Here is a 72089-nt window from a genome sequence, read left to right as displayed (position 1 = left end):
AGTAGAAGTTACTGGGTTACTGGCAATAGGAGAACATTATCCCAACACTAATGATGTGAGATCAGCCAAAGCTCAGTTTTTCATACCAACTGACCCTCAAATGGATATTACCAAGCAAGTTTGTAAAAGAATATCTCTTCTGCCGCCATACAATGAATTGGCCATGCACATTATCAGGTACCTAACATGCGAAGGAAGATTTTCATATTTACATGTGCATCATTTTAAATTGCTCAGTTGTATAAGGCATAATCGTCCAGTTAATGTTCCCAATTTCTTGTACAATATGTTGTGTATTAGTGTGGAAGAAACTCAAAAGGGAAAAGACAATTTCATCACCCATCATGCCCTAATTAAATTACTTATAGAAAGGTCACGTAGGGATGTTTCTCCCCTATCATGGGCAGATTTTGTCCAAGCCAAAACCTTACAACCCTAGGCTACCCTTCATGAACAACCTAGTGAGGAGAATGTAGTTTCCACTAATGAACCTACTAAGAAAAGCACTCAAGAGGCTAAAGCCAAAAATGTGCAAGGCAATGTACAAGAAAATGTGTAAGAGATTGTGCCTTCACCTGTTCAAGAAACCTAGAAACCTACCTCTAGCCAAACAAAGAGAAAACAAAAATTGCAAGAAGAAATCTCTGTTCCAGTAAAAGAAGAGCCAAACCCTATAGTCATAAGGCAAAAGAGAACTAAGAAGGGTCCTACAATAGTTACTCCTATAGTAGAGACACCAAAAGGAAGAGGTAGGTAGAAGGCTGTGATACTAGAAGAAACCCCTGTAAGAAGAAGTCCTAGAATGAGAGGACAAATTTCCAAATAATCCCCCTCATCCAAGCTATCTACTAAAGAATCCCCTATACAAATTGTTCCTGATCACTCTCCTTCTCACCCTGAAACTAAAAACATTCTTGAAAACCCTAACAAGGAATGTAGGGTTGAGGTTAATGAAAATCCAAATGATACTCGAGCAGGCCAACCAAGTACTTCAAGAAGTAAAGATGAAATAATTCTTGAGAAAATTGATCCAAACATTGTCGTAGTTCCCTATTCAACATGGTTTATTGATATTGTAGAAGAATTATGGAGGGAACAGAGAAAAAGGAAAAGAAATCATGAAGAAGACATCGGTTCCATTACCCTGCAGAAACTCCTTTTCTAGTTGTTTGGACAACATATGTTTGCTAAGGCCCTATGGGGAGAGGAGAGGAAAAGAATGAAGAAAGATATAGTGTCTTTGAGTGCAGAAATTATAGATTTGAAAGAGCAATTAGCAAATAAAAAAAAAGGATGGATCATGCCCTCAAATTGGCTAATCAAGCACTTGGTTGTAGACCACCGCCATGAATTTATGCTCTCTATTTAAAAGAACAATTTCTCTTATTCCAACTCATGCTGACCCTTAAGAATGTAAATGTAGAATTTAAATTGGCCCAAGAATTCTATGGTTTATATCAGACTCTACCATCCTGGCAATAGAATTTACTCTGTGAATTATATGTGCATAATTTTGTTATCCCTTTAGAAACCCAATGGAACCCTTTACTATATATAGGGGATATACATTTAAGAGCTTTGATGTCCTAGATGTCTAATGAAGTGAACTATGATAGGCAATTGAATAATTACAAAGATGGGGAAACGACAAAGCCCCTACCGTTAAGAGCAGAGAGCGGCAAACCAGAAGAAGTTCTTAGGGACTGGTTTAGTTTAACTTATGGGGATAAGAACAAGGGAGTAAGGGATATAATCTTCACTACCCAAGCCAAGGCCTATGTTGATTATGAGAAATTGCCCTACTTTACTTTCCAGAGAGTTATGGCTGGTGCTAGAAGCAGATAGGCTAGATTACCTTAGTCACTTAAAAGGTCACAGCCACATAGTCCCATCAACCTAGAAGTTGCCCTTCATTGAGCTCCAAAGTATCTAGAACTAGTAAAATAGGCTAGACCCAAATTATGGTGCCCACTCACTATGCAACCTCCAATGCTCATGTGGCCTTTATATGACATTAATGCTGATAGATTTAACAAGCTGCAAGAGGACAATAGAAGGGAGATTTTGGAAAGAACACAAGGATTCTATTATACCTTCAAGAGTAGGAGGAAAGGAAGGGTAGAAGTAGGGGAATTCAGGTCACTGACTAGGAAATGCCATGCTTGAGAACAAGCATCAGCTTACCAGGGGGCAGACGATGAGGCTAAATATTGCCTCTATTTCATGATAGTTTTTAAACACTTTGTTAATACTCTGTTTCATTTTCATTAAGACATTATGTTTACCTAAACCAATGATTAACCTATGGGTAGATAGTATGTCATCTTTTTCCAATATCATATATATGATGCAGTATTTCATATAATTATCAAAATGTGTGTTCTTATATTTGAATTTAATTTGAAAATTCTTATTTGCAATTATCTCTGCATTATAACTAACCTATTAGCAATGAAGCTGAAGATGATTGGAAGAATTCAAAGATGAACGTTGAAGACAACCAATAGCATTCAAGGAGAAAAGAACGTTGAGATGTAGCCATGGTGGAGAAAAGTCATAACGGTTCCAAAGGACACGACATCAAGTATGGAGGAGCTATGAAGACTTATGACATTCTCTGCATTTATTATTATGGCAAGTGGTTGTTTAGACTTTATTATTCCTACCTTGAGTCGCTATCTCTTCTTCCCACCTTGAGTTGTTATTTTCCTTCTTTCTCTACTGCAGATTTATAGCTAGGTTGTTTACTTTTTTGTTTTGGAATAAGCGTTGATCTCCTATATATAGGGATTAGACCAAGTGTGTTAGTTTAGTTAGTTAGTTAGAAGGAGAAAGTTTATGAGAACAAACTATTAACTTTTACAGTGAGTTGTTTTTACAGTTCTATGTGTTGTTTCCATGTAATGAACTTCAAAAATGTAATGAAATAGTTTTTGAATTCTATTATGTGTTAGTAGATTAGAAGAAGCCAACCAAGGGGGGCCACTTGGGAGGTGAATTAGATTAGGATAACATAGATTTGTTTCCAAGCATTTTTAGTATTGCAAGTAGAAGTTGTAAGTTCCTTCCTGTAGTATCATACTACGTGAATGTTCCTTCAGTATCTGTGAGAACAGTTATAGTGGATGAACTGAGTTGGAATTTATGTTAGTCTTTCACTGTATTTCTAGTATCCATAGAGTTAAGTGGGTTAGTTTCCAACAACAACAATTTAAGTTATTTTCCTTGCATTTTACTTTCTTGCAGCATAAGCATAGTGAGTTATTAAGAGACCTAGTGCACATACTGTGCCAACCATTTCAAGTATATGTCCCCGGGTTGACAAGATTAAATGCACCTCATAGTGGGAAAGATAATCCTTAGATTGAATATATTATTCCTAAGCATGGCCTAGAGCATGATTATTATATACCTATTGTGAGGCGGGTCAAGTGCATTCATATGTATAATGTGTCCAAAAGGAATATATTAAAGAAGGATGGAAGTGTTTTGCTGAATGTCAATAGGGAGACTGTATCTAGATTATTCCACCTAGAAGAGCAAAAATTTTCTGACCTTACTCCTACCTTGTTTGTGGCTAGATATTCTAAAAAAATGAAATGTTTATAGGAACACCATAGCAAAGAGTTGGACTGAGTCTTTCTATAAAGGTGGTCCTAGGTTACCCAAAACCTTGAAGAAAAGTCAAATGACCACTCAGGTCTGAGATATAATGGTTCTATTGCATAGAATTTGTGGGTCTCCCGATGTTTCTATTTTTGAAGAATGGATGTACTTTTATATTCAAATTCTATTAAAGGGCTCACAATTTCTAGACTGGGCAAAATTAATAGCTAGCTCTCTCAGAGATCAGTTGAAGGGCACTCTAAATTTGAGAAAGGACTTTTTCTTGTCATCTTATCTGATGTACATGCTAGCTACCACTCAAGATTTATAGTGTTTTCCACATGAACCCTGGACTGAAAACATTACTACATATAATTATTGTCCCTCATTGCACAAAGTTAAAGTCTTGTAAGATTTTAGAAAGGTCCATGATATCTTTTCTAGAAAGTTGTGTTTTGATATAAAAAGCCCCTTGCACCACAGATTATCCCTTGAGTCTCAAAAGCTCATTCAATCTTTTGGTAGCTTGTACATCCAATTCCCAAGGTCTACTTATCTAAGAGTAGGAGGCTTTGATGAAGAACCTAAATGCCTTCTAGATTTTCCCTTGATTGCTTTGTCCTAGTAGAGGTAGCTCAACAATTAGTTGTTGTAATAAAAAAATTCTCAGTTGAAGAGGCTTGTGATATCATTTTCCTACTTAAGCTAGGAAAATTGACATGTGGAAGTATGGAAGATGCAATGTGTATAAGTTCTGATTTGGTTAAATTTGGTTTTGGCTTCTATCAGGCTAGACTAGATTTTGATAGAAAAAGAATTATTCATAGCCTATTTGACACTCATACAAGGACTATACATGTCCCTAATGTGGAGAATTTTTGGGAAGATTGTACAGATGAGTTGGAGGTGAAAAGAAGAGGGTTATCCAGGTTCACCATTACACAAATCCATATTTTTTAATTAAATTTGGGTGTAGATATTATAGACATAGAGGAAGATAGAATAGATATCCCAGCTCCCTAAGAAATTGAACCAGTAAATTATAACACAGTTGCTATAGATTGGAATTCTAAAGAAGAAGATAATATTCTTGAAAGAACAACAAAATGTGATTGAAAAGACAAAGTCTTGGTTGAGAATGAAAAAGGACACACGTATTAATGACCAGATTGACCATGTTTCTAATTTTGGTCTTACAATTGTAGGTAGTAGAAGGTCATCAAGGATCTTTGAGAAGAAGATCAATAATCCCCCTCTTGTTGAAAAAGCTTGTTCTAACAAGAAAACTAAAATGTCACTACCAATAAAGCTCCACCAAGTGATTCAGGTAGATGGTGAACTAGATAAAGACCTAGGTGGTGAGCTCATTGATAATAGGCAAAGAGTCTAAATGACTATGGGTTCATCCCCTCCAAGGATGCAAGTTGTAGAAACTCCTGAAAAAGGTACTAAATTGCAACAAGATGGTACCACTCCTAACTAGCTTATGGCTTCAGTAAATAGGAAGAGGAGTTTGGTTTCGATTTCTTTCCTTGTTCATAAAATTGTGAGCAAATATACCAATAAGGCCCCCACCTAAGAGGACTAAAAGCACAGCCAAGATAACCTTTGATAATGCAATGGGGAGAAGTATAGCTAAGGTAGCCACCTAAAATCAAAAAGAAGGAGCTGATAAGTTGGACCTGAAGAACTTTGAAATTACATCCACAAATTTGGGGGTGATGAACCATGAAATGAAAGAACACTGGGTAGAGACATCTACCAAGAAAATTGTGCTACAGTCGTAGAAAGATGGGATTAAAAAGAAGCTGAAAGCTGAGAACAATGCAATGGATGAGTATATAAATTCATTAAAAGGCCAGAGTTTAGTTCCTGGTAATCAATCACAACTTGTCTTTGATTCCAGTCCTCCTAAAAATCAACAATTGTTAGAGCATTTAAAGAAAGGAAAAATGATGGGATCTACAATGTTTAGTTGGATCAACCTAGTAACAAACCAAGTCACTAAACTCATGCAAAATTTGCATGAGATTGTTTCTCTGGCCCAAAACTCACTTGATGAATCCTATGTTTAGTTTGAGACTTGGAAAGGAGAAGTCGAAAAACTCTCAGCCATGGTGACCCAATTGGTAGAAGTAGAAGATTTTTGACTAGAAAAATTCCTCAAGGAGAAGCCGTTACAACATGTGGATGTATGATTGATTCCAGTGTTGAGGAAGAATATAGCTTGGAGAGTATCCAATTACACTTCTACAATCTCTAGGATGCAATCATGTGAAAAAGAATTTAAAACATTGCTTGAGCATGAAAGCAAAGATTTTCAATCCATCGAGTCAGCTTTTTCCAGCCCTCTTAAAGAGGGAGGTTTTGATGTGGAGATCATGATCAAACAACATGAAGAACAGATGAAGTTTGTAAAGGATAAAATTGATCTCACATCATTTGACTTCTCCAAGGTGGCAAAAGAAAAGTAATGTTAGGAATGTGCACTCTATGATTCCCTAGTTACCTAGATACGTGAACAAGATGAAACTAGACAAAGACATCTGGAAGAACTGTCTGTAGAGCATCAAGAGCCCAAATACAACTGCCATGACTGAATTCATGAACAGGTTTAGGACATGGAAGCTGGCATGTGGATAGGGTGATGTTGAAGATGAGGAGGAAGAAGAACTGCTTGACCAATTGACGGATGATTAGTGTTTTCTTTTAGAATGCTTTCAAGAATTTTAGTTTATGTTTTTAAAAGTTAAACTCTGGATTTGCTTACCCTTATGTTGGTTTTCATAACTAAATTTAGCTATCTGAGAATCAAATTTTTTGGGAGATTCTCATATAGCTCTCTATTTAAGTTTGAAACTTAGTAGTGTTAAGGTTTGGCAGTTTTTAATGGTTATCATACTATGACCATTTTTATATATGTTTATAGCTATGCAAATGTTTTAAGTTTCTAGCATTGTATCTTAATAGTATTATTCTTTTGAAAAGGAAAATATTTGAATGTTCGAAGATGTTAAGCTTTGGATTTTTTCCTTATTAATTTAGTATTGAATCGATATTGAATTGTTGAAATTCCTTTGATGATGGATATTTCTCTTTCTGTTAGATGAGTATCAATTTTTGAATGTTTTTCAAGAAGTAATTGATAGAGAAACTATGTGTTCTCTCCTTTGTATGTATTCTTGTTTATCAGATTATCCCCCTATCTAAGAATAGATGGGAAGCCTTAATACTTTTTGGTTAAAAGTAATTCTCATTTGAAAGGCAATTTTGATTAAAAATCTAATAAGGTAGCTAAACCTTACCAAAATTCAAAGAGGAATTGAAGAAGTTGAAATTCCTCAACTATTGGGAAATTGTATTTGTCTTGTGGATTTGGGCATAGAAGTTTTCATTCATTTCTTTTTATTTAAAGAAAAATCTATTCACCAACACAACTCGACATGTATTTTTTGAACGCTTATGCTCGACTTGCTCTATTTACTTGGCCTAAGTAGTATCTCGTTCATAGTGATGATCGACTAACTCTGGTAGATAATGACTACGTGTTTTGTCATTAACTTTGTGAGAACCTCAATGAGATTAACAATCTCCCCCTTTGACATGAGTGGTAAAAACACTTTTTCATGGCATATATTATTGTGTAGCACACATAATTCAAACAATCTATAATATCTGCTCGGTCTATATACAAAATTTCAAAATCTACAAAAATGTTGTCTCATTGTCTTGTTACCCTCCCCCCCGAGTAAATACTTCAAAAAATTTCACTCTAGTTCTATAACTCCGCTTGAGTAGATATTATCAACAATTATTCTTCTTCAAAAATATATTGCCCCTACCTTTATATACTATCTGCCTTGACATAAAATACCCCTTTTTTTACACTTATGCCATTAAAGGTGGTATACTTAAAGTATGTTTATCCAAAAATGTTTGGTGGACTTGCATAATGATTCCCAATGTGAAATCCCCATTATCTTTTGCTGCATCTAAAGATTGAATCTAAATTTCCAAGTTGGCTACTATGTGCACTAAGCCTTCTTCAGTTGAAAGATGAGAATCTTTCTTCAACAGTAATTCAGAAAATGTGATCTCTTGTTGCAAAACTTCCATGTAAGGGGTCAACATAGATTAAATATTGATCAAAGTTCATCTAATGTTGGAATACTTGGCTTGCAACTCAGAAATTCTTTCTTGTGTAAGAAGTAATCTCTGAAAATGTAATTGACTAGTGCAAGGAGATGTTTCAATTTAGTTCCACTAGATTTTAGTTCTCCTTGCAACCTATCAATAGTTTATTGAGTTTCTTGAGTAAAGAAGTTAACATTAAAAAGTTTAGTATGCAGAGAAAATATATTTTTCGAATTTTGCTTCACACTCTCCATCTTTTTTGACAAGTCATCTTGTCTAAGTTCTATGGCACTGGAGATTTTGTCCATGACCTTAGTGTGAAACTTCTTTTCGAACCATTCCAATAACTTGACATTAGTCTCTATGTCATCATCTTTTACCCTATCAACTATATGTAAAAGTTGTTCAATGATAGGCTTATTGGTTAATGAATCTAAAATATCAAAAGCATTTATAAAAATATCTTTAATTTCATGCAAAACTCGTTTCTATTTATGCTCTCTCCTGAGCTTTTCTTTCCTTGATTTTCTTTGTAGAGCCTCTTGAAGAACTTCCATCTCTTCAAGTGTGATTGTTGCAAGATTGAACTATGGCAACACAATCACTTCATCCAAACTAACATCCTTAAATGATGTAGTGTCAGAACTCTTGGGTGTGTTGGTACTCAGTATTGATATTTGTAAAGGAGTTTCTTGAGTACTTGGTCTTTGAAGAGTCTGGCTACTAGGAGATGATGTAGTAACTGGCAAGGTAGCCAGTGTCTGTATGACCACCTGCTCCTTGGTCTTAACAGTCATCTTATGCTCTTCTCCTTATTCATCCTCCTTATGATCTTCAAGATATTTTGGTGAGGTGGGTGAAGGACTATCTTCCTTACCCTTATTTTATGCACTCCCCTCTTTATCAATTACCACTAATGTCGGTATACTTGAGCTTTGTATAGTAGGTAGTACTGTGTCTAGTGTAGCTACCTCTATCTCTTTCATCTCAATGTCAAATGTTGGCATTGTAGATGGTTCCTTATTTTCCTTATCAAGCTCATCTTTCTTCTTTAAAAATTTATCCTGCATGTGTGATTGCTCATGTGACTCATTCTCCTTGACTTCTGCAACATGTGGTGGCATAGTGAGTGATTTATTGGCCTTAGGAGATTCATCAACCCTTATCAATATATGATTTTCACATGTAATAGGTGCATTAGTGGATTGTTTTGTCAATTGCTTGATGTCATCATCACTAAGTGGATTGGCATTCTGTGTAGTGGTGTCAATGATGTCTTTAATAGTTATATAGTCTTGTTGACTCTCTTTCTCTTCCTCTAGAAGATTGATGTTTGGCACATTAATATCTATGTCCTCTTCTATGCCTTCCCTTGTTGTTTCTTTGTTCTCTTTTACTACTTTTGTGGTCAACCCATAGATTGATTTCCAAAGTAATGTACTTTGGGTTACTACCTCTTCAACTTGATTCCTTAAAATGTGAAAATTCCTATATTTTGGAGAAAATCCCCCTTTATACTTTTCTATGGCTTTTGCAAGTTTTTGCTTATTTAGAGTAGGCATAACTTGTGCTAGAGTAGCCTCCATTATCTACCTTTCAGTTATCATGTTGAATTTCCATTTTTGTTCTACTCGCTCATACAAGCTTTTAGGTATTGAATTAGAAATTTCTAATGGAGTAATCTTGAATGTAGCCATCATATCATATATAGCCTCTTCAATATTGTTTTTGTCTCCATTATCTAACTTATCAAAATCAATATGTTGAAATCCTGATAGATCTACATTATTCTTTACACTGTCACAAAAATTATCTATATCACATGAGGGATTGTGACTTACCTCTTTCAATTGACTTATATCATCTGCTCCTGTCTTCTCCTCGTCTAATTCATCTTGGAGTTTGAAACTCCTCCTTGGTTTCTTTGCAGGATTTCTCAGCTCTGTAGTATCATTCTTTTTCTTGCCTTTTTATTTTGATTCCTTTTCTAGTGCAGTGGCTTCCTGACTGCTTGACCTTGTTAAAGGTGCAACAAAGTTATGTTCATCTTTCTTTGGGCTTCTGAATTTCCTTCTATCCTTTTATTTTCTTTCCTATTTCCTCTGTCTTTCATCAACTTCTTCCTCATCAGAACCTTGGTCTTCACCTAATCCTTGAGTTAATTGTAAAGGTCCTTGACCTTCTTCTCCTTCTTCACTAGATTCTCTTCCAATTTATTCATAATTTTAGTTTTCTTCTTGTCTATGGTAGCAATTTGCAAGTTGATAGTTATCCTTTCCTTTTCTTCTTCATATTTACCAAATGCCATAGCATTCTTTTCAATGTCCTCTGCTAGTAATGCAGTGATGGTTGTTGATGCAGAGAAATAACTTCTCGAACATAAATGTAGTTGGCATCTACTAGGAAACAAACATCATTGTTATGTTGCTCTACTAGAGAGATAGGTATTCTTGACCTTTGTTTCATTGACTTCTTGAAGTCTTCAAAATAAATGGTCATTACTAAGTTGAAGTTTTCTCCCAATTGATCAATGTAATCCCCTATTTTTTGGGTAATGGACTGACTGGTCTTCCATACAACTTTACCAAATGTGGGAAATGTGTTTTGCACATAGAAGAAAATACAAACAAGAAGTGAGCCAAACTTACATGAAGAATTCTTAGCTTTCTTGATTTCTCCAAGGTTTTTTTATAGCTTTTGTAGTTGTATCTTGGTGAAGTTTTAATTATGATCCCTTTTTGCAATCTTGTAACCAAATTTTATTGCAATACATGGCACACTGTTGAGTTGGCTTGACTAATAAAACTTGTGTGAAATCACACATATTGAAAATGCCATAACGAGGTCCATAATAGTATCTATGGACATTCCCCTCTTGCTCCAGGTAGTTCCCATAGCCTTTTCAATTTCTTCCTTTGTGTCACACCTCATGGTCTTGGGTTTGTTTAGGGTAGGATACACTACTGCCCTATGTATGATCCTCTTTGTGATTTTGACAAGACCATTATCCAACCACAGTTGGTTATCATGGATTCAGCTCAAAATTTTCTTAATCCATTTTATCTTGAATACTTGTGGAAAATCTAGGGCACAGATTAACCCTTTCAACTCAACAACTTTATCCTCCTCCTTCAGAATTCCATTATCATGTAGTTTTTGGTATGTTTCCCTAATTTCAAGGTCTCCAATCTCTCCAACCTTACATATATAACAGTATCTCACATCGTGTATCATTAAATATTTTGATGCAATCATAGACAATGCACCTGACGGGTCTCCCTTGTAGGCTATCTCAAGTATTGCACAAAACTTTGGTGGTTCACATGCACCATTACTAATCAATTGAACATTTGTAACTTCTTTTCCTTCCTTCCTTTATGTTTCCATTGTAACTTGCTAGAGTTTGAAGATCATGAAAACAAAGTAACTCAACATAAATAAAATACCTCAAGATTTGATGACAATGTTGTGTAACATAGTTTAATCACCTTTGTAGTCACTTGAATCTCTTTGCACAAATCACTTGGTTGCTCTTGATCATCTAGTAGGTGAAAATAATTTGAAAAATTGACTAAATAGCATTGACAAGTTGAAAAACCTTTGCATTTAATGTTTCATACTTACACAACTGTTAGCTTGGTTTCCATAGGTCTTACATTGTGCTCAATATAGCTTACTCAACTATCATGACAATTGCTTCCAATACTCGGCAATAACATAGAATATCTCATAGCCATAGAATATCTCATCCTTCTAATTATTTAATTGCATCTTGATTTATGATGATAAATCCTTTTCATAACTTATACGCTTAAAACTTATGCAAAATATATCATTTCAAATGTCAGTTCCATACATACCTTTGATTGCTTAGTTGGGGGTGATGTGATCACCTGATCCATTGGATAAAGTGACCTTATCTTCACTTGACGTGATGCAATCTTCTTTCTTTCTCCATGTTTTGTTCATCTAGATATTTACCTTTTCAACATCTACCTTACCTTTGGCTTTTTTGAATTCATTGCTCAGTGCAAGTGATCGAGTTGTGAAGTTTCTGCTTACATGACCGAATTTAAGACAACTAAAGAATATAATCTCTCCATTCATCCACTTTTTGTAATTACCTCTAAAGTGTGTCCTTATGCAATTTTTAGCAACATGACCATATTCTCTACAATAGTGACAACTATACCTTGTATTCTAATCCCAATAGTAAGAATTTCTATGATGATGTACCTTTGTTTGTTTGTTTGTTTGTTTGATGTCCACTTAGGTTTGGATTTGCATTGATGTGCCTGATGTCCTTGCTTCTTGCAATTATGGTAATGTCTCTTCTATTTTTTCTTAGGGTTTTGATTATCAGTATTACTTTTGCAGACATTTGTTGTGTGACCTATTTTTCCACAATGATGACAAGTGGGTTTTTTGTTCTTTCCCTTATTAGTCCTTTGTTCACCACTTAAAGATGATTCTCCTTTCTCAGTAGTAGAATATCCTAATCCAACAATATCACTATTTGTTCTTGGTATTCTCATTAGTGTTTCAAAGAACTTTATGGCTTCACTTGTAGTGCCTCTCCCATTTGACTTTTGTAAGTCATCCTGATGGATGCAACCTTGCTGATCTTTTGTTGTGATGGATCATGATTGTGACCCTGAGTGGTCTACATCGTTGAGGTGTTTGGATTTATGTTTCTGTATTAGTTGCTTTGTTTATGCTTTTGACTGATCTTTGAGATTATGATGTAATTTTTGGTTCACTGAGGTTTGTGATAGTGGTTACCAGGATCGATGTGGTATCATGAGGTTGTTCCATGATTACCCTGAGATGTGTGCAGAGATTGCACTATGTTCTTTTACCATGCTACACTGGACTAGGGTCCTGTAGCAGTGGTTAGTCATGTTTATGACTGTGTTTTCTTATGTGTTTTAAATGCCTTTTTAATGCAGAGTAATCAATCATTATTAAATGCTTAAGTAATTAGAATGGATTGTTCATGTGAGATTATTTGGTTATGTGCTGCGGACATTTACCTTGTTATATTTCTGATTAAAGAGATATCTGTTCTCATGTTATGTTTACATTTGAGATGACCTGAGGGTCAAATGTTACTCTTTGATTCCAGTATCATAGATATTAGACTACTATGCTGTTCAATTAATCATATTGCATGATGATGCCATTTTGAGATGACAGTGTGTTTTATGATGATATCTGGTTATTTGGTATTTGGAAATACCTCTAATTTTGTTATGTGATGGATTTAATGCTATGGTTATTTACTTCATTCCTGCATTGTTATGCTTTATGTGAACGTGAGTGATGTAAATAGATTATTTTAATATAATTAAATAAATGGTTAAATTAGGTGATTTAATGCATTTACTGCTTTGGCTATGTTATTATATGCAATTGCACTTGATCGTGTTGTTTAGTGTGCAGGATTATATCCCTGGCAGTGGCACATGGAGTTAGTGATTCAGCCGTTCATATTTTACCAATGTCGCCCTTGTATGGTCGACGTATCCTTAATTAAATGTTTAATTTAAACCTTTCGGTGATTATTAAATCCAAACTCATTTGCATTATGTGATTAGACTAGTAAGCGTGTCTGTGCATTTAGAGTTTCGCTTTGTCACGAAAGTTGTTTAGGAGATTTATGTGTTTTTGGGTTTTCGAGCTTTTTAATTGATTTATTTTAATTTATGGCAGCTTTGCCATAGATGAATTCCTATTTATAGGAATAGCCTGTTTTCGTTTGGGTCGATTCAAGGTTTAACTAGATTGGCTGGTTAAATGCCCTAATCGATTATTAACTCGAAAAGTGAATAAGTATCCAAAGAGGAATTTAATTCCTCACTTCTCACTTTCAAATTGGAAAGTTGGAGAGTAAAAACCCAAAATCCTCTTCATGAGGATTTACTATTTTGTTCGTTGTGGGAGCTACGGGTGTGGGATCGTCGCGAGGTTGGGCTCGTTGGATCCAGCTCGGGGAAACCTTGGATTGCCACAATTTTCAGCTACTTCTGCGAGATATTTATTTTATGGTTCAGATTCCCGTTTTGCCCTTTTGGTTGTGAGGTAGGGCTTTCCTGACTTATTGTTTCTGCTTCTGTTTTTGGTAGCCGTTTGTTTGAAGGCTGAGAACTAGTGTTCCCCTCCGTTTCTATATGCTAGTTCTACCTGGTTGGGCGGGTATGAACATTTCCCTATTTTTTGGGATGAGGGTTTGGGATTTTGCACCGTTATGCTGGCTATTTTTGCATATGGTGTCCGATTCCATTTATTTTTGGATTTTTGGGGTTTTTGAACCCAAAAGCCAAATGGGTTTTAATTTTGAAGTTTTTCAAAATTTTGGGGTTTTTACCTCATTTTGCGTGCCGCCCTATTTTCTCAGGTTTTCTTGGCACAATGTGGGTTGTGGACCTTGATGATTCGTTTGGAACTTTTGTACCTTTTTGTTGCATTGGGATGCATGTTGCATCCGTACTCCCGACGTTGTGTTCGGTTGAGTGATTTTATACCTGTTATGGTTTCTTTTGGACCTTTGCTTTTGTTCGTGAACGCTAGGATTCGTGTAGAATCCATACTCTCAGATTGAGGCCAGTTGAGTGAGTTCATGATGTTTGGTCTTGTTGCATCATTGGGATTTGTGTAGAATCCATACTCTCAGATTGAGGCCGATTGAGTGATTTAATGATGTATGGTTTTATTGGCTTTGGGATTCGTGTAGAATCTGTCCTTCCCATGTTGCTTTCAGTTGGGTGTTTTCTTTGCATTGTGTTCTCATTCCTGTCCTTGTGTTATGATCTTCGTGATGGTGGTGCGCCACACACGAGTACGTGCGCGTACATTTGTTGGGTGACTTGCGAGGCCCGATCTTCCGTGGATTTGCCGGAAGTTATGATCATTGGGGTTGGGATGGGAGTATGCATGCCCACGGGAACTTATTGTAGGATGAGCATGGGTAGGGTAGGGTAGCTTCTGGAGGGGGCTTCTATCTCGCAGCTCGGCGTTCATGGCGCCGGAGGTTGACAGAGGATAAGAAGTTTTAAGCAAGTGATAACTAAATAAAATGTGTGATTGTTAATAAAACTTAAGATAAGTAAAATGTGTGAGCACCCGATTAAGTTCGAGGACACAATGTGTGAGCACCCGATTAAGTTCGAGGACACAATGTGTGAGCACCCGTTTAAGTTTGAGGACACACGATCCGAGCTTGGGCTTTTTGATGCCAAGCGACTCTCAAGGATGTTAGCCCCTACATAGTAGCCTATTGAGTGTCTGACCAGGACTTGTACTCCTTGCATTGTCTTAGGTTCTTGGTTGCAGCCATCATACTGTCTGGCGTGAGTGTTAGCCATGGATATTCTTTTGTGTGTTTTTGGTTGGATCATTATCTCCATCAACATGACGGGTGTAGACCTACGGGTTCCACGTGGTTGGGAGGCATAGCTACCTTTACCACTGCTAGGGATTGGTGTACAGAGACGATCTTTTGTCCTAGTGCGACCGTTGCTGGATGTCTTCACTTGGTACTTCGGGTTCTAGAGTATGCTTTCATTGGGATGCTTGTATATCATGTTTAGATGATGTTATTTTATTTGGCGCATTCCCTTATTATGATGTTTAGCATATGATTAGATGATGTGATTTGCTTTAGTAGTATATCTGTTGCTTACTGCTGTTTAGCATGTGATAGGTGATGTTATCTACAGGAGGATTATCTTATGCGTTATCACTAGCATGTTAGATTTTCTTATACTGTTATTATGCATGTTTTAGTAGTGACGTCCCTATTACGATAGTACTGACGATTTGGTCGGTGGCTTGGGATGTTACGCGCGGGGATGGCTAGGACCCACGATGGTCTTATGATGTTATTGATGGTTGGGAGGAACTGCGTACTTAGTTTGGTTGTTTTGTTCCTAAGATGTATTTATGTACATTGCGATGTTGCTTTTGTTCTCTGCGATGTTTATATTCAGTGTGTTCTTTGCTGCTGTAGTTTAGATGCTCGAGTGTTCATTTCTCGATTCGCGTGGATCCGGTACTCCCCGGTGTGGAGGTTCTTTTGTTGGTTTTTCCCCATTTTTGAGTTCTGGAAGTGTTTTTACTTTTTATGGGCGACATTTGTTCAGCATTGTGCGACACTGATAAAGTATCGCACGCCCATAGAAAGAATGTCGTACGATACTATAAAGTGTCGCACGCATTACTGGAGAAGTGTCGTACGACACTGGAAGAGTGTCGCACGGCTTTATGAGAAATGTCGCGCGATACTTTTTCAGTATCGCATGCCTTCTTGAGAAGTGTCGCACTCAGTAAGGGAGAAGTGTCGCCCTCCCTTAGTAAAAAGTGTCGCACGATTTTTGTGAAAAACCTATGCGTGCCATCAGCGAGCACTTTTCTTCGTGGTCCGATCTTTTTGAGAGTGGTTTTGGATACCCTTTTGGGCGTTCTTCGAGCCTATGTTGTTGCATTTTGAATTCGGGAGGTTTCTTTTGAAATTCAGTTTTTGGGTTTCTGTTGTAGTCCTTCGGGGTTTAAAATATATCGTTTAAGTATAAGTTGACGTATATTTAATTTAATTCCTTGTACTTAAGATATATTTTAATATATGTGACAAATCATATAGGTTTTAGACCTCTCAGAGATAAGTTATGGATTCTAGGAAATTTCAGGGCTTCAGAAATCTAGACTTAGCCAATTTTCAGGGCTTCAGGATTTCAGGCTTAGCCAAATTTTGGGATTCTACATTTTACCCCAGCGTGGTGTTTTGTTGATGAGTGGTCATTTCTTGTGCCCTCATCTTGTTATGGTGGTTGTTGGCTTTTGTTTGGGTGTGTCAGTTGGGTAGTGGCGTTCGGAGATTCGTTGGTTACCGGGATTGTGTTGAAGTCTTCAGTTGCGATCTTTGTGATCCCTGTATGATGTTGTCTTGTGCATTCATACTTGTAAAAAAAAAAAATATTGGCTTGATTTGAATCCTTGTTTCCGAGGATCTTCGGGTGGGGCATTACATCACTAGGCTTATTAAACCTTCAATGAATTCTTTTTCTACTTCCAATTCATTATGTAGTAGGTCATTCTATGATTTCAAAGTTGCAATCTCAATGTCTTTTCTATTCAGTTCTTGATTTGCAATCATCAGTTGATTCATTAAATCTAGGTGAGTGTTTGTAAGTTTTTGCACATCTCATGACTTCTCCTCAATTCTGTTTGCCAATAATCTTTTATCTTCTTCAATCATGCCTTTATCTTCCTCAGCTTTCTTTTTCCATTCAAATATCTCACACAACATTATTGATTATGTTTGTTGTTACCTTTTTAGATTCTCGACTTCTTCATTTAGGGCATTATTCTTTTCCATTAGATTTGCAATTGTTGCATCGAATTCTCTAGAGTTCTTGTCCTCAAACAATCCTATAGTGTCTTCTTCTTGATGAGTGTCATTTTGTTGAATGGTCATATCCTTTCTTCTCTTTAATGATTGATGCAGTTCATCTCTTGCCTCCTTTAGCTAATGTAGGGATAGTTGTATTTCAATCTTTTGATTCTCAATAGTCTTTCCCAATTTTTAGACTTCCATCTTTTAGATCTTACTTCTCAAGCTATCAAAACTTACTGTCTAGAGAACAAAGCTCTGATACCAATTTTTGGAAATATAAATGGGAAAGTAATTTTTGAGAGGGAGTGAATAAGTACTTTAAAATTTTACCATAAAAACATTTCACCATTAATCCATCTCATAACTTATCAAATAAATAGAAATATCTAACTATGTATCACAACCATAACATAATGCGCATCAACACATGACACAAAATATTTTGGCTACCTAGAAACCCTCCAAGGTGAAGGTAAACCTGGGGTGCAGATGACACCCACGAATCTTCATTACTAGAGCAATAAAGTGTGTCCAATTATTGGTACAAAGTTTTGATCATAATCTACGATGATACCTTCTGAAAGGTCTACCCTGTTAAAGGCTTACAAGACTGTTAGGTCTTACCTTGATGAAAGGATTTAAACTTAGAATTAAGTAAGCACTTTATTAGGAGATTTACACAACTCTATTAGGACTAATATGTTAAGAGATTTACCCTATATCACCTATCAAAATGATTTAGTACCTGATCCTTCTGTTAGCACCTTTCTGCAAGATATCAAATATCCTCTTTGTCGATTATGTCTTGACCCTTATGATCAAATTTCTCTTCTCCGACCCTTCACTGCTTGTCTTCTCAAATGACTTTGTTCTTATTAACTAGTTCTGCATCTATGATCCTTCACTTAAGCATCTTCTCCATCATGAATGTCTTCTTTCCTCTTTGGATTCACTCTTCTTCGCATATGATACTCCTCTTCACATCTCATACTCCCCCTTAGGGTTTGCCTCTTTAAATAGGCATTTGGAGACAATCTTAGGTCATAATCAATGACTTTGGTTGATTATTATTACCACTTAAAGCTTCCCTTTTTCCTATCGGTTACTTAGGTTACCTTGGGATGCATGATATGACTTTGTTCTTATCTCACAATATCACAAATTGAAGATTATGTCAGCCGAAAATGGTTTACATATGAGTTTGTGCCATTACAAACTTGTATGTCCATGACTAGTTACTCGGCATCAGTAGACTTTTGATGTTTGGCTTTAACTGTGCTCTCTATTGTCACTCGGCCTTTGATTGTCTCAACACATACTATTTCTTGGCTCCTGAATGACTCGACACATACTATTTTCTTGGCATATACTAACTTGCCATATCAGCTAGGCATGTATTGTTTAAATGCTTTTGCTCAACTTTCTCTATTTACTCAGCCTAAGTAGTAGCTCGGTCATAGTGATGTCTAACTAAATTTGCTAGATAATGACTAAGTATTTTATCACTAACTTTGTCAAAACCTCAATAAGATTAATAGTTTTTGCACTTGGTGTCCTTGTTTTCTCATCCAACCCTTGTCTATCGTTGATTTGGTGTGGATGGTTGTGCTCACACATGAGCACATGTGTGTGCGGATGATGAGATCTTATGAGACTCAAACTCCTAAATTTAGGCCAATTGAGGGATTGTTCATTTGGGAGTTAGGTTAGGAACTTGCATTTCCTACGGACACTCATCATGTGATGACCATGGGTATGTAGGGTAGATGGTGAAGTGGCTTCTCTCATGTACCCCCACCTAGAAGTGGCTGACAAGGTAACGTGAAGAGGTTCTAATAAGTGATAACCATAATTAATTAATGGGAATAAAAATTAATGATATGATAAGAGAATACTTATATTGTATGTGGCCCCTTGAGGGAGTTCATTAACCATACTATACAAGGGCATGATGGTGTGTGGCCTCCTATTGGAGTTGATGTTACTACACAAGGGTGTGTGGTCTCCTATTGGAGTTGATGTTACCACACTAGGTTTGTGGTCTCCTAAGGGAGTTGATTCACCATACTAGTTTAGCTTGGGATTTTCAATGCCAAACACCTTACACTCTACTTAAGTCTCTACATAGTTATCCTTAGTGGGTTTGACCAATGACCTATTGTACTGCATTATCTTCTTGATCATATAGATGTTGGTGTCATATTCTTGATTGGCACACGTGTTAGCCATGGGTGATTGTCTTATGTGATTGTGGTAAGGTCATTATCTCCAAGAGCACGATGGCTGTGGGCCTACGAGTACCACGTGGTTGGGAGGCATAGCTACCTATACCACTATTGGGGACCGGTGTATAGAGATGGTCTACTTCCAATTTGAGACCGGTGTTGGGTATTCACTTGGTACTTTGATGTATCTGGAGTATGTTCTCTTGTGATTTATGTTTTACTTTGGATGCATTTGATATCATGTTTAGATGATGTCACTTGGTGCATTCTTTTATCATGATCTTGTATCACATTGCTTAGTTGAGACTTCTTACCATTGTTTTGGATTAGTGATTCTATTGGTAGATTAGCATGCTAGATGTTTCTTATTTCATGTGATGTTAATGGATGGTTTATTGGTAAGAAAGGTCTCATGAGACAACTCTAAGGATCTTGTTGGAAAATCAAGAGTCATACTTGGGGGTATGGTTAGGATCTCTGAGATCTCATGATGCCATTATGGTAGGGAGGAAATGAGCATAGTTGAATTGAGTTGGATATATCACATGTGTGTTCTTCCCTTTTTGTTGCGATGTTGTTTATGCTCATTTCATATATTGACATGATGCTGATTAGATGGATGTATGCTATTGTAATGTGTATTTTAGCTTCATTCAAGTTCTTAGATCTACTTTTGTGCTCTCGAGCGATCATTCCTCAAATTACATGGATCCAGTAGTCCTCAATGTGGAGGTTTCATGTTTTTACGCATTTCTTCTTGCTTTGTTGTTGTGTTAGTTTTTATTGTATGGAAAGAGCAGTCTCTCACACGAGTATGTATTCTCTCGCGAGTATGTACTCCCTCGCACGACAAGACAAAGTCTTGCGCATGTATGATGGGGAAACTCACATGACTCGTAGGGAATACTGGGGTAAGAGTAAATCCTACCTCATGCTAGCATCCAGGTTGTTTTATCGCATGGCAAATAGCGAGTGTTTGCACACACTTCAAGAAGATGTAAATTATAGTTTGAATATCCTTTATGATCTTGCATCTTCCTATAAATATAAGTTGGCATACTCTTCTTTCTTATACTTAAGATATATTTTAATATATGTGATGATTCATTTGAGATAGGTTCTAGCCCTCTAGGAGTTAAGATAAAGATTCTAGAAAATTTCATGACTTCAAGTTTTCAAACTTAGTCAAATTTCAAGGCTTTAGAATTTTAGACTTAGCCAAATTTTAGGGTTCAACATTTGTCTTTCAGCATGGTGTCTAGTACATGAGCGGTTGTAACCTCAGGCCTTTGTCTTGTGTATGACCGTTTGATGACATCTGCTTGCTATACTTGATTATGTTATGGTTAGTTGGAAATGGACATGTATGTTTAATCATGCTAGGAACTTTTACTTGGGTTTAAAAGGAACATCTCTTTTGGGTATTCTCATGATTCATGTGATCTTTGATTCTTAGTTGGTAAGTAGTGATGCTTGGGGATGTTTGGTGTTTGATTTATGTTAGCCTTTCGTTTCTTTTTGGTGTAAGTTGTTGTTATTACACCTTACCTTTAAAAATAAATATTAGCCTTTGTTTGTCCTTGTTCCAAGGATCTTCGATTGGGGCATTACAAGAAAGTTTGATATCACATAGTGTCTTGCCTAATTAATTTGATGGTTTCCTTTATGGTTAGGGTTTTAATTAGAGTTTGGGTGAAATTTAGGTTTAGAGTTGAGATTATGGTTATAGTTAGGGCTAAGGTTTGCAGTTTGGGTAGGGTGAGGATTATGATTAGGGTTAGGGTTTAGGGTAAAGTTTGGATTACATTTTGGGGTAGTGATGTAGTCAAGTCCAATGTCATTCTTATGGTAAAGAAATAGTTAAGGTTAGTAATTTGGTTATGGTTAAGGTTAGAGGCAAGATTATGGTTTAGGGTTATGATTAGAATTATGGTTGGGATTAGGGTTCACATAATATTTAGGGATAGAGTTATAGGATATGGATTAGAGTTTGGTTTATTATTGTTAGAATTATGATTAAGATTAGTATTGAGATTGTGGTTACCTAATGATTAGGGTTAGAGTTTGGATTATGGATAGCTATAAGTATTAGAGATATGATAATAGCTAGATTATTACTTAGGGTTATAATTATAATTATTGTGAATGTTAGCATTGGCCTAGATTAATTATTGTTATTTATTGTAATTAATTATTTTTATGTGTTAAGCGAGTTCAAACCTAGAACCTCCCACATGAGAAGCTCACAAATTACCGTTATGTTGTAAGCTCTTAGCTATGTACTGTAAGCTCTTAGCTATTTAAATAAGAAACTTAATAAAATACATTTATATAAATTAAATTATCCATTTAAATATTATTTTATATAATAAATAAATTTAGAAATTTCTATTGTACCTAACTCATTTACTTAATACACACATTTTAGACTTCTAAAACAAAAACACAACCAAATTAAATGTGGAAAAGGCGTCCTTTATATAATTTAATACCTCTAAAACAATAAATTCATGTCTATTTATAATAGGATTTTACTTTATATTAAAAAAAAATCAGAATTATTTGAAACGAAGATTTGCTTCAAATCTTATGGCAAATTAAATATACTTCTACGTTTAGAGCTTTGTGGCAAATTAATTATACTTCTAAATTTAGAGCTTTGAATCCATTTTGCATGTTTCCAAACGATCGTAGGAGCGTAGCCAAAAAGCAGATCAACGGCAGAGACCAAAAAACCAGTGAACGTTGAAGAAAGAAAGCACGACCGTTGATAAAAGCAGGAATCCGCTTCTGTTATGTGGCCTGTTCACTTGAGAAGCAGAGCAAATTGTAATTGTCCCTCCTATCTTTTTCTGTTGGTCTGATTTGCTTCCAGTATTATATGATTTTGACCTGGCCATGCCTCGTGTCTGAGATTTGGTTTTGATTTTTCCCCTTTTTGGATTTCGTATTTGTCTTGTTTTCTGTGTTTGAATTGCACTTTTTTTGGTATCCTCTGTATCTTTTTTTTTTATGTTGTTGGTCATTTTTTAATTGGAAATGGAGGTAGACAGCGGCAAGGACTCTGCGCTGATTGGAGATTAGGTCAGAAAATAGTGAGTACATGTTATACTCTGCCCTCTTTGTTTTCCGTCATGTCTGAACATTTATATGTTTTAAATAGTTCATTTGCAGAGGATTTTGGATATGATTTACCGTGCTTATGTTGATGCCCTCATAGTGAAAGCTTGGTTTGGGAGATAGAGTCAGATCCGCTTTAGTGATTTCAATGAATGTTTGGAATGTTAGATGTTGGATTTGGCTCGTCATCCATCTCTTTTTTTTTCTCACATGTCTCTTTTTAGTGTCTCAGTATTTTCTCTGAACTATAAGGCTAGAATTATCATGTTCATCCTGGTCTTTTGCAGACATTCAGTGAGAAAGGTGGCATGAAAGAAGGGCCACCCACTTCAGATGATTTAATGCTGGCAGTTGATAAGTTTCTCACTGGAGAATTCCGTGGATAACTAACAGGTATGTGGATTTTACATTGACCAATTCCTTAATTTTTGATTCTTTTAATTCTTGAGAGTTATGTTTTGAGGAGTAGAGATACCCATGAATATTTAGTATTCTTTTTTTGGGTAGAAGACCAGAAACATTTAGTAAGTTTTAGAAATTGAATCTTTTTAGGATACTCTACAGTTGATGACAATGAGGCTCTTTTAAACCAGAGATGTAAACCTTTTAAAAGTAATTTGAATAATGGATGAATTACAGAACTCTACAAAAAGTGCATCGTATAAGTTAGAGGGCAGAATTTATTAAGCTGGCTGCTGACTGTTTTCATTTCAATATTTATTTTAACATGTACTTAGAGAGATTCATCATCCTTTATATAAATTCTTTAATGGGCAAAGGACACACATGCCTAGAAACACATGCCTCAATCTAGATGCTTCTCCTCAATGTGCCTGCTTAGGTAGCATATATCTGTTTCTAAAAAAGTTATCTGGTAGCATATATCTGTTTCTAAAAAACTTATCTGGTTTTTCTATTCGTTATCTCATTTTTCAATTCTCTTCTTAATGTGCCCACATGGTTGTTATGATATTCCTCACCTCACTGAATTGATCCAAACCTTAATCCTCTCTGCACTGCCAACTTCAATCTGAACCTTTTCATCTAATATTGTGAAGTAGAAGTCCTGAAAATGTAAGACAAAACCGCATATTTTGCATTTTGAAATTTGAACAAGCACAACATTATCAAGAAAAGGAAAAATGTTGCTGAATCCTTTGGAATTTCTGATTGATTTTTTTTTTGGTTTGCTCAGCTGTAATTTTCTTCCCTTTTTTGCCATGGGCATGCCTCTCTTTTGTTTTCATTTTGTTTATGAATTCTAATTTTTGTATTTGTTATATGCTTTTTCTTTGTATTCTTAGATTTTGTTTTTTTAAATTTTATTAGTAGTTTTACTTCTGAGACAAAACAAGTATGTGAAAGCACAATTCCTGTGATGAGAGAATTTCCAGACTGATTTATGATAGAAACCATCATTCCCAAATTCCTTTTCCACTTTATACTTTTTGTCGACCTCAGTGACTTTCAGTCAGTTGACAATTAACAAAATCTGATGTGTGTGTCAGGAGAATGGCTTTTTTCAGGTAAAAGTCAAAGTCTTGTGATTATTGAAACTGAATTGTCTGAATTGAGTCAGTAAGTCTAGTTAGATATTGTGGAATCCTCTGCATTGCTTTCAGTTTGAAGCATGGAACTTGGCATCCCTACACAGTATCTATCAATCAGTAGTTTAACACTCGAAGGCATTATATATCAACTGCAGAATATTTTAAAAAGTCTTGTAGCTCTGACACCAGTCAATCAGCTGAAATTGATCACCTTTTTTGGTGCCATCTTGGTGCTGATTTGTCCAAAGTCTGGTACTATTTTACCAAAATTTGCTGAATTTGTAAAGACTGATTGATATTGATCATTGATCAGCTGACAGGTTTAAAGTATGACTGTTTCTAGTGTTGTACTCTGTTTCTTAGCAAGAGTTAAATGTTTTTTTTTGTCTCTTGTACCTCGTCCTTATTGAGAGTTAAATGTTGTTTGTCTGCTGTATCTGACTTGGTAAAGGAATAGACTAACAAGAAGCTCCACAATGCTATCCTGCACCTTAGTTTCGTACAGCTACCACTAGCCTTGTCTTGAAATCCTCCAGAATTGAAACAGGTGGCTGCAACATACCAGAAGAGCCTTAAACACTTTCAGCTTGACCATGCTTGAGCAATTGAAAATCTTCTTTAAACAGCAATTTGAAGCATGCCCTTGCCAAGGTTGTTTCCTAGAGCCTCTCCATCCCACCGTGAAAGCAACTCCATACACAAACTACATAGGGTCAATAAAGGAGGGGGCACTGAGGAAGAATGTGATCTTGAATCCAAAATCACAAATGCATCTCTAGAGAAGTCCCTAAAATTAATAGTGGATACATATCATTCATTCCATGTCATATTAATATATTAAACTTATTGCCACCCACATCCTCAACATGTACAAAGGACCAAGATACCTCACTGTCGGCATCAATTCCAAATTAGCTTTAAGTAACACCATAATGGCATGCCTATGGCCAAATGTTGTGTCTTCTTTTTATCAGAGTTGCTGATCATCATATATAAGTTTGGAAAGACCTTGCTATTCATTAATGTCCTTACTTTCCAGGGCTGAGAAATTAGATAATTTTATTCCTTTTGTTCCCCAAAAAATTAGCTACCCTTTTTGCTTCTGTTAACAATGGGCTGCTATAAATTTTCTCATAAGAAAGTGTAGATTAAAATTTCCTTTAGGATGCTTTGATGTTTCCAATTAGGGCAGGATTCTTTGTTCAATTCATTTGCTAGAACCCGAAATTTCCCTCTACAACTATATTCTGACATTTTTCAGCATATGCAATAGCCAATCCTGCAAGAATTGACTTCAGTTTGCTTCATTATTAGTATTATGGCCTAAGTGTCGAGTTTCTCCCAACACAGTCACCCCTGAAATCATGAAGCACATCAACATGCACTCGAGTGGGATCACCTTGTGTGGAATCATCAAAATTCTATCAACCCCCTTCTAGTGTTGCTTTCCATTTTGCATCTTTATACCATATTTAACAGGAGGACTATATACAAAATCCCATTGCTTGATTTTTTCATATCTCAGATTTGGACATTTTGCTAACATTCTTAATTATTTTTTCTTTCATATACTATTAAAGTTTACGGTCAATTTGTTTGAACATCCTTCAAAAAAGTCCATGTTCTCAATACTTCACCGCTCTACACAAGCCAAATTTGACATAAAATAGACAATAAAGGTGTTTTCCATAGAACTTGTAGCCATGAAGTGCCCTTAGGTGAGCAACAATAATGTTACCTTAACATTTCCCAAAATGTCTACTTCATATGTTGTATTTCTGTTGAGATAGTGCAATGCAACAACAAATGATCTACTGTCGCACGTGCATTTAGTATAATGGACTCGAAGGGCTTTTAATCAATCTTTTATTATGTTTATTAAAGGTTAGAACCTTATTGCTTCCAGTAATCCAAGTGTGTTACATTCGGAGAAGGTGTTGGGGATGTGGATGCAGAGGCATGCCATATGTGATCTATATGCCATTCCAACACCTAGGGAACCTGACTGTGTTTGATGAAATGATAGCCAGATTTGATTTTATAATTGCTCTCTTTATTCCTTGTCCAGCAAAGGTTGCTTCCCCCTAAATAGCACTGGCGTATAAATGATGTGAAATGCTCTTTTAAAAAGGATTTTTCGTTTGAATGTCCCATTCAAAAGATAGTTTTCTTTTTGATTCATATAAATCTTGTATATTAGTGAGCAAGGCATTACCAGGCCAATAATCCAACCAGAATTCAGCTTTTTTGCATCTATAATGTTACATGATAATCTGGCAGCAATCATATAAATCTTGTATATTAGTGAGCAAGGCATACCGGGCCAATAATCCAACCAGAATTCAGCTTTTTTGCATCTATAATGTTACAGGATAATCTAGCAGCAATTCCCGGATGCCACCGTGAAATTCTGAACAGAAACGGCAGACAAGATCTGATCTTTATGAAAAAATAAATTGGAGATGCATCTCCCATATAGTCTAATGTGAGAATATCATTGGAGAACAATTTAGGTGTCCTTCGGGCCCTCTCCTCTATATTCAAGATTCCATGTGCTCTACCATTTGATTAAAGGGAATTTACAATCCTTTCCCAATTGATTAATAGGAATTTACAATCATTTCTCAACCGCTTAATAGTAATTTATGATCATTTCCGATGTCTTTCTATATAGTCTAATGCGAGAATATCATTCTAGGACAAGTTAGGTGTCCTTCGGGCCCTCTCCTCTTTATTCAAGATTTCATATGCTCTCCCATTTGATTAAAGGGAATTTACAATCCTTTCCCAATAGATTAATAGGAATTTGCAATCAATTCCCAACTGCTTAATATTAATTTATGATCCTTTCTGATGTCTTTCCATAAATACTAAATATCTATGACAGATAGCAATATTAGAATGGTTCTCAAGATGATAAGTAGGAATTGCATTAGTTTTTTCTTAATATTATGGGATAAAATAAGTCATAGAAAAACAAAAGTCCTGTGATGAGAGAGCTTCCAGACTATAGGGACCATTATCTCCCAATTCTTCTCTCACTCTATACTTGCAGTCAAGCTCAGTAACCTCCAGACAACTGACAGTTAACAAAATTTGATGTGCATGTCACGAAGGTGACTTTTTTCAGATAGACACTCTTACCCAAGAGCTAATACAGAGCAACTTATCTTTCCCTATCACTTGGAAGATCTTTCCCTTCCCTTCTTGTCAATCACAATTGTGAGATTTCTACAAAATTGAAATGAGAATGCAGAGGTAGAGGCAATTATCCTACATTGTAGTACTGTGCTTCCAAATCATCATTCCAAAATCTTCTGCAAGCAAGCCTTTGGAAATTTCAACGATTTTTTGGGATTTTCAGTAGGTAGATCCCCTGAACAAATGCAGCATCGCCAAACATGGAACAAATTTTTGACATTATTAATATTATTACTTTTTCTTCACTCATTGATTTTTTTTATAAAAGAAAATAGATATCAGTTAAATCCAGATGGCAACTAAAAGATCAACTCATTCAGTTTAAGGACAATGGGTTGTGACAAAAGATTGGAGAGCATGGTAAAGTGCAGAGCTGACAAGTTGTTAAGGTAGGATTTACCTTCAAAATGATTCTTTGATGAAGGAATGGTGGTGAAGGAGTGCTTTCAGTGGTAGGTTCATGTGGGCTAGAGATTTCTGCTAGCGGTACACCAACTCTAGATCTATTTTGTCTAAGTTGGATATGTTGATAGTATCCAGTGGCTGTAGTGTCAACCATTAGACATATGACTGCTTTGGTCATCGCAAGAAACTCTGAAAATGGGAAGCTGCTCCAAACCTCCCCCTCCAAACAGGGGCTTACTAGACACGTTTTAGGTTCATGTGGGCTACAAATTTCTGCTAGCGGTACACCAACTCCAGGTCCATTTTGTCTAAGCTGGATACGTTGATTGTATCCAGTGGCTGTAGTGTCGACCATTAGGCATGTGACTGCTCCGGTCATCTCAAGAAACTCTGAAAATGGGAAGTTGCTCCAGATCTCCCCCTCCAAACAAGGGTTCACTAGACAATCTATTGCATCAGTTAAAACGTGTACAAATCTCGTAAATAAAATGACTATGCATGCGAAAGATTTCAGAATAAAAAATATATCTTTTTTCGGCCTTAGTGTAGGAAATCTCAACCCCACTATTGGGAGACACATATTGGGATACACATGCCTATTGTGCCACCTATAAGAATTATTGCTATTGCTGCAATTTTTAGGTTGCGAGTGTTATGCTTGTCCGGACAAGAGGACTTGTCCGGACATTGAGGGGTCATACTTGTTGATGTCAGTTTTTGTACCACTACATAACATATTAGCAATTGAATATCTAATACGGAGTATCAAACACACAAATCCTCTCTTGAAAAGTTAATACTTATGAAGACATAAGCAAGAACTCCAATGTTCCTTACACCTGTGGATACTAACTCAGTATATCAATGTGATTTGCTGGTAATCACGTCGGTGGCCTTACACTATTTTTTTGAGGACAACTTGGACTTTTGGTGGGATGGTGGTAGTGATGATGGTTTGGTATGAATGCCAGATGATGTTGATGGAGAAGGTGATGGTGATGGAAGGTGAATGTTATTATGACTTATGCCTTTCTAACTTTCCTCTTCAAAACTCCAACTCCTAAACTACTTGCTATTCTACTCCTACTTCTATGAATGTAAAGATTAGCGAATGGATGGGGATCGAATCTAATGAAAGTTTACTAGCGGCTCTACCTCCATCGATGCAATGATTCAAAGGAAAATGAACTAGTTCACCACACAAGGCTTCCCAACAAGCCACTAGGATGCTAGTGGCCTAGTCATAGATCCCTATTAAACATCTACTAATGCTACCATACAACTATCCATCTACTTTTAATCTTACTTAGCAACTTTTTGAAATGAAATTTACTTTAACAACTTCAAAGAAAATCTTATTCTAACTAGTGGAAGTAGAAACCATGTAACAACACCAAAAGCTCTTAATCACCATGCAAGTCACAACAATGAGAAAGAAAAGTGATTTTTTTGGCATTATCTTTGCAATAATTTTCTTTAACCGTTACAAGTGAGAGCAAATGGCATTATATAGAGGCCAAAATTTACAACCGACTGTAGAGATAAAGAGGCAAAATCAACGATCCAGATCGGATTCTAGAAACCTTAATTAAGGTTACCACCCCATCAGTCAATGAGAAGATGCCACCTCGTCAATGGACCAATGAAAAAAAAGGAAAAGTGGTAACCAATGAGAAGGCACCAAAATGGTTGCTAATCAGAATTAGACACTTGTCCTATCCAAGAAGGAAGAAAAATTGCCACTTGGGCTTACATCAAATGATCTTCTAATATAAATCTCCCTTTTTCTTTCATTCTTTTAGCCAAGGCAATGAACTTACTTAGTCTTTCGTTAACTTCTTCCATGGGAGGGCAAGGTGTATGCTTTATCTTGAGCTCAGCCAATTTCATCATGTTGCTTGCTGCTTGTAGTGTCTTCTCATGGTCTTTCTCGTACTCTTTTGCGTATCCGATAAATGCATTGAGGGAGGAAAGGGTACCCAAATGTTTCTTCTTGATAGCGACATTTCCTAACTCATCCAATCTTGATCCAAGCCTTGTCTCATTGATGTCCTCTTCTCTTATATCCTCAAAATCAAGTGCCACCCCAACGTCGCTCATTATGGTTGAAATGGAAGTGTCGACAGCTAGGCTGTGCTGTGCAACTGCATTCTTTATCTCTTTAAGTGTTCTCAATCTGGTAGTCAAGGCAACAAACCAAGACTCTACCGTACTCAATCCTCCTTCATCAACCAATTTGGCCCTTTCCAAATATTTCTCTGGAAGCCCAATGAACGCCTGTAGCCTTGGAATAGCTAAATCCTTGACTGGAAGGAAATCCTTCCACTCCTCTTCAAATATTCTGAATTTGTTTCTAACTATCACTAATGACCGAAATGTCGAGATAAAGAAAGGCAAGAAATTTCGCCCGTCTTCGATTGTATCATGGATCCAATCCTTGACTTCATGTAGTTGAGCTGATATCTCTTTTATATTGCTCCCGCTGTCTTAAGGAAGGGCTATCTGGTGTAACTGTTGGATAGGCTGGCAAATTCTCCCATATTTGTTTTCGGCCTCCAACTTTATGATCCTTTCATTTGCCTTCCTCAACCTTTCTCTTATCGAAACTATGCCCTCCTGGATCTCCTCACACTCCATGTCATCCGTATTTCTTCCCAAGTTATGCTCCACTATCTCGTATTCTTGGGCTGCAATCTCATCCAAAGCCTTGTCAACTGTCGGTATAGCAATCTAAACCTTTCGGTGACCATCACTATTGCTCCTAATCACCCTTGCCACTGTTTTTGCCATTTGTTTCTAGTTCTCGCTATCACCCCTTTCCATTAATCCTTGGATGTCCTCGACCGTTCGGGTAGTTACTACCTCGCCTCTTGGCATAAGCATTTGCCTTAACTATAGTGGTGCAGTGCATCTCCCCAAATCTGGATTTGGTTTGACTAACAAAGCATCACCAACGGCCTTAGGCGCCTGACTTATTTCTTCAATATCAATTGGCCCATCTTCTTCTTCACTAATAATTGCCATGTCATCTCTACGTTGGTTTTCTGAGAGAGGAGAGTACTTGGTGCTATCACTGTAACCACTTGACTCTGAATTAGAGCTTACCTCGATCCTCTTGACCTCTAGCCTCAATTATACTTTCCCTTGACGTTGTTGCATGTTGTCTCTTTGCTGGAGGTTCCAAATGTTCTTTGCTTTTCTCAACCTCCAAAGCTCTCTTCTTGCTTCTCACTGTTTCTTGTTGCTGGCTACTTCCTTCACCTTTCTGTCTGACTGATTTCGCTGGACCCTCTTTTGGCTTCATCTTCTCATAAGTAAGGTGTATCCTTTGACTTTGTAGTTTCTTTAATCTTTTATTGTACCACGACTCGGTGTGCAAATCAATTGTCCTTGTAATTGCCTCTAAGGAAGGATCCTGATGATCATCCCAATCTACTGGATTCAACTCTGTTCCCTCTACTGTATCATAATCTTCTCATAGCACATTTCCATCATCCTCTAGTTGATCAGGAATATCAAGGCCTCTCCATCTGATATCTCTCATTATGTTCACCGACAATCTTGAGAAAGCTAGCTTTCTCACATGAAAGTCATCCTTGGCATTGGCCCAAAAGTCTTCTATAGTGGGAACATGTTTAAATGCGTTTCCGTGAGATACCTTGATAAGACCATTAGGATCAAATCCTTGCCTTGCTTTGTACCATCTTAGATGATACAATTCCAATTCCTTCTCCGCAGCTGCAAAGGTGACACGATTGGGGCAACTATCATTGCCAATTCCAAATGAGAAGGTAATCCCTATCTCACCCTTGAGTTTCATTATTCTGTCATAATGCTCAAGTTGCCTAGCCAATTCCATCAAAACTACCTTGTCGGGTAGGTATCTTGGAAGCATCTTGGGACAAACTGTGCTTCCTGCTACTCTAATGTATGTGAATTGCGGAAATTGGATGAACCAACTCCCATATTTCTTAATCTTTGCTTTTGCTTCCGATGAGAGCCTCTTAGCAGGTGTCCCTTGTAATGCCCTTACTGTCTTCATGGCAAAGGCGTCACAAAATATTTTTTAGTCTTTGTTGTTGTGCAAATGAAGGTGTGGATACCATTCATGCACCAAACATTGTCTTGGCCCATTGCCAATTTCTCCCAAGGCCTTAAGCCCAAGATTTTTATACAATCCAGCAATCAAAAAGAATAGATAAGACCCCATGTAGAATTGCTTTTGATTTTGTATAGTTCTAAGTTGCAACTCTAGATTCTCGCTTATGATCCTAGCCCAATCAAATCTTCTTTTTCTTTTTTCAATTTCATCAATAAAGAAGTACATCTAGTTGTCGAATTGCATACCTTGAGCTAGGCCCATGATACGTCTGAGAAGCACAATGAGATCTCCATATTCTGATTTGAAGTCTGCCACTATGAGCCTTGATGATCTGGTGACTCCCTTCTTTCCTTCGTGCAGCCAATCCTGTTTTAGGTGCATGAAGTAAGCCTCTTGGTTATCTTGAAATGACTTGGCCGCTTGGTCCATCATTAGTATTGTCATGCTTTTGTACTGAAGGATGTTAAATGCTTCTTCGATCACCTGTCCGTTGATGTTGGCCAACACTCTTTTCCCATCGTCAAAAATGATGGATTTACTAACCAAATCAAACCTTGATGCAAATTCCATAACTAATTCTGGACAAGGCAAGGTAGGAGGGAAGATCGCTGCGTGTACAATTCCACTTTTGTAAATCTTTTTTGCCATGGGGGATTGTCCTTCTTTTAGTCTGTCTTTTAGCTGTATCATGTTCACTGTACCGATATTGGTATTGGCAATTCGCCTCATTTTTGAGAAGGTGGTTTTGGGCGTCATGTCCTCTTTGTCTTTCTCAGTATTTGTTCCCTTAGGGTTCTTGCTTGCACTAACATCTACCATCCTAAACATTTATTTCTGTCTCTTCGTTCTAAGTGATATGGACTACTCTTATCAATCTCCAACTTTTCTATCGATGGATTCTAACTTATTTCTGCCTCTCCAAGTCCTATCACTACACTTATCAATCTCCAATCTTCAACCTAGGGGTGGGACTACCACTTATTTCTGCCTTTTCGTTACCTTAGGATGGACTACACTTATATCTTACAATTTCATTCCTAGGGTGGTCTAGCTTATTTCTGCCTCGCCAAGTGTCTTATTTTGGAATCTACACTTATTTCTCCAAACTTCAACCTATAGATGGGATGATGAATGCAAGAAAAACCAAGAGAAACAAAACTAGATAAGAACAAGGAGTGAAATCCACTTAAGGACCACCTTTTAGCTCTAGAATGAATTGAATTCACCTTTACCAATAGTTGGGTCTTCTTTGAAGTTCGGATCAGACCTAAGAATTTCAAGCCTTTTTGCAAATAATGATGCCCTAGCTGAAGAAATCAGAATTTTGTCCTCTTGAAATTGCCCATGCATGTGCCAAAAAAAAATCAGACTTCAATCACATGTTTCCTTTACCAAACAATACTGTCTAGATCTGATGCAAAATCGCAGCTCCTTAAGAAAATCGGACCTAGGAAGAAATCGCCATGAAAGAAGTGCAGATCTGCCCTCAAAAATTGCCAAACATGGAAATGTTTTCCCTTTGCAAATAAAAATTGCCAAGAATGGAAGAAGGCTGCCTCTTGCTAAATCTTAAACACATGCGAATCTGCTCCTTGTTAGAGAAATCGTCCAAGGTAAAAGCTGTTTAGAAAATCGTCAAGGCAAGAAAGAGCCGCTCCAAGAGATAATCCGCCAAAGACAAGAGAAAACCGCCCTTTGACAAAATCGCCAAGAATGGGAGAAGCTGTTTGATGGAATGAGAGAAGAAAGAAAGGGGAAACCCCTTTATACTCAACTCTACACTCTCCTCCAAGCCAGCCGACTTGCACTTATAGGAGAGAAAAAATTAATTAGTGCACAACTCTGGCTCAGATTTAAATGCCAAGGTAAAAATTAATTTTGCCATAGTGAATTTTGCATTTTTAATTGCCGGTCAAGACCAAAATTGCAAAAATAAAATTAAGAAAGCCTTGGAGATGCTAAACATTTTCATTTAATGACGTTTTAGTAATTAAAATATCATTTAAAATCGGATTTGGCAAGCCAAAATCGATTTTTTCAATTTTAATTTACCAATTTCTTAAAAGATTTGAAAAATTTCAAGGCGAATTTAACCTTTTTAATGCCACTTTTGCAATTTAATCCAAAATCAATTTTGCAATACAATTTTAATTTTTTAACAAAAATAAATCATTTCTGTAGAATCTAAAATCAATTTTCCAATTTGATTTCACCATCACAAAATTACTTTCTCACCAAAAATTAAAATCTTTTGAAACAATTAAATCTAAAAAAAATTACTTTGAAAATGCTAAAGATTATATAATTACATCTAATTTTCAAAATAAAAACCGTCTAAATCCAAAATTTTGTAACTTTATCCTGCCAAGTATAGTCCAAATTATCGAGAAAATGTTGTCTTTGAAATTTGTATTGCCTAAGGATAAAATTACAAGTTTCATAAAATCAAGCTAAAAACGGGTGAAAAATAAATCTAACCCATCTCTCCTGGCCCGAAGGTGTCCAAGACGTAAATTTTTCTAAAATTGGAAATTTTTGGACAACTTCAAAAAAATTATTGCCAAGGTGATCGAGAAAAAAGGGGGTTCCCAAATTTGGGGCAATGATGTGAAAGCTTCACAACAACATTGTGTGTTGAAAGAGTGAGCAATGCCATTAAACAAATCATCCAAAGATTTCTCATGGTAAAGGAACTATCACGAAGCTATGAAAGAGAGATTCTAATGGTGAATAGATTAAGGAACTGTAATAAGAACATCTATTTCATCAATTAAAACGTGTACAAATCTCGTAGATAAAATGACTCTACATGCGAAAGATTTTAGAATAACAAATATATCTCTTTCCGGCCTTAGTGCAAGAAAGCTCAACCCTATCATTGGGAGGCACATGCCTATTGTGCCACCTATAACTATTGCTGCAATTTTAAGGTTGAGAGCGTTATGCTTATCCAGACAAGAGGACTTGTCCGAACATTGAGGGGCCACACTGTGTTTTGAAAGAGTGAGCAATGCCATTAAACAATTCGTCCAAAAACTTCTCATAGTGAACAGACTGCCACTGAGCTATGAAAGAGAGATTCTAATGGTGAAGAGAGCGTTATGCTTATCCAGACAAGAGGACTTGTCCGAACATTGAGGGGCCACACTGTGTTTTGAAAGAGTGAGCAATGCCATTAAACAATTCGTCCAAAAACTTCTCATAGTGAACAGACTGCCACTGAGCTATGAAAGAGAGATTCTAATGGTGAATAGATTAAGGAATTGTAATAACTATTCACCATTAGAATCTCTCTTTCATAGCTCTGTAACAGTTCCTTCACCATGAGAATTTTTTGGACGATTTGTTTAATGGCATTGCTCACTCTTTCAACATCATTGTTATAGAGAAGCAAATTTCGTTACAGACTGACTTTCAAATTTGGGTATTGTTGGTTCCCAAAACCGTAGATTGGAATCCTACGAGCCTCGCCTACTTGATGTTGGGATATCCAACCAGTTAAGGCCAACTTGACGGGATTGATCGATGTGATCCAAATCCCCTGCGCTTCTGGCTCTGCAAGACCAAAGCAGGTGTACCTAATCTTGGACAAAACACTTAGATCCAAGACGCTTAAAGCAGATCGATTAGAATGCGAATGTAATGAAAGCTTCCAAAATGGCAAGAATTATCGAAAGCTTAAAACTTGAAATTTATGAACTAAGAATAATAAGTGAATGTATGAATGTTTTCAAATAAGAATAAGTATAGATTAATGCAACAAATGAATATATTAATTCGTCAAAGGAAAGAAATGAAACAGTTGCCAAGCATATGGATTGCGAATCAAGAGTAATATAAAGACCAGTGCTTAATTAAATGGGCAATCAAAGTCAATATTATAAGTTGACTTTATAAAGTTCAATGCATTTAAACTATAAACAAATTAATAATCCAAACATGACGGATCAATTATATGAACGCAATTTTAAACTAGTCTAGAATGGACTTTAACTCTTGCGATATGGAGACAAACTAGACATAAATACAAAAACAATTAAATATTTCACAATATCTATGTTTATCATATTTAAAATGCAATAATGATCCAATCCACTTGTCCAAACATTAAAATATTAATAGAAAATAAATAAAAATATTTATAAAGGACACAACTTAATAATAATTTAAAACTCCGAAATTTAAAATAAATAATTATCCCAGAAATAAAATCACAATAAAGACACTCCTTACAGATGATCAATCTATTGCAAATTTATCCGGATCCCACACAATTCACCCAATGATTCAATCCACGGGCTTTGATCAGGAATTCATTTCTTTGCCAATGAAAAAATATAATATACCAATGTGCATAGGATATGTAAAATTTTAAAATATGAATATGAATTAATTGTCTCTTGTGTCTTTTACATCCTTATTTATAAATTTTAGAAGGGTGTCTATTGCTTTTTCCAAACATCACCTCCTTTCACAATAAATAACTGATTGGCTTTGCTAATTCAACAAGGAGTGCATGCGCTAAAGTTCCTGCCTTCATGATTTTATGGTTGACTGAAGTAGTATTGCATTAAGGGGAAATTAAATTGCTTACAATTTTTAGCATAATGGAATGAAAGGCACAAGAGTGGAAGAATCACATAGAAGAAATATGCAATTGAGATTAAATATAGATTTAATAGTAGAATGCTTACATAATACACTGTGGGTTAAAGGTAGTCAATCTTAAAACATAGAGTTAAAAGACTAGAGCACCCAAAAAATCATTGAAGGCAGCAGCTAAGTATCAATCTCTTCATTAAACTTGGTGATGATAAGCTTTTTCAGCTACTTTGAGCCTAAAAGCACAGAGCTGTCAAAGAAACGCTTCAATCATATTTACATTAACATGTTTGCAGATGTGTGTAAAGAACTGGGAGCACATAGAAGGGGCTTGGTGACATAGAAACTAGGAACAAATACAAAACAAGTGACACAAAACCAATCTATGTGGTTACTATCCAAAGAAGTCATTCTTATTCCTATTGCCTTTAAGCATGCTCTCAAACTCTGACTTTGTGAGTTTGTCTGGATGAGTGACCGCATATTTGCTGAAGATAGCATCAACCTTTGCAGGATCAAACCTTCCTTCAGTGTCATAAACCTCTGAATCACTTCCATGCTTTGCCTTGTGAATGTTTGCAGTATATATTGGCAACAATGGTGATGATATCCACCCCTGCTTCATGTTTGGGATTGGTCAGAATGAATATATTGTAGCTTAACATGTGAAGAAAAAGTAAGGTAATGATTTATACTCACAGAAGAAGTAACATAGCTCAGGTTTACATTAATAAGGAATGCTGCTATAATGGAGATGAAAACTCCAAATCCTATAGCCCGGAAACCTGAGTATAGTCAAATCCAACAAAATACTCATTAGTAAAAAACAATTTAAGAAGGGCTGAAGGAAAAATTATATAATGTTCTATATATTTTACAGTTTTATAGTAATAGCTAGTATTAATTTGTAAGCTGATTAGATTGTATAAAATGTTGTATAATATTCAAAACTAAGGAACTGATCCACTAGTACAGAATCAACAGACAACTCAAAAAACTACCAGCAAATTTAGTGCTGCCCTTTGCAAATAGTAGGGGTGCTGCTGATCAGCACATATTTTTATATAAGTCTTGAAAGTTGAAAGCAAATATTGCAAGTAAAATATGTAAAAAGCATGAATAAGCAAATGGTACCTAAATGTGGTTTTGGGCGGTTTTGTTTGATGAATGGAGCCTCCATCTGCTGCTGAAAAGTTGATTTTTCTGTACACGATATAGATAGTGGAAGCAAGTTAGTGAAGAAGGAGTTATGAAGTCATTATTATATATACAAGTTAAATTTGACAATGGAGGCGTGAAATAGAATACCTGATTTTGGTTTTCATTGTTGCAGTTGCATCAGTTGGAGTTGACGCATTTGAGAAGTTAAAGACATGAAGCAAACAGTAAAACTTATAGATAATTTATATGGTGAAAGAGCATTATAGACATAGTTTGTTGAAGGAAAGATATATAAGATTGAATACCATTAAAACTATCAGAGGCATAATGGACGTTAAGAAGACATTAAATAAAGTGGTACAAGTAGCATATAACTCTTAAATTTAAACATGGCATGAAAAACATTCAGTATATGCTCAAATGTTTTTGCTTGAATGTTACTAGTGAATGTTCAAAATTAGCATAGATAGCATGTATGTTTTATGGTAGACTTGATTATATATGTGTCTGAATTATGAGAGTAATTGTTGAATACAAGTAGTAAATAAACAACTGTCAAGTGCATATACAATATATTGTTGCATTTGATGTTTAATTGTCGAGTGGTATTTGAGATCAAAACTTCGTAAGAGCTATAGTATGAAAAAAAGCATTTGATGTAGTTGGGGTCCTATACAATGACATCATTGTATGAGCCAAGTTAGTATAACATGGAAACAATTATTGAAAATGAAATGAGATGAAAAGAAGAGTATTGTGAATGTGTATACCTTAATGAAACCAGTGTACGGGCTAATCTTCAAGTGCAAGAACACGAGCAATCTGACTTCTTTGATTAAGAGTGAACTTTCCTCTCAGTTGGAAGTCTTGAAACATAAATGTAATTGCTGGTTTGTCATTGACATATCGTCATATGTCATGTTTTTTAAGGAAGGCCAGTTTTGCTTAGCAATTTTCTTTTCTGCAAAGTAGTGGATAGTTTGATTATTGTTGTTAGTAATGACTGCTTTAACATGAAGGGAATATATGTAGCTGACTTCTTCGTTACATTTGGTACAATGTGCTTTTTTGTCATTTAGTGTGGCATAGTTGTCAAATCTGTAGTTGCATTTAGGACAAAATGCATAGAATGGATTTGAATATACATTTGTAGGCCTGAAGAGCCCAACAACTTGTAAGAAGATTAAAGAATATTAGTAGAATGTTGAATCTGATTGTATGAAATGAAAAGTGTGAGATATTTGAAATAATTACCTCAAATGTGGTGTGTTGTAGTACATCAAGTCTGTCCAATGTTCTTTTGTCATTAAGACTGCAAATATATGTTGATGGAGTTGTATGGAGAGCATGTTTTTGGTCTTTCTTTTTTGCAATGTTTCTAAAAAGGAAGATTGAAATTTCACCTTTTTGTAATTGTTTTTCGATTTGATAGTATATTGGAGAGAAATTTGGATGCATGTAGAGCTGTTTTGGAAGAGTAACATTGATTATTTTGGGAGATGAATCAAAATTGTGAAGAAAAGAATAAAAGAAAATAAGGGTAGAGTCAAGAAGCTTACTGGTGCTTTATCAACATTTGTATGTCCATCTTTGATATCAAGTATGTACTGTGTTCCTTTTGTGTTTGCTCCGACAGCTAGTGGACCTATTGTCCCATAAGCATATTCTTTTGTACTGGAAAGAAGTTGTTTTATAGTTGTCCCTAGAATGAATTTATATTCATTTGGAAGTGGTGGAATTGTTTCAATTTCGCTAGAATCTTTTAAAAGTAAGATGTAGTCAGAATCTCCACGGTCGAAATCTGTTTTTGGTGCAACTTGGAAATCTTTTATCGCTATTGCAGTTCTTGGTATTATCTTATCCTCGAACTTGCATAGGAGATTGCTGCCAACAGTTAGTGTTATTGTCATTTCACCCTTGAGTCTGTTAGATCAGCTTGTAAGACTTCGCACATTCCTATGCCTTTGTCAAGGACAATTTCTTAGATGACCAACACATTGCCTTCAAAAGTTGTGCCAACTTTCCTAGCATTTAGATCTTTAATTGTTACTGGTCTTTCACAAGTTAATTTTGGCCTATTACAAAATGAGGAGCATGATGTCAAGTTGCATGATTTGGAAAACTGTAAAAGATTAAAAAAAAGTTCATGTTATTACCTTTTTGGTTCTTTTTGCTTCTTTGTATCTGCTTCAGATGTTGGTTTTCTTGTCTCCATTGCTATTGGCCTATTATGAAGAAAAGAACACAATGTTAAGTTTCTTAATTTAGTAGATAATGTAATAAATTGAAGCAATTGATGTGATTACCTTTTTGATTTGTTTTCTTCATTTGTATCTGCTTCATCTATTGCTTTTGTTGTATCCATGTTGCTGGTAAAAACACAATTAAATTGAATGTATCTAAAATGACAACATTAAGCCATGTTGGAAGATTATAATTGTTGGTTTTTTATGTTATTGTTTTATAGAATGAATGTTTATGAAAGTTGAGAGGTGGTCTGTCCAATATGTTTTTGTTTTATAGGTGGAACATATATTTCTGATTGAGTTAGTCCATATATGGTCAATTAGTGGTCTATTTGGAGTATGTGTTTTGTTGAGAACAAATTGTGTGTTGTGTTGCTTCATATGTTGTATGAGTCTTCTTGTTGTTTTGTTGTCCTTAAACATGTCTAAGTTGAAATCTCCTATAATGAAAAGAGTTGTTTGTTGGATTGGATAGGTAAAGATGTCAGTCATGGTGGCCAGGATCTCATCTATAGGAGTATTGGGTCGTATGTAAACATTAGAAACATTGAATTCAGTGGCATGGTGACGCAGTGTCAATGTTATGGCTTCACTATTTTTTTATACTCTCTTGTATTCAACACTAGTAGATTGTTTGTTATGCCGTGTATATGATATAGTGTATGACTGTTGTATTTGTGGAGTATATTTGTATGGGATGGAGGCAAGTGGACCTCTTGGAGGCACAAAATATTGGAGGCCATGATATTATAGTCATTTATAATATCATTTGTGTGTGCTCTCAAGCTACGGGTATTTAGTGTGCATAGAAGTATATGTGAATCTTGCATTGAGCAAGTTAGCTGATTTTCATGTTTCCATTGTGCATTTGTTTGGAGGCGAGACATTTCGCAATGAATAATTTGTTTGACTTTTAAATGTTTTGATTGTAAAGGTTTAAGTAAAAATAGTGAATGATTTTTTTTTTGTTCTTGAAAGTGCTGTGTATGTTAAGCCATGTTGTGTAATGCCATTTGGGTCAAAAGCGAGGCCTTCCAATGTTAGCCCTTGAGATCGGTGTATTGTTCGAGCACATGCATGTTGTATTGGGAACTGTTTTCTAATTTTTACTTGTCCACTAGTGAGCATTTTTGGAATTGGCCTTGTTATTCGATGTATTGGAACCCAATCTCTTTGAATTTTTGTTGTGTAGTACTGAGCTAATTTATTTCTTTAGTGGTGGCCTATTTTGGGATCATTAAATTGGATCCAAATTATGTCAATGTCTTGTTGTTTTGTGTATGTTTTGAAGATTCCATTTGATCCATTGACAAGGCTATCTTTTGTGTTATAGTTTCCTTCAATAATTTCAACAAGGATGTTTGGTTTTAAGATTATTTGACTTGGTAGGGTTGTTGCATGGTTGTAGGTTTGTGTTGCAGTATAGTTTTGGTCTAGAAGGTCAATTGCATCTAATATAATGTTGTTATCAGGAACTATGGATAGCATACTCTTGTTATGTGTGTCAACATCTTGTCTTCTGAAGAAGAGGTATGAAAATGTTGGGTTAAGTAGCGCTGGGTGTAAGCAAGCATGATTGAGGTATTGTATATTGTCATTTGTATGTTTTCCCAAACATATCCTATTAAGAGTAGCAATGAATTGAGTACCATTTTGCCGTACTGTTGTGGTTAGAGAATAGCACCTTACTTTGTCTCTCCAAAAATTGTAGGGCATTAATTCTGTTGGAGATGGGTTATTGTTAAATACATCTGAGTCTAACACTGGGAGAGCTTGGTAGAGATCACCACAAAAAATTGTGTCAATGTTGCCAAAGTATTTAGTAGGCAGTTGCATAATATTGCGTAATCGTTTATCAAGGTACCGTAAAAATGTGGACCCTAACAAAGAGATCTCATCTATGAGAAGCACATGCAATTGATTATAAGTCTTTGACATTGTATCTAATGTCTTTGTGCTGAGTGGGCAAATTCTGATTTGTTGAAAGGTATGTGGAAGGCCGAATGCAATGTTGATCCACCAATGTTGTATGCTGCTTTTGCAATACATGCAGTCATTAGGCCTTTTGGTTTATTAGGATCACTATCAATTGTATTGTTGTACAATTGGATGAGGGCTTGGTAAATAGTTGTTGTAGTAATGTCTTTCCAGTTCCTGCTCCTCTTATTAGGAACAAATTTATTGGAGTGCTAGGATCCTTTGACTTTTTCATGACAATGCCTTTAATGATCGTTTGTTGCTCTCTATTTAGGGATCTTTTTAATCTGTAGTATTTGTTGTTGTCCATGATTTGTGGATGTCGTGCAATTTCAAATGGTCTTGGGGACAGATAATTGGTGTTCTTATTGAATGTAGTTTGAATATCTTGTTGTATGTCATATTTTTCTTCTTTTGCAAGAGTTTTTTTTGTAAATCCTGTGTTTTCAATATTGACATCATTGTCATTGACTTCAGAGATAGCTTTGTCAATGTCACCCCATAAAGAGTTTGTGGTGTAGCAGAATTTTGTATGATTTATTTGGAAAATTGTTTGATTTTGCAAGTATGCATTTTCCCAAGTGTCAATTTTCTTTGAGGGTATGTTCACTTATTATGAATGACTTATATATTCTTAATTGCTCTCTACAATGACTCTCTATGTCAATATGTTTGTTGAAGTTTATGAAACAAATTACTTTTGGCTTGGTTTTATGATCAAGCTTAGTGCCTTTTTTTTATGTTCGAAGACAAATTTTGCAAGGCAAATGTTTGAAATAATCTAAGGACGTTGTAAATAGTAGTCCATCATTGATTTGCACATTACATTTTCTGATTCATCGTTCTCTTTGTTTAATTCTTTCACTAATTTTAATATAAATGTTCGATCATTTTCAGCTCTCATATCAATGAAGATGCATTTTCTATAATTGCGATTTAGTGGTAGTGAAAGAGCAACATGTGCTGCTTGTTGAGATGAGATTTGGTGGAGGTTCAGTAAAGCATTTCCTAATTTCAATATCATTTTTTGGGCGTTTATATTTTGTTGTTGGTGGTCTTTACGGATTCTCTTGAATGCATTTGTCATCGATCTATCCACTTTTTCCATATAGGAGCTGCAATACATTGCTGCAACATATGCATTCAGGACATATTGCGCATCTGTATTTGCTCTCCAAAGCTCTGGTTTTTTTTGGAGAAGCTATTGTTCTATATCTGTGAAGGTTTTCTTTGGAGATAAAGGGTAGGCCTATTGATTGTAGATCTTAAGGCCATTATGTAGTCATTTTCATTGACACCTATTTCTTCTAAAAAATTTATGAATGTAAATGTATTGTTGTAAGTTGTTTTTTCAAGTTTGGTACGAATTTGTGTAGCAATTGAATGTAATTTTCCGTTTGTATCTTCTAATGGTTCAAGTATTGTTGTATTCCTAATTGATGGAAATGGAAAATTATATCTACAATGTGCATTTTTGGATTTTCTGCATCGTTTTGTATGGTGGTGTACATGTAGTATTGTTATATTTGGTTCTAAATCTTTTGTGTCTCATGTAATATATTTGTCTATAAATTCTGTAATTCTTGTATTGCTATGTCTTCCATACATGGGAGCATTGCGAACCCATATGAGGAAATGGTCATGTTCATTTCCACGATTTTGAAATTCAGTTACTGAGAAATAGTCTGATACACTTCCAAAGAAAGACCAAAGAAAGATTGGTCTGTCAAGATCATTGTTTTAAGTGAATTCATCTTGTGCCTATAGTATCGTGCACAAGTTATTGGGTCTCTTTTGATTAGTTCATATACATTAATTTCATTTTCTACAGCAAAGTCTTGTCTATTTGTTGAATTGTGGGAGGTATGTAGTTCTTTCAATGTCATTTGCAATGATGACTAGTTCTATTCAGCACTAGTAAATGTGAGGAAGAAAGTAGGCGGTCCTAGTTGTTGTATCATTGTGAAGACATTTTTTTTTAGGTGTTGTGTGTAGTCAGGAGATATTTGTATTTTTTTAAAGTCAACATAACCTATATCTGACTTTAGTATTTTCTCTAGATTTGGTTTATGCTTGACTTCTTTTGCCAATAGCTTTCTTTCTTTTAGTTGGCCCTTTTGAATTCTTATCCACATTGTGGACATTACTTGATGTATGAGTATCTTAATTATTTTAAAGAAAAGGTTGGTTGTATGGTATGCAAATTGCCTTTGTGAATGTGACAATTCCCATAGCACTATTTTTTGGTAGGTTAAATTTTTAGTGATATTATTATCACGTGGGTTACTGAAGAACAAAGTTGGAAAATTTATTTCTTCTGTATGTTTGTCTTGGAATATTCCAATAGGGTCTTGGTCTTGGGCAGGTGCAACTTCAATCAACTTGTCTTGCATTTTGTGTATGTTAATGGCTTCAGTGAACCCATGCACTAGAGTTTCGCATGGTCCTTGTTCATTGTCACTGTCTGACTCAAAGTCAATTGTGGATACTTCATTTTGGTTGGTAATGTCACTATTTATTTGGATAGCTTGTTTCCAATTGCCATTGAGTTTTACATTGTTCATTTTGTATAATGTTGTTTGGGTCAATTCTTGAAGAGCTTGCATGATAACTGTTGGACATACCATGTCTTTTTGGAAAGCATTTCTATATTCTAAACGTCTTTTTAGGGAAACTGCAATTGTTGTTGTATTGGTAGTTGATACAGGTAAAGCTCTTTGAACAGTGTTTGTGTCAACAAGGACATTAATGATTGAATCAGTTAGGCCCAATTGAGATCTTTTGTATCCTAGCTCCCATATTTGTGCAAAAGCAATTCGCAATGAAACAAGACAGTCTTCCAGTTGTGTCAACATTTCGATGAGTTCAATCGCATTGTTTATTCTAATATTATGTGGTGTAGCATACCTAGGAAGAGTTGAATGTTTCAACGCGTTATTGGATTTTCGACAGATGTAATTTGTTAATGGATTGATAGCTGGTTTGACTGGTTTGTGATAGGCTTGTTTTTGTTGATTTTGAAATGCTCTAATGTCTTTTTTGAAACACAACATTTGGCAAATAGTGCATGAGTATTTTGGTGTCTTGGATTTTTGTTTCAAACATTTGTATTGGTGATAGTGTTTTTTTTCTTTGTTGGGGTGGATTTTTCCTTTTTTTGCATTTTTTGGCAGTTTTTGTTGGATTTTTGAAGGAATTGAAGAATTTGTTTTTGTCAGTTTGATTATTGTCTCTAATTAAATTTTTGATAGCACGAAGCAATATTCTTTCATTGCTATTTTTCTTTTTGATCGGTGATAATTGTATTTGGCAAAGATTTCTGTGTTGTTTATGTCTTGATGTTTTGTTGAATTGTTGTTTTGGTTGGTCATTGGTAAAATTGGATTTGGAGCACACGAGAGGCTCAAAGTGTCCACAGAGCGGATTACCGTCATGGAAAAGCAGTGAGTATGATTTTGCATGTGACGTGCTATTGAAGTGCAAGTACTTCTTGCCTCTTGTTAGTGACCAAACACACTTGTATGTTCAACTACTTTGATAACCAGTGAATGCAGAATACATCTCCCCATTGTCCAATTTCGCTATTGCCTATGGTTGGGTTCGCAGACAATTGCATTCTATGCAAGTATGATGCAACATTTGTAACTTTGTGGAGCTCATATAATGTTTGGGAGTTCAATTCAAGGTTGTATGAGTCAATAGCGTCTCTCTCACCTCTTTGGAGACAACTCATGAAGTATTCAATGGTTCCTTTGCGTAATTGAATTGATGTATACTTGTTGTGAAGCAATTATTGGAAGGAGTCAAATAAACAATCTCCAATTGTGTATGTAGATTGATTTAATCTATGCAATCCTTCTTTCTCTACTACAGTGTCGATGTTGAATTGTGGAAGTTGTATTTGAGTTTCATAGTTTTCTACATCAACAATTCTTGAAATGTTTTGTTTTGGATGGCTTCTTTGGTCATAGTTTCTAAGATGTTTGCAATTTGCCATTTTATCCAGAGACAAAACAAATTGGTGGATATTGTGACTATGTTTACAAAAGTTGTTGTCAAAATGAGCAATTTAGACCTCTTCTATAAAATGTAGTATATTACAGTACTGCAAGGAAATAGGAGATAGTTTTGCGTACCTGTTGTGCAGTATTAATCTTAGTATTTCATCAAAACAATGTTGCTTAAGCTGCGCAAGTATAAGTAAAATAATTATTACTGATAAAGTAGTTAAATGTATTATGCATCATAAGAAAACTTGAAAATAGTGCGAGGCGAAATCACAAATTCAATGTATTTTTTTATGAAACATACAATGCATTGGTACCTGCAAATGTGTGCTTTGTTTTCAATTGCTGTGTGTACGACATGTACCAATAGTGATACCTTCTTTTAAGCTCTACAATTGATTATGCAGAATAAGTTTATTAGTATATTTTGGTAAACATAAGCATATTTTGAGTCAATAAAAATCTGAAATGTCATGTGAAGTATCAAAAAAGAATCATGGTAATACCAAGAAGCTACTTCAATGAATTTTTAGAGCTATTTATTTCTATTTATCTGAGATTGTATGAAAGTTTTGAGTGTCAGAAATGTCGAAAGTTTTTACTTCAGCTGTATATACTAATATTACCTTCTATCTATTATGCATATGCATCTTTGAAGCTGCTCTTTGGCTTTGGCTTATATCTTTCACTACAACCCTTGACTGTAGATAGCAAATGACAGCTGGTATACTTGGAATTTCTTATGTGATCTGCTTTGCATAGAATTAAAATCCTCCACTATTTACCTAAAACTCAAGTCCATACAATTTAATTAACATTTGAAGGCTCAATTTAATTAACTATTGCAGCGTACTGCTGTTTCTTAGTAAAAAACTACCATCATCTTCAGTGCTGCACTAACTGGTCTTTCTCTACACTTTGTTATAGCTCACTAAATGCTAGTATGGGAGTCCTTGATTGCCCCAATATAACCCTTTTCCTTGGTGAAGTTACTGCATTGCATGATGTTAACACTGTAGCTGCAGGGTACTCTAATTCCCCTATAAGAGTTATTTGTTTGATTCCCAGGCAGTTAAAGGCTGAACTTTTTGTTGGCCACTTTGCCATGACATCCAATGTCAGCAACCGCCAGACATCTCTATTTCAACAATAACCACATCTCAGAACAATTCAAACTTTCACTATAATGTGTTCATTAGTAAATTACTGTAACTGGGGAAAACTGGTGGGCTCCATAGGGGAGATATTTGTCATATCAATACTGCAGACTACGTTTGTGTAGTAGATATGCTGAAAGAGCTTAAAATATAAAGGTTATGAGGACCAATACAAAGACCAAAGAAAAACATTTTGGGCTGCTCAAGTGAAGTATATCAATTGACTTATCTGGTCAAAATATTTTCAATCTAGATAATACTCTGCTATAGGAAAAGTTGTATCTGAATACAGTTAATGGAAAATTTGTTCATACTACAGTTTTAGATCATTATAATTTCGTCTATCAGATTCATCAATGGGTTTATCACAATTTTATGAATCATGAGAGTAGGAGTTTAATATTTAGTAAATGACGACAGAAAATACATGTGTATCGCTATTGCAAACTAAAATTACAAACATACAGGGAAAAAGAGAAACATTTTGGGCTGCTCAAGTGAAGTATATCAATTGACTTATCTAGTCAAAATATTTTCAATCTAGATAATACTCTGCTCTAGGAAATGTTGTATCTGAATACGGTTAATGGAAAATTTGTTCATACTACAGTTTTAGATCATTATAATTTCGTCTATCAGATTCATCAGTGGGTTTATCTCAATTTTATGAATCATGATAGTAGGAGTTTAATATTTAGTAAATGACGACAGAAAATACAAACATACAGGGAAAATTAAGTCTTATTAGCTGGGTTGGTACATAAAAGGACACTAGAGATTCTAGGGCATTGACAGCCTGACAAAATTATAGTGTCATGCGATTCAAAATTTTATAGTTAATTTGGGTGAGATTATTAATCTCGTTGGCATAAGCTTGGTCACTTTCTTGAGATTTCAAAACAATGAACACATTTGAATGAATACAAAGATTCTCAAGGCTACCTTATTATGGATAGAATATTTTGAACCTCAGTCATGCTCTTACAATTGCTCTCTAGGCAACAACTCCTCCAGGCGAATTTGATGACTATTGCAGCATTATACAACTGGCTGGCAGATTGGTACAGTTGGCATGCAAAGATGAAATCTCAATTTTTGTTTAGCAGGTCTGTATGTATGAAACATAAATAGTGTTTTACCAGCAAACATCATTAACAACAAAGCTTGTCAATGAAATCTTCTGTCAAAAAATGAACAGAGCACTATAAAAATTTTATGCTACAATACACACGGATTTAGTCAAAATTATGGAGAAACAAAAAAAGAAAAAAGAAAATTTCTTGGTACCTACAGTGCAATACTAGGCTTTAAGCAGCAAACAGAATTTTGGGGCAATCAGTGTAATGCTAGGTTTTGAGGAGCCTGCGGCTTCAGGGTATATTTTAGGGCTCTCTACTCCCATACCTTATGATTCAAACTTTGCGGCCATTAAATGACTATACGACAAAGCAAACAAACAACATCCCTAGGCAGCTCCAGTCCTGATCTTTCCACCTTCCCGTCTGAGAATGGTATGACGTTCATAAGATTTTGTGGCCAGAGCACAGGGATGGCTAAATAAACAATATGGACCAAAAGTGGGGCTTCTCAACTTGTCATATTAAATAGTATTAAATGGCATTGTCTGCAACTGAGAGGAGAACAATATTGCAAGGAAAAACCCTTCCACAACATATGTAATCGAGTGCATACATTTAAAAAAAATAATGTGTCAATACCTGCTGTCAATGCTATAATTGTTCTGCAAACAGCCAAGGGCCAGTGTCCACTCGATCGGAGGTGGGACAGCTGAAGCCGGAGCTTTTCTTAACGGGCTCTGCTGGTCGGAAGGTATCGATTGCTTGGTAGCTGGGAGACTCTGTGAAGGGTAGCGAGAACACTCGAGAATAGAAAAGCTGGATGTTCTTAACACTAAGAGGTAAAAAAATATAGGAAACCAACCGAGTTTAATGAGAATTAAATAATAATAAAGAGTCTGTCAGATGTGTACTGTCTAATATTACTAATTTTTTTAACACTGAAATTAATTTTTTCATTGCCTTTTTGGTTGAGGTCCAATCAAATTCCAAATAAATAGTAATATTCTGATTTCTTAAATGCAATGAAATTAGTAGACTTTGTAAATATAACAAAGGTTTAAACCAATTTAAAATCTGATTGGTGCAGCTAATAATAGAATGGATCAAAGGAAAACAATAGTTACCTGCCAAAGGCAGGAACTAATAATACTTCATATCAACATTTGATAATCTATTTGTTGCATTTAATAATTTGCTACGGGTATAACATCGGCAAGTTTGGTTATTATTGTGTGAGCCTTGGGATGCTCCTGAAATGTTACCCGTGCAACGCATGAGTATCTTTGCCGCTCCAAACAAGACAGCTGCTCACTTTCCTTCCACAATGATGATCGTTGCCGGCTCGTTTACTTGAGTAAATCTTCATACCTGCGCAAAATATAAAATATTATCAGATACAAAATGAAACATAAATTCTTGGTTCCCATCTCCTTTATCTTTTATGCAAAATGGTGGAAGTAGATATTAAATGTCTTCAGCTGGCCACTGGTCTTGAATAACCATTCTAGATTTGGCATGCCTATGACTCATGCGTAAGTCATGGTTATGAGGATTAATATTCCTGTGCCTGTTTCTACTTTTACTTTTCTTTCTCATTGACGGATGATGAAAAGATTAAGTCTCCTATTGGGTAGTTACATTATAGTATTCGTGTGATATGACCTGGAGAACATTCATAACAATATGTCTTCTATTTTATTGTGAAATTTTGATTTCTTTTGTAAATTTCTGCCCAGACTGTCTGGTATCTATCACCTCTTACGAAGACTGATGTATAAGCAAGTGATATTTGTGTTTTGTCACTGCAAGACCAGACTTGAACATCACCGACTGTTGCACATGTTATTACTATCTGATGTAAACCCTCACAGGATTCATTACTGATATGTCTAACTGTCTGCCTCTTGTTTCATGAATCCTCTGCAAGTCTTCGGGTGACTTTATGAACTACTGTGCACATCATATGGAATTTAGATACTGTACAGTTCCTGAATACTCAGTAATTTATTATGGCTGTTGTATGTCACTGGCATTTTCTCTATATCACTTTTATCATCTTGTATTATCAGTGGTTAAATAATCATCTTCAGCAATATATTCAGAACTTGAAATGTCGATTTTCTCCGACGAGGTTCATGATATAGACTTCTGACATTTTCAATGATCCTTGTAAGTTACTGTTGTATTGCCTTATTTTGCAGTCACTTCTTTGACTAAATCATATTAAACTTTGGCTTTGAAACTAAACAGCATACTCGATTGCAGATACCTCCTTAGTCTGATGGTTTGTAAAGACTTTCTACAATATGGATATTGATAAAAAATGCAGATCACTGACTTGGTAAATGGTGATTTGCTACTCTATAAATCTTTGACATCAATTATTATTTTCTTTCCAGTCTCCAACATCAATAATGGAGGCAAAAATTTAGAGCTTCATCAGGTACATTGATAGATAAGGATATGCATATTCTAGATATTAATAGCTTTAAAGATACTGATCATCAACAGCCTATCCCAAGACAAGTAGCAGAGGAAATAGGTTTGTATTGTTCTCAGTAGTGGGGTGTATTTATTACAACAGGAACTTGAAGATTTACACTCAAAAGATAGGGAAGAAAGAGGTGTTTGGCATTGGTTGTAACTGACTATGAGAGATGGAAATTGTTAATGGGCACCTTCAGCATTGTTGGGATTGCTAAAATGATTCCAAATGAAAGAAATCAGAAAAGTTTAATCAAGTAGGAATCTTCTATTAATGGTCATCCTTCTGTTCTCAACTCAATACAGGGCAGAGTACATTCAGCCTTGAGATGGTGCCACCGACTAGTTTTAGACAAAAAGCTTTGAAATTGTACGCTGGCCTCTAATCTTGTGGGTGGGATTTGGCTGTCACGAATGATGGTTACCACAACTCTGCAAATCAATGTTGTTTGTACCAGAATATATATAGAATTTATAGATATGCATAGGGTGTTTAGCTATACAGACTGTTCAAGGCTTGGAAGTGCAAACTGCAGATAGTTTTTCTCAGTTGAAATGCCTATGTATTATAGTTGCCACTTGAGCTTACAACTCATGTGAGATGGTCTAGATGGAGGTCTTGTAGTCCCCTCACTGATATTTATGTAGTCCCCTCACTGATATTTACTGATTTGGGCTTAGTCAGTTATTGCACTTGCAAATTTCATGCTTAGCTCTTGTTAGACTGTAACACTTTATCTTTTAAAATAAAAGTATGGATCTCTGACTGTTTGCCCAAAACACACACACACACACACACACAGACACACACACACAGTGTGGCCCCTCAATGTTCAAACGAGCATAACGCACTCAACCTTAAAATTGCAGCAATAGCAATAATTCTTATAGGTGGCACAATAGGCATGTGCCTCCCAATAATGGGGTTGAGTTTTCCTGCACTAAGGCTGGAAAGAGATATTTTTTATTAGTTGACACAATAGATTGTCTAGAGAGCCCCTTTTTGGAGGGGGGGTTTGGAACAACTTCCCATTTTAAGATTTTTTGCGATGACTAGAGCAGTCATATGTCTAATGGTTGACGCTATCCAACTTAGAAAAAATGGATCTAGAGTTGGTGTCCTGCTAGCAGAAATCTCTAGCCCCAAATGAACCTACCACTGAAAGCATTGCTTCACCACCATTCCTTTGTCAAAGAATCATTTCGAAGGTAAATCCTACTTTAACAACTTGTCTGGTTTAGATCTTAATTTTGAGGCGACTTTTCTTTGCATGTAATGTAAAACTTCTACAATGTCATCATCTCAGCACTTTACCGTCCTCTCCAATTTTTTGTCGCAACCCATTGTCCTTAAACTGAATGAGTCAATCCTTTAGTTGCCATCTGGATTTAACTAATATTTATTTTCTTTTATTAAAAAATTGACCAGTGAAGAAAAAATAATAATAATAATAATATTGATGATTTGGAAGGATGACACTTACACATGAAAGCGAATTTCAGATGGTCCAAAGGTATTTGTACTTTAAACACTGGAATTTCCAAACAGTATCTTTAGATTTATAGACAACCCCACATTACAGACTTTTCAAGTTTTAATTAGCTAAAGCTCTTCCACACATTTTAATAGGATCCTAATGACTTTAATTTTACCTAAGATCATTTTCAACTGTTGGCAAAGGCACTAAGTATAGAAGAGTAGATGGTATTGTTAATTCATAGCTCACTATATAGCTAGACAAATTACAAATAAACACCCAAAATGCAGGAGGATAGAACTAATGTGTAGTTAATGATTGTTTTACTAATTGTTTCTACAAATTACATGACTTGAGGTGGAGAAACACTAGCTTTAGTGTTGACTAAGCTATTATTATTTTAATAGAAATCCCGAAAATCTAGAAGATTTATTGCCTTCCTTACAACTCAAGGAAAACTTGTTTATTCTAGAGCTGACGTAAATTTTGTTTTTAAGAATAACTCAACACTAGTTAAGGCATATTTGGACATTTGTATTTGTCACAATTGGAGAGTGACTGAAAATGTTTTTATGTATAAAAAACTCCTATATTTTTATTGTTTCAAGGAAAATTAAATCATTCATCTTACATGAACAGTTAGCAAAATTATGGTGTCCAATAGATGATTCTTACTCTCAAATCTGATGTGCTCGCCTCGCTCTATATTTGAAGTTGATCTCAGTGACCTCCAAAAAATTGACAATTAACAAGATCTGATGTGCTCAGGAGGATGGCATTCTTTCGGTTGATCTAAAATTTTAGTGATGACATTCACTAATTGTGAAGTGTATGTTGATTTATTTGGTGTGTATTAAAAGCATGTGCCGGGACATTGAACAGAATTTGTGTGAAGTGTCTTTTAACTTTTCATATTTACATTGCATGTGCTTATGTTGTTTATTTAATTTGTGGTGAACTAGTTGTTTGTAGTGTTTTTTTTTAAAATTTTGACATATTGACTGTGTATGTTGAACTTTAAAGTTTATTTCATGTTTACTTGAGTTTTGCATTGTAAGTGTTTATTATTGAACTTTAATGTTTAAATGTGTCAAAATTATTTTTGCATTCATTTTGTTTAAATATGTAAGATTTTTATTAATTTTTGCATTCACTTATGTGTGAATTTTGTGTTTGAATGAACTATTTGTAAAGAGAACTAACTTTGCATTAAATTGACAATTAACAAGATCTGATGCGCTCAGGAGGATGGCATTTTTTTCGGTTGATCTAAAATTTTAGTGATGACATTCACTAATTGCAAAGTGTATGTTGATTTATTTGTTGTGTATTAAAAGCATGTGCTGGGACATTGAACAAAATTTGTGTAAAGTGTCTTTGAACTTTTCATATTTACATTGCATTTGCTTATGGTGTTTATTTTATTTGTAGTGAACTAGTTGTTTGTAGTGTTTTTTTGTAAATTTTGACATATTGACTGTGTATGTTGAACTTTAAAGTTTATTTGATGTTTACTTGAACTTTGCATTGTAAGTGTTTATTATTGAACCTTAATGTTCATTTTGTTTAAATATGTCAAAATTATTTTTACATTCATTTTGTTTAAATGTGTAAGATTTTTTTATTAATTTTAGCATTCACTTATGTGTGAATTGTGTGTTTGAATGAACTATTTGTAAAGAGAACTAACTTTGCATTAAATATCTCTGAACTTCTCCATTTGCAATGTGTAGAGTAAAATTTTACATCCACTTATGTGAATGTTTAAATTTTAGAATTTACTTCATATCCACTTTGTTAGATTTGTATTTTGGCATGTGCTATTGTATTTTCATTTTCACTTTCACTTTCACTTTCACTTTGTATGGAGAGTGTAACAAGTTTGACATTGACTTGTGTGGCATGGTTGAAAGGTAGTGTTGTGTGTATGTGTGTGTTTTTAAGCTTGTGTGTGTGTGTGGCAATACCTTTTTGTGAAGTGTGTTTTCAACCAGTGTCTATACTTATAGTTTGGAATATGCATTTGTGTTTGAACCACTTTGTTTATATTTATAGTTTGGAATGTGCATTTGTGTTTTAACCTTTCACTTTTCATAAAGAGTGTATTAACTTTGGCATTGGCACCCACTTATGTTGCATGTTTGAAGTTTAGTGTAGTGTGTCAAACTTTTGCATTCACCATGTGTGTGTGTACTTTTAACACGTCTAAACTTAGGTTTTTATTTTGTATGTGGTTGAAGTGATTTTTTGTGAAATATGTTTACAACCACCTTGTTTATATATATAATTTTACATGTACATGTGTGTTTTAACTTTCACTCACTTTATGCAGAGTATCAATTTTGGCACTCACTAATGTTGCATTTTAAAACTTTGTTATTCATATTTTGTGTGTTTGTACCTTTATTTTTGTGACACATGTTTACAACCACCTCATTTATATATATAATTTAGCATGTGCATGCGTGTTTTAAATTTCACTCACTTTATGTGGAGTGTATCAATTTTGACTTTCACTAATGTTGTGTTTTAAAACCTTATTAGTCATGTTTTGTGTGTTTTTAACTTGACATATTTGATTCAAAGTGTTTAATCAATGTGGTTAAAATAACTTAATGTGAAACATGTTAAAATTAGGCCACTCGATAACTTTTGTGTAGTTATATTTTAGTATGTTTGGACAAACACCATCAATGAAGTGAAACTAGCTTTATATATATTTTAATAATTTTATTGGTTATTTAGCATATGTGTGAAATGTGCATTTGAACAAGCTTACAAGCAAAATGAATATTGTGAAAAATGTGTTTTAACTTTGGAAACTACTTTTTAATGTTTGTACTTTGGCATTGTGAGTATGTTCACTTTGTGTGAAGAGTGTATCAACTTTGACGTGTATTTATACTACACATTTGACCTTTATTTTGAAGTGTCTTTGAACTTTTAGAATTCAGTTTTTGTGTGTTTTAAACTTCATACATTTAAACTTAATTTTAGTTTGCATGTAGTTCATGTAATTTTTTGTGAGATATATTGAATGTTTGAACTCTAGTGAAGTCTCTTTGAACTTTGGCTTTCACTTTTGGTGTGTGTATATGGTGTGTATGTGGTTCAAGTGTTTTTTTGTGAATTATGTAAAAATATAATTTGTTTGAGAAAACTCTATGGGTCAATCAAATTCACATGTTTATTTCATGTGTGGTCAAACTCTAGTATGTGATCATTTATGACTTGTGTGAATGTGTTGTAACCTCAAATTTCATTTTATGTGAGTTGTGTGTATGTGTTTGAAATTTAATTTTGATATTCATTTTTTGTGCATTTTACTCATGTTATATTTGTTTTTGATTAAGTAAAATAGGTTTTGAAGGGTGCCTGAAACCCTGTACGAGTCTAAAGATTTTCAATGAGTGCATAAACAAAAAGGTACAACAAACCAACGTGGAACTGGTCATCCCCCAAACTAAGGGTAACCAAGGTGACAAAAAGCCAATCACCAGCCAAAAGAAAAGATCTAGAAAGGAGGCAGGGCCAGAAACATCACGATTTGCCCTTTGATTGAGAGCCTCCCTTGCATGATCGTAGATTCATTTCTAAAGGAGGCGCTGATGGCCTAGTATTCTTTCTTTTTATCGCAGTCCAACCATCCCCCACCTTAGCTGCCTCAACAATCCAATCCCATAAAGAAACAAAACAATGGAGCCCAGGGGAATTCGAGAAAACAACAATCTCCCTAGAGGAGCCCAAAGCTAACTAGCGTCCCACTAAAATAGGAGGAAAGTCCAGTACAGGGGCAAGGGCAAGAGAGGGAACAGGGTCCTGGCCCCCAACAGGACCAGGAGGAGCATCCAGAATAGGGGCAAACTCCTTCTTCACCAAAGGATCATCGACAGAGGAAACATCTGTAGACAAGGGTAGAACAGAGGAGGTCTCCAACGAAGGAGCAACAGGAGAGCCATCCAAGACAATAGACGTGGCAGCCACTAGAGTGTCCTGAGAAGAGTCACCATCCCCAGCAGATGGTGCTTTGAGAACAGTGTAATGATCATCTGAAACATTCTTCCACCAAGAAGGAGACTTCTTCGGTCTAGGTTTTTCAGAGGAGCAACGAGCAACAAGGTGACAGGTCTTGTGGCACTTCCTGCATCGGAAAGGGATTCCTTCATAATCAAGACGTTGGACCCAAGATCCAATCGAAGAGGCCAAACAAATCATCGCTGGGAGACCCTTGGAGATGTTGACCTCAACTAGAATCTGAGCATATGTTGTGCGATACACATTGGAAGAAGCATAATCTACTAGCAAGAAATCCCCGAGGGCCTCCCCCACCACCTCCAGGACAGAGTGCACCCAAAGCTGAAGGGGAAGATTCAACAACCTAACCTACAGAGGGACCTTGTTAAAAGATTTCGTCAACGGGTCAAAATCCTTGAACCAATGTTTAGCCATCAAGGGATATTTCTCTTTCCAAGAGAATCCTTGATGTAGAATAGCATTTCTATCTTCAGTAGAATCATTCACAATGAAAAAACCCCTGGCGACTGGGTATATCTGAGCTGTACCTGAAATGAAGGGTTCCCATACACGACCAATCCATGCATGCAGGTCCAGAAGGGAGGGCTAGAAACCCTTAAAGCGGAAAATGGCGACAGTAGAGGAGAAACTATCCAACTGTTCAGAAATATCCTCAACAATGTCTTGAGCTAACTCCAATACCAATGAGTTGCCAACAACAACAGGCTCAGCAACCCGAAACCTTGCCCTCGCACTCGGACCACCAATGCCCACTGGGAAGCCCATCCTCACATTCTGACCACCTAAGTTAGCCTCGTAAGTTGCAACATCCGCATAAGATAAGGCGGATCTACGAGCCTCAGTCGCCGCCCAGCGGGATCAACCAGAGGAGAGGTTAGGGCACCACCACACAACCCAGAAATCGGGGTAGAAGGCGTTATTAGGGCAGAGGCGTCGGGGCTAGGACCAGGAACAAGCAAATGATTCCCGAGCTTCAAAGGCCCATGCACTGGCATTGCGGGCACAACAAGCCCGTCCACATACTGGATGCACCTCCGCCCATTATTCTATAGGCAGTCTGCATGCACAGTGTTTGTGTTCGGTCAGTTGCTAGCTTAGGCCCTTTCTAGAATTGTTGGGAAAGAATCTGAAATAAAGGAAAGCCTATCAGCAAGAAGCTTCATTTCAAAACTAATTAAGAAGACGATATTTCCTCATGTTATATTTGTTGAACCAACTTCGAGATTCAATTTGTGGAGTGTGTTTTAATTTGTCATGTTTAAACAAAAATCACACGTTGTGATTGATTTTGTAGTGTTTAAAAGTTAATTTGGACATTCAATTTGTGGCGTACAGATGTATTTGAACTAAACTGTTCATTCACTTGGTGTGGTGTGCATGTTAAGTTAGTCCATTCGAATAAAATTCATCTACATCATGTTTGGACTAGCAAGTATTTGTTTTGTAACTTTACTATTCACTTTAGGTGCATAGCTCACCTTTTTTTATGTTTGTGTGTGTATTTTTGTTCTAAACATAGTTTTAACTTAGCTTTAGCATTTTCTCATATGTGGTGATTATTTGAACTAACTTCTCCATTCACAGTAGCATATGCATGTTGGAAAATAACTTTGACATCTATATTTCTGTTGTATTTGTAGAGTTTGGACACACTTTGATTTACATTTTGTATGGAATGATTGTGTAAATACACGTTATTGGTGGTCACTTAGATTTACTATATGTAAATGTACATGTCCGGTGTCTGTGTGTGCAAGTGTGTATGTATATGCATGTGCATGTGTGTGGTTGGGTGTGGTTGCAGGTGCGCAATTGTGACACACACACACACACACACACACACACACACACACACTTTTGTTGAGGGGCACATGTGCACTTGTGTGAGCATACACATGCACCTGTGTGGTTGTGTATGTGCACTCGTGTAGGCATGCACGAACCTATGTGTGTACACACACACACACATGTATGTGTGTGTGTACATCTTTGTGTACATGTATAGTTTGGACACACTATAATTTAACATTTGTATGGAAACATGTGCAGACAAATGTCAATGGAGGTCAGTTAGATTTACTATATGAAAATGTGCATGTGCATGTGTGTGTGCACATGTGTATGCTTGTGTGACCATGTGTGTACGTGGGTGTGCGCTCATGTGTGTATGTATATGCATGTACATGTGAGTGGGTGTGGGTGTAGGTGCATAGGTGTGTAGCTACAACACACACACACACACACACACACACACACACACACACACACACCTGTGTGGGCACACATGAACTTGTGTGTGTATGTAGAAATATGTGTGTGTTTGTGTATGTGTCAGTGTGTCATTGGTTTAATGAACATTTAAAAGATCAATTATATGATATCCAAACTATGTTTTTTATAATAAAAGAAACTAACTATGAGAGTTCTTTCTATGTTGTCGAACAATTGTCCAATAAAGGAGACTTTGCTAGGGCAACTGATAATAGAAAAATGGCACAAAATAGTGACAAAAAAGATGGAGCAAAAATATCGTTCTGGCCAGAGGACAAAGCATTAGTAGGGTTTGGGGTAGTAGCAAGAGTTGTGTTATGGGCCATGCTCCATGGAATCCAAATCACAAACAACAATAGGGGCTTTGATAAGATTCTCCACAAGGGTTTCATCATCGTTAGTAGCATGTGAATCCTCAGAGGAGGATTTAGAAAGAGAACTAGTAACATGAACTATCGAGTGAGTGTTACAACCTTCTAGCAAGTAGGCACACTTTTTTGACATGGCAGAGTGTAATCAATCATCATGTGGCTAGTAAAAAAACAACACCAACAACATAAGGGAAGGCCCTCATAATCCAATGCTTGAGTCCATGAGCTTCGTATCACTAGGAAGCAACAAAGAAATATCCAAATCAACTAAAATATAGGCAAAAGTAGAATGTCATATTATTTGTGGCATCATCCACCTTGAGGAAATAGCCAAGGGAGTTCCCAACAGCCTTAAAGAAAGACATCTCCCAAAAATGGAATAGGAGATTTGAAAGATGAACCTACATTGAGTGTTTCAATAAGAGGCTTGAAAGAGATTGTCCATAGTTTAACAGAAATGGAATCATGACCTTTTGAAGAATGAAAAAAAAGCAATGAAAAATCTCTTGGCACAAGGGTAGAGCTCGAAGTCACTTGAGATAAGAGGTTGCCAAGAGTTGTTGATCCAACTGTGTAGGTCCAAGAGAGAGGACCACAAGATTGCAAATATACCAACTAGCACCCGAGTATGGTAGAAGTACACATTTTTTATGCAAGAGCATTTTGGGTGTAAGGGAAATCTTGCATCACTCAAAAATATTTATATTTCTATCTTTTCAATAAGGGTTGTTTCAGTGGAGAGTTGCTACATGTGGAAATTGACTATATTTAGTAAGTTGGTCATACAAGCTCAAAATGTTTTGATTTTGTAGGTGGAGGTTCATCATAGGTATATCACCCTGCCAGTTGAGTTTCATTGCCATATCATATGTATTGGTGAAGTTGTTGAGGATTTTTTGTATTAAAAACTATGAGCTCAATTTTGAAGGCCTTAGAGGTTCCAAAACGAGGTCAAATTCGAGTTGATGAATTCTTGTTGCACTGGGCGATACTGAGTGAGGTTAGCTTTATTGTCGACTCCTTGTTAGTTCTATCATCGAAGCATGAGCCAAACTGGAGGAGATAGCATTTCTATGCCATTATACCTTTGCACCATTAAACAACGTAGTTTAGGAGTCATTGTTTTCAAAAAATGGTTATAATAGCCAACCGAGTCTACGATTAGGAAGTTATTGCCTCCAAAAGTTGGGCTACCTGAAATTATAATTTGAAATTATTTTGAGCAGACTCTATGTAATAAATATATAGAATAAATTAATTATAGGGTTAGGCCAAAGTCTAAAGCCTTCTTGGGCTGTGGAAAATTGCCTATATAAGGAAAACTCATAGGGTTGTCTAGGGTAGTCATGGGTAGTTCATGGCTCTATGTTATATAATATTGTAAGAAAAATGCCCATGTGGCTTTACATATTGTATTTTAGAAATCTATAATTCTATACTCTTGGAGATAATAAGATGCCCACTTTTTGTTCTTGCGAATTGTTATTGTTTCTCTTTTCATGTTATGTCTTTGTGGTATCAAGGGGAGTACCCTTCATTAATTTTTCACCACCTCAGGGCCACGAACAACCACACAGGTGATGTCTTGGCACAAGAAATGAGACAAACTTCATTAAAAAAAAAATTGTGTGTTATAATTATGTTTATTTCCTGCTATGCAAGTTCTCTATCTAATGTTTTACTCCAACAAATTCTAAAGCAATAGAACTTTTACAAAAAGAATCCTCCATTTTCAATTAGAAGGGGCAATACTAAAGAAATTTGGTAATTAATCATTAAAATGATATCCATGACTTGAGATTAATGAACTCTTGGAATGGTGGACACTATGCTTTAATGGCTAAGCTATTATTATTTTAATAGGTATCCCAAAATGGTATAAATTTTTGCCTTCCCAACTACTGAGGGAAAAAATTGTTTATAGTTTACATAATAGTTGAATTACATTTTCTTTTAGATAACCCAATAATAGTTAAGGTATATTTGGACATTTGTATTTGCCAATCTTGTAAAAGGACTAAAACCATCTCTATGTAAAAGCCCCTATTTTTATATTAGTTTTCAATGTGTTGACTCTTTCATATAGCAGTATCAGTTTGGTCTATTGATTTTAATTAATGCATCTAATTGGATTCAAATAATTCTCAAGTTTGAAGAAAGTATTATTCTAGCAATCATGGTTTCGTTTCAAAGAAAATTAAAATCATTCATCTTACATGAACATTTTATGAAAGTATGGTCTTTTAACTATGCCATGAATAGAAGATATATAACCTTATATCTTTCAAATCTTATGTGCTTGTCTCACTCTATACTTGTGATTGATCATGCCCCCTACATAATTGACAGTTAACAAGGTTTGATGCACTTGTCAAGAGGATGACATCTTTTAGATCAATGTTTAAATCTAAAATTTATTCTTAGGATTACTTTAGCATCTACAATTTGTGAAGTGTATGTTAGTTTACTATTTGTTTATCGAAAGTATGTATTAGAACACTTAGCAAAATAAATGTGAAGCGTGTTCTAGCTTTTGACATTCACATGTAGTGTATTTATTATGTTTACTTCATTTGTAGTTGAAAAAATAGTTTGGAATACTTTTTGAAATTGACATTACTTAACTAGTAAATTTGGACCTATTTTTCGACGCGTGTTTGTCGAAATTGTGACTCAAAAAGCGTAAAAAAATACTATCGCTAAACTGGAGTCAAAAGTTCGACACACAAGATGGATGTCAATGTATCGATGACAAAATCTGTTGAAAATTATTGCCATCATTATCACATGGTGGTGTTAGACAACTAGTTTAGAATGTCGAAATATCGACAACCGCAAGAGATGGGTTGACGCATATTGCACATCATCGACGATAGGATTGGTCGAACTATCAATGACTGCAAGAGATGATTCGATGGGTCTATCATACTCTCGATGACATGATGCGTCAAAATAGCAACAACTTGTAGAGATGTTTTGATAGGTTGTGTATACCGTCGACGATAGTAAGCATCATCGACGGTAGTAAGAGTTTTAAAAAAAAAGATCTTACCCTTTGATGCTAATTGAATTGATTGTCGTTGATAGGCCATATCTTTGAATGAGAAACCAGAGTCGTAGTTTTGTGCTCAAGAGCCAATTTTATGACTACATTTTCCAAGTCTAATAGTGGCGAGTTTTGAACACAATTTCAATGTAGCATGTCAATCATCAATATATATGAATAATACACATGATTGCAATAAACAAGATTGAATTAGAGAATTATGACAACATAAGTCCATTTATGTCAAAGCATATCAAGGAGGGCTTTGAAAATGAGAGCACTTTTAAAAAATTGTAGTGGCAAGTTACTTCGTAGGGTCATTTCATGACAAATAATCAAATGTTTGCATGACATACAACACCATGTGCCAAACAAAAAATAAACATCGTTATATATCATTTCCACTGGTTATGACAATAACTACAATAATGAAATGATGTACACTTTTTGCATATAACAAAGGCATGCTCCTATCTTCACAACCTATAGAATTCTTGACTTGTTCTCTCAATATAGACATAACTTTTGCCATGACAGACTTTAAGGAGCTTGGAGAGAACAGGGATCTTGGGGTTTCTTTTTTATTTTTGGCAAAATAAGGATGATGATAAATTAAAACTTACAAGAAACTCTTGGTATCAACTAAATAAACTCTACGGTCTGTGGTGCCTAATGATCTCATATCCCTCCAATCTCGGAGTCATCTTTCATCCTACAATCTACATTCATTCACCTTCATTTGACTTGTACAGATTCATAGCTTGTACTTGTAGAGAGTCTCATAAGATATTGACAATAACAAAGATAGTATAAGAAACCTGAAGCCAGTAAACTTAGAAGATTTATATACCTTAATATTGACAATCAAATACTTTCTCCTCCTTGGTGGACAAGTGTGATACACAATCTCTTGCGAGAGTAGCTCCATGTTTGCATACAACTTATAGAGAAAGCAACATGTTGTCCATTTCTACTAGAGAAGCAATTGGTAATCAACAATAAATCATAATCTGCATGCAACTTATAGAGAAAGCAACATTTTGCAATTCATAGTACTTATGTTAAGGCATTCACTTGGAACCTGCTATGTTCACCCACTAAAAGTAAGTACCATGTTGGAGACTTCAAAGTTTGAGCATCCCCATGATCTACAATAATGACAATAATGCATGTGAGAGACAATAATGACATGATACAAAAATAAGTTGTAACTAAAATGCTTTTAACGAGTTTAGTTTGAGCTTCACTTGTTTTTGAGAATTCTTTCATATTCTCCACTTAACAAGGCCAACCTCATGAAGATGGAAGCTCATTTGACCTCTCCCCCCCAATAATCATTCTAAATTCCCCATTAACAACTAAGTAAATATTTCATTCATTCATTTTAGAATTAAATCATTGAATCATTATAATCACATAACATACATTAACACGACATACAATTAATTAATACATATAAACATTCATCAATAATTTGTGAACACATCAATTATTATATTCACATAACATTCATTAACACACTATATAATTCATTAATACCTATAAATATTCATCAATAATTCGTGAACACATCAATCATTATAATCACATAACAATATTCAATAACATGACATAAAATTCATCAACATTCATAAAAATCTATCAACATTCATCATTAATAATGAAAATTTATAAAAATCCATTAATAAGCAACATTCATAAAAATCCATCAACACATTCATCATCAAACGAGGTTTCTAACATTCATTTATTTTCTTTTTTCTTTTTTTTGAAGATAAAGGCTAATAGGCACATCCTGACTATCTTCAGCATCCTGTGGCTCTTGTGGTTCTAATCTTACGACATGAGGTTTCCTCTTCTTTTGTCGAGGACAAGGCTAATGTGCCCTTGCAATAAGAAATAAATGGGTTTAATTCTAGACTTCTTTTTTAATGTTATAAGTATTTCATTAATTTAAATGACATAACAGGGATTTTTCTTTACCTAATAGTGCCACATCATCTACCATCACATTTTGTTCAGCCCTAACCTCACCATGCTCAACACTAGCATCATGCTCTGCATACTAAAAAAATATCACATAAAGGTTACACCAATTGCAATTTAAGATGTTAAATTTTATTAACAATTATATGATTAATTTTCAATAGAAATTGAATATGTTCCTGTATCATTGTGATGCACATTGAGGTGTTCGTCATGTGTAGGATTTGTGCCTTCTTCATCATGAGTAAGATCTGTGCCAAGAGTAGTAGGGTATAGTGAAATGTCATGTGTGCATTGTTATCATTGTTCGAAATTAACATCAAATAGATTTTTTTCATGAAGTTCTCAATTACTATTATTATTCATTTGGCCTATTTACTCGTGTGCCAATAGCTGCATCAGAATCTTCTAGACCTGTTTGGCCACTAGAATCTGTGCAGTGGCGGGAAAGCACTGCTTTATAGCCTTGCTTGAAGCCAATTTGTTTGTCCTCTTCTGTGGGCGCTAGATTAAATTCAATGCCTTTCATTTTTTGCATAATATCATCAATAATTAATGTATTGCTTATTTGTATTTTTATATAAAAAAATTTGATATGAAATTTCATTTACTGCTACTTACAAGGCATGAGTGAATTTTCATATATCCACTAGAGCCAAGATGGTGTTGACCAACCTTCTCTTTCCTAGCTTGTGTCGCCTTCAATGTGTCCTGCAACCTATATATGTAAACTTTGAAATATGTTAGATTATATAAATCCACAATCACACTTCTAGAAATATGTTAGATTATATAAAACCACAAATGAATTAAACATGTAAATTGTAAAAAAAAAAAAGTTGTCTGCATTTTTTTTGCAAAAATGATAAGTTCTGGAAGATGGAAAGTCATCCATCTTGGACGAGCTCTTAGAGGAGGTGAACGGTCACATTTTTGTATAAAACAATGTAATCTCATATAGAAGAGAGGAGAGGAGATGTGGAATTAGAAAGATGAAAAGTCTAAGAATATGTATAATAAATTAGTCATTTTTTGTGAAATATTGTTGATATACTGGTCTTTTGATTGTAGTCTTATTATCTCCTCCCTTGTCTCGAGGTTATGGTGATTATTAAGTTTCTTATATGTGGCAATGAATATCTAGAGATATTGTTGATATTATAAGTGTGCATAACATCTTTGGGTTATTGCAAAAGGCCCCACTGCTCACTGTTAGTGTGCAAATTTAGAATGAAGAATACATTGATTGTATGGGGATTAGGGATGGTGTTAATTGTTTCTTGGTTGTCTTCATAGTTATCTTATGGGTTTGAATCATAACCATTGCTCCTTGTGAAGAGTTGACCACAAATCAACATGTTAACTATTGTTGCAAGAAAAAATAGTGAATTAGCATTCTTGAAAAAAAAAACATGACAGAGGCCTGGTTATGGTGTGCATGTGTGTTTGCAGGTTGGTATGCATTCATGAGATATTGAAGATTCTCTTGGAAGGACAGAATAGATGAGAGACTGAAGTTTATGAGACACATACCTATTTTTGTCAGGTGGTGGGTTAATTCCTTTATCCCTTAGTCTCTTCTCTTTTGCATCTTCAATGATTTCATTCCACTGTAGTTGTGGCACCATAGGAGGACACTCATACTTTGTGTTGAGCTTTAGAACCCTTCTGTACTAGTCTCTCACAGTCTTCAGATGTTTGCAAGCTTTTTTTAGAAGTTGGGCTCTGTTCAAAATATTTTGACCAAAGAACTCCTCCATAGTTTTTATGAGATGATCTTTTAATTCAGGCGCTTTCTCAGTCCAACTTTTAACAAAAAATAAAATTGTTAGATAAAAATTAGTTCAAGCTATGTACGTTAAATATATTACAACAAATGGATGAACGAAAAAATGTAGTAACCAATTATATCAAGCTACATACCTTTTACGTAATGTGGCCCCAAATATCTTCAATGTTAAATTATAAAAAGTTTCATAAAAAAGATAATTTCTTGCAAAATCATCACAACATCATTAATCAAAAATGAGTTATGAATAAGTAAACTGCAATTACACTCTAAATAATTACAATTATAAAGTACTTGGAAGCTTAGGCAATTTTAAGAGAATCATATCTTTCTCGGCCATCAACAATGATGCCTCCAATGATCTAGTACAAGTAACACTAGTTGCTCAAGGAAAGGTTGGTAAATTATCAGTAGTACTAGTATCAGTTTTATCATCACCATGAGAAGGTGTACTTGTCCCTGCAAAAAGTTAATCAATGTCATAATATATTCAAATGAACAAGAAAGTACAAATATAACTGATATTTAACACGTGTAGCAAAACAAGGATTTACCAGCTCTAGTTGCAACAGGTGTGGATGTTTGCATGTTCCTTGTTGCCAATCCTACAGTTGGCAATCTCAGAGTGCTGGTCAGCCTCATGGAAGTAGGCGTATGGAAATCATCACCACTTGAAATATATAAACACACACACACATAATGTATTTGTCATGTCTCCTATTTTCCTCTAATATAATTTAATAATTATAAATAAATAACAATGACATCGCTATCGGGAGAAACTCTCCACCCATGAGTCATTCCAAATAAATATTATCAAGTCAAGGTTAAACATTATACCACTATAGGTGGAACTAGTCCTATAGAAATATATTAGGAGCAATAGATCACCATATCACAATAAGCAATATTTGGAAGATAATTGCATATGTTTAAAGATAAAAATTTGACACAACGATAACATCATTGAGCACACTTGCAAGTTTTCATCAATATATGAAGAATAGAAAATGTATCACTATGAGCAATAGTAATTATAGTGAGAGTAGGAATAGATTTTAGCTTACTTACATAGTCATATCAAAGACAGCTACCAATCTCATTAGTTGCATAGTTCAAATTAAAGATCATCCTTGCATAATTGTTATCAGTCATATCAGAAACAACATAGATAATCTTAACATTGTTGTTTTGGACTAAGCGTAGATATATAGACCAAAATCATCTTACATATACCTAATTGTTGTATCAGAGATAATAGTGGCATTGTTCTCATATATCATATCAATTGTATAACATAAGAACAATAATTTAAAAGTGGTACCGTAGACTATTTTTCTTACATAAATCATTATCAATTTTAAGTGTTATTTAAGACTTTAAGGAAAGAAGTCTCTTGCAATTGAGTTTTGTAAGTTTTTGATTAGGTAAAACGAGTTTTGAAGGGTGCTTGAAACCCTATACAAGACTAAATATTTTCAATGAGTCCATAAACAAAAGGTACAACAAACAAACGCAGAATTGGTCACCCCCCAAACTAAGGGTAATCAAGGTGACAAAAAGCCAATCACCAGCCAAAAGAAAAGATCTAGCAAGGAGGCAGGGCTAGATACATCACAATTTGCCCTTTGATTTAGAGCCTCCCTTGCATGATCGGAGGTTCATTTCTGAAGGAGGAGTAGATGGCCTAGTTTTCTTTCTTTTTATCACAGTCCAACCATCCTCCACCTTAGCTGTTTCAGCAAACCAATCCCTCGAGGAAACAGAACAATGGAGCCCAGGGAAATCCGAAAAAATAACAATTGAGTTTTGCAAGTTATTTGTACCTATTTCCCACGTTTTAATAAAATGAGACATTAAATCAAGGGCATTATCAATGAGGAGCTTGTAATGAAAAAGAAATTCGTAAACAAATTTATATGGATTTGTAAGTTTTTATAACAATGACAACGAAATCATATCACAGGCAATGATAGAAAGTTTCAGATCGACTGTTATGTACAACACAAATATCATAATCATATCATCACAAGCTCATGGACATGGAATTGGTCACGAGGATATACATTTAAGACTATATCATCATAAAGGTTCAACAATTATAATTAAAAAAGATATATAATTTTTCCACATACAGCTAAGATAACATATTAGGAATGAGTATCACTTATAGAGTATGGATAATGGATTGTATCAATCTTAAGTATTGAAGAATGAATACAAGTGGTTAAGTAAAGGAGAAGAGTGAACATGACAACATGAATATAAAATTGTCAATAATAATCATGAAGAAAATAATGTCCCTTCTGATGATTGAGAATTGAAATCACATACCTGTAGGATGTACACTAGTACCCTCATTAGGTGGAAGAACTCAATGTGGTCTCAAAAAATCTTGTAACAAAACATACATATTGTGGTTGATGATCCATAAATTAGTATAAAACATAAAGCTTTATTGAATTATTGTCCTAGCAAAAGACTCATTGTTGCTTACTTCTAGACAACATGCTCTACAACACAATTCATTTCTTGTGGCCTCTTTCTCTTTTGTTGGATGTGGATCCATCACAAGCAAAAGACTTTGTAGATTGACGTTCTTCAAGGTCTTTTTACACAGGCTAACAAGGACACTGCTATATGTGATGTGATCATCACATAATACAATGGTTGCCATATCAACAAGTAATTGTTGTTGTGCAATTTGTTCCTTTCCCTTTCCCTATGAATCAAATTGTGACAAAAAATATCAGTAAAAAAATCAAAACAAGTCCAAAACCTTCATGAAAGTAACATAATAATCTGACATTTTATAAAATTACAATTGCATTAATTTTTATACAGAAGGCTTCCTTGTGCTGGAGAAGGGGTGGGAATAACATCCCTGCCTCTATCATCTAATGGATCGGCCATGTCGTCCCGTGACAAAGAATATCTATAAAAGCATTAGCATAATCAAAGGAATAGTCCACTTAGCAAAAAAACTTATTATTAAAATGGTATATTGTATATTAGAATTCTAATTGGAAGTAATTAGTTTAAATTTTACATACATAGTACTTACAAGTCCCATGATAGCAACTTTAGTTGTATCTGTGCGATTCAAATTGTAATCTATTAGAAATTCTTCTCCTAAACTTATTGATTTTATCGCACATACAAAAGCATGATTTCCCTCACACACTTCGAAAATGCAATTGGGTCGCTTATTAGTTGACCCAGGATGTGTACTATTTATAAAACCTGCAATGTTCCTTGTTGCTTTTGGCTTTCCATCAATGTACACAAAAGTCTTTTACTTTGATCATTTTCTTTCCATTGTAGATAATTTGCTAACAGTGCATACCTACACATTTTTTTTTATATTGAACTATCCGCATCCAATTTTTGTAATTGTAACAAGGTCCTACATACTCCATCAATTCAACAACCTTGTTATAACTAACCTTTATGCCATCCATGGAAAATAGGCCCAAACCATGTAATGATGATGGAGTTATGCAATATATCCTCTTGTTAACACAAAAATCAATGTTAATTGGAGGTAATTCCTTGGGTACCCATTCTTTCTCAAGATGTGTGTACCTGAAGGGAACCTTGATGTCGCCCTTTGTCTCATCATCATAAAAACATGATCCCCCTTGAGCAAGGAAAAATTGCATTCGTTTATTGATTTTTCTTCTAATCCTTTGCCCTCTAGTTTGTCTCTCTTTTGTAGACCTACTACATGTCTCATTGTCCTCTTCTATTCCCGCATTTCCCTTACTTGAGGAAGACAAATCTGACAGATACCTATTTGGCGGTACTTGGAGCCCATCAAATGAGAGATATAGTTGAAGGAGCGAAATATTTTGCTATAAAATGAGGCTAATATTGATGAAGTTTGTCTAAAGTTAATGTCGAAGGTAAAGAGAAAGTAAGCATGTAATAAACTTATACCTCCCGATCCATGTCACTTTGTAGGATCCTCTTTAAAGGGGTATAGTTTCCTGCATATGTAAATCATTTGTCTTAAGTTAGTTACAAATTACATCATACTTATGCTACAAATTATGAATAGAACACAATATGAACAATATGCATACATCGCAAAAAACATAACATTGTATATTTTTCAATTGGTTACCTCTACAAAAAACATATTATAAGTAATCAACACCTAATACATTTTCATTGATCATGTCATTGATCATCTTCTTCGTCCATCTCATCATCATGAACTTCATCATTATTGCCATCATCATCCAAATCGTCAGAATGACCATCGTCAACATCATGATCACCACTATGACCATCGTCATCGTCGCCGTCATCATCATCACCATCACCATCACCACCATTGTCATCTTCACCACCACAACCACCACCACCACCATTATCAATGCCATCACCATCATCATGAAAATCTTCGCTATCATCATCATCATCATCATGTCCTTCATCTTCACCATCATCAGCATCATCATCTCCTCCTTCATCTTCGCCATCATCATCATCTACTTCGTCTTCCACTTCAGTATCTTCTTCTTCAATTGCATTATACTTTACCAATCTTCCTCTTAGATCGTGTCTAACAACAAATGACCAACCCGATTTATGTGAAATGCCAAAGTAAAATACTTGCTCACATTGGCTTGGAAGAACTTAGGGTTCATTTCCAATTGGCTCAAATGACCTTCTATTAATCATTGTAAATCCATTATCATGTTCAATAACATTTCTATCAGGATCATTTTGATTCAGTCGTAGCCTGTACCATTTGACACCGAATAGAACTTGTTTCAAGGAATTAAAGTCACACTCAATTATATCGTCCAAAATGCCATAGTATCTGTTTTCAGATTGTTAAGGATGCATGTTGTTTCAAGACGAAATATTGGTGACCTCGAACATTGCAGTTATCCCAGAGTCACAAGTTCTCTTAGTCTCGTCCACCTTTTTTATGCAAAATTTATGACTATTGTAGTACATAGCTTTGTGGTGCTTGACCTGTTATTTTTCAAATATGTCAAAATTATGCATCCATCCTTGATTTGATATTAATCAAATGGATTATGATAGTTTAACTTATTACATACCTTTCCACCTCTTAAACCATTTGCTAGATCAATTACCATTGGCGTAACATTGAGATCTCTATTACAATGAGTTTCTTTAACCAATGAAACAACGCCTTCCCATGTTGATAAGAAACCATTTTGTTGAGATCGTTTAATCCATATAGTCATCCAATCAAAGATTATTTGCAATATACAAATGAAGTGCATCCCACTCCTGACCAACTACAAAGAAAACAACTAGACCAGTTAGAAACAACTTATATTGATGATGGATAAGAATTAATTAACTACAATAACATCTTATAATTATCTCTCACTTTACTCAACATACCTTTCCCCATCAAGTACTCCCCTTCAAATTTGTTCATGGAGTTGGGATCCCAAATGTGATCTACATGGATCTTTGATGCAAACTTGGGAAGATATTCACTAATGTAAATCATAGTTTGGTAGACCATATATCCCTCGACCATGGAACCCTTAGGACATGCTCTCTGTTGAACCAAGCCCATCAAAAATTTTAAGTGTCTCTCAGCCATCCACATTGACCTAGTTGGTACAGGTCCACACAATTTGATCTCCTCAACTAGATGTATGAGGTAGTGTTCTTGTGCATTGAAAAAAGTTGAAGGTAGACACTTTTGCATCTCATACAAAAGCTGAAGAATTTTTCTCTTCCATTGTTTTATGTCTTTTTTATCAATTTTTTTAGATGACAACCACCTACAATATATTCATCACGCAAAAATATATTAACGAGACTAATAACACCTCTATACAACAAATCTAACAAATAACACTTTTAATCTCATGTATTTACCAAGATCATATATAATGTGTTTGACACTCATGTTGTCAAAGTTGTGTGGGAGAGATAGAGGTAGAATGTACTGTAGTAATAATACAATGATCTTTTCAATATATTATAAAATAAAACAATCAAAAGTACATGATGTTTTACAAATTTATTGTAAATAGAGAAGAATATGACTTACCTTGATGAAGGTAGGCCAATAATGTGTTTTCAACCCTGACCCAAAATCATCTTTCTTTGATATGAGATTGCTTATGTTTGCAGCAAATCTTGTGAGAAATTTAGTTTTTCTTATGGCTTCATTTATGGCATCAATTTGTTGCTGCTTTAATAACCAAGGAATGACACTCATATTAATTCGGTTTCCATTTCTATTTGATTCAACGAAAAACTTCAATGTATGATTGGATTTATCAATGCCATTGCAAATTTTGACCAATTTTCCTTTGTCACAATTTCCATCCAATATTTTCCATAGTGTCTTTGTTACATTCTTTTCAATATGCATAGCATCAAAAAAATGCACAATTGGGAGGTGCTCGCAGTACAACAACCTACTAAATTGTCTAGGATAGCTTTTAAGTCCTTTTGAAAGTTTCTCATCGATGCCTTGATGACCTTCACAAACATCAATTATATCATTAGTAAACAAAAAACAATATCCAAATTTGAATTTCATACAAAAACCTGCATCAGATGGAATGACATTACCTTGACGATTCATTCTATTGTATTTCAACTTTCACATATGAGGTGTCATTCTTTGTGGCTTTGATGTTGTCTCTTCTTTCC

General features: G+C 35.3%; 1 long non-coding RNA gene and 1 pseudogene across 2 annotated transcripts; one reads left to right on the top strand and one right to left on the bottom strand.

Moving 5' to 3' along the window:
- Window positions 1-22191: 22191 nt before the first annotated feature.
- Window positions 22192-43125, top strand: LOC149556346 (uncharacterized). 2 transcript variants are annotated; one of them, XR_016364683.1, is made up of 4 exons: window positions 22192-22451; window positions 22764-22869; window positions 37670-37854; window positions 42618-43125. It is a non-coding gene; the product is annotated as an uncharacterized LOC149556346 (long non-coding RNA). The 2 variants fall into 2 exon arrangements; XR_016364682.1 differs by lacking the exon at window positions 42618-43125 and having other exon boundaries at window positions 37670-37908.
- Window positions 36554-37516, bottom strand: LOC149556347 (peroxygenase pseudogene; annotated as a pseudogene).
- Window positions 43126-72089: the final 28964 nt, after the last annotated feature.

This window comes from Cupressus sempervirens, chromosome 5 (assembly GCF_028749045.1).
Source record: "Cupressus sempervirens isolate cs-2001-9-10 chromosome 5, ASM2874904v1, whole genome shotgun sequence".
Classification (NCBI taxonomy): Eukaryota; Viridiplantae; Streptophyta; class Pinopsida; order Cupressales; family Cupressaceae; genus Cupressus; species Cupressus sempervirens.
The sequence above is the reverse complement of the archived record's forward strand: the minus strand, read 5'-3'. Positions and strand labels throughout refer to the sequence as shown.